The sequence below is a fragment of the Zingiber officinale genome, chromosome 2A (assembly GCF_018446385.1).
Source record: "Zingiber officinale cultivar Zhangliang chromosome 2A, Zo_v1.1, whole genome shotgun sequence".
Taxonomy (NCBI): Eukaryota; Viridiplantae; Streptophyta; class Magnoliopsida; order Zingiberales; family Zingiberaceae; genus Zingiber; species Zingiber officinale.
The window spans coordinates 82,426,443-82,498,531 of record NC_055988.1 but is presented as its reverse complement, the minus strand read 5'-3'; the positions used below and the strand labels follow the sequence as shown (position 1 = coordinate 82,498,531).

At 36.9% G+C, this 72,089-nt stretch overlaps 2 protein-coding genes and 1 non-coding gene across 5 annotated transcripts in view; 2 read left to right on the top strand and 1 right to left on the bottom strand.

Annotated features, from left to right (window-relative positions):
• Positions 1 to 21,743: 21,743 nt before the first annotated feature.
• On the top strand, positions 21,744 to 21,862 carry LOC122044471. The gene has a single exon (XR_006129570.1). It is a non-coding gene; the product is annotated as a 5S ribosomal RNA (ribosomal RNA).
• Positions 21,863 to 41,920: 20,058 nt separating this feature from the next.
• Positions 41,921 to 66,836, top strand: LOC122041358 (protein RST1-like). Of its 3 annotated transcripts, XM_042601004.1 has the most exons (25): positions 41,921 to 42,393; positions 43,505 to 43,780; positions 44,306 to 44,386; positions 45,308 to 45,584; positions 46,040 to 46,284; positions 47,592 to 47,769; positions 47,908 to 48,095; positions 48,794 to 48,894; positions 50,047 to 50,122; positions 52,362 to 52,493; positions 52,573 to 52,654; positions 53,163 to 53,235; positions 56,097 to 56,265; positions 56,373 to 56,503; positions 56,602 to 56,693; positions 58,094 to 58,182; positions 58,262 to 58,474; positions 60,170 to 60,247; positions 60,872 to 61,054; positions 62,387 to 63,256; positions 63,330 to 63,617; positions 64,486 to 65,139; positions 65,761 to 65,905; positions 66,062 to 66,183; positions 66,310 to 66,836. In XM_042601004.1, the coding sequence occupies exons 1-25, from the start codon at positions 41,977 to 41,979 to the stop codon at positions 66,703 to 66,705; spliced, it is 5,556 nt and encodes a 1,851-aa protein (XP_042456938.1). In that variant the 5' UTR covers positions 41,921 to 41,976; the 3' UTR covers positions 66,706 to 66,836. The 3 variants fall into 3 exon arrangements, 1 of the variants encoding a protein (XP_042456938.1); XR_006128966.1 differs by lacking the exons at positions 66,062 to 66,183; positions 66,310 to 66,836 and adding an exon at positions 65,508 to 65,623 and having other exon boundaries at positions 65,761 to 65,884; XR_006128967.1 differs by lacking the exons at positions 66,062 to 66,183; positions 66,310 to 66,836 and adding an exon at positions 65,508 to 65,623 and having other exon boundaries at positions 65,699 to 65,884.
• Positions 66,837 to 69,692: 2,856 nt separating this feature from the next.
• The window catches only part of LOC122041357 (E3 ubiquitin-protein ligase RLIM-like), a 3,683-nt gene continuing 1,286 nt past the window's right edge, over positions 69,693 to 72,089 (bottom strand). Inside the window, exons 2-4 of the mRNA XM_042601003.1 lie at positions 71,501 to 71,970; positions 70,842 to 70,876; positions 69,693 to 70,755 (exon numbers count right to left, since the gene is read on the bottom strand). Of these exons, the coding sequence (XP_042456937.1) occupies positions 69,937 to 70,755; positions 70,842 to 70,876; positions 71,501 to 71,831 (1,185 nt within the window). The 5' untranslated portion in view covers positions 71,832 to 71,970 and the 3' untranslated portion in view covers positions 69,693 to 69,936. The remainder of the gene's footprint in view (positions 70,756 to 70,841; positions 70,877 to 71,500; positions 71,971 to 72,089) is intronic.

Genomic DNA, 72,089 nt, shown 5'->3' with positions numbered 1-72,089 from the left:
AAAAATGTAATTTGGGATTGGTGCGGTAGTTCAATGATAGTTCTCTAGTGGAATGAATTATCATTGATAAAATTAAGTTGTGTGTTCGGGGCGAACACGGGATGCTTAATTTTATCAGGAGACCAAAACCAATTCCTCCTCTCGGTCCCTATCGTATCCTCTTATTTATAGAGTTCTATACTCACCTATACCCACCTTCTATACCCACCCAATAGGGGCCGGCCAAGCTAGCTTGGGAAACAAGCTAGGGCCGGCCTAGGTATAAGATTGGGTGGCCGGCCCTAACTTGAACCCAAGCTAGTGGAGCCGGCCAAAATAAATTAAAAGGAATTTTAATTTTAATTTTTATTATGTGTAAGAAATAATTTATTAAAGAGAATTTAAATTAAAATATCTCTCTTATAAAAGATCTACAAAAGAATAAAGAAAGAAATTAGATCTCTTTCCTTATTTGTAGATTGGTGAGATATTTTATTTTCTCTTTAAAATTATTCACATGTTGATAAAATTAAAATTATAAAAATTTCCTTTTATCAACCATGAAGAGATTTTTGAAGAGAAATTTTATTTTTTAAAATTTCTGGAAACAAATTAGGAAGTTTTAATTGTTAATTGAAACTTGTCCAATTTGTTCTCCAATGATGTGGCCGGCCAATGTAGATTTAATTGGGGAATTTTATTTTATTTTTCTCAATTAAATCATGTCAAGGAAATTGAGGAAATTTTATTATAATTAAATTTCCTAATTTGCCTAGGCCAAGGAATATAAAAGAAGGGGTGAGGGTGCCTTCAAGAGATACAACATCTATTATTTCTCTCCCTCTTTTGTTCCTTGGTGTGGCCGGCCATCCTCTCCCTCTCTTCCTCTTATGGTGGCCGAACCTCTCTCTCTCCCTTGGAGCTCTTGTGGTGGCCGAATACTACTTGGAGAAGAAGAAGAAGGAGAGAAAGCTAGCATCTCTTGGAGCTTGGTTAGTATTTTGGTTTTTCTCCTTGGTGAAGTTTTCCTTTGTGGCCGAACCTTGCTTGGAGGAGAAGAAGGTGGTTGGTGGTTTCTCATCTCGGTAGATCGTTGCCCACACAACGTCCGAGGTTAGAAGAGGAATACGGTAGAAGATCAAGAGGTTTTTCTACAAGGTATAACTAGTAATTTTTATTTCCGCATCATGCTAGTTATTTATGGAAATAATACCAAATACAAGAGGCTTACGTTCTAGAATTTCGAATATGTTTTTTCGATGCTGTGTTCTTTTGTTTTTTTCTTTTCCTTGTGATTTGATTGTTCTCTTTTGTTAACCTAAAGTTATTTTAGGAAATTAAATATTAGCTTTCTATAAAAGGTTTTGTCTAGTCGGTGGTGGTTGCTCCCATATCCAAGAAGGTCATGTGCCTCGCCACGTCAGTACTGGGAACCAATTATGGAAATTAATATTTAATGGAATTAATAACTTAAGTAGACTTGGGTCGAACGTGTAAAGTTCCTCAGGAGATCCAAGTCAAAACCTAAAAGAACAAATAGATTAAGTTTTGGATCAAACGTGTTAAGTTCCACAGGCGATCCAAAATTTAATTTAAAAGAACACATGGTAGTTAGGAAAAGGTTCAGACCTTTGTACAAAATTTTTGTACAGTGGAACCTATAGGTTTTCCGAGTAGCAACCAACAATGAGCTCCTCTTGGGGACATTCTCAACCTAGATCACTAGTGATCCTGTCCGAACGCTGACTCAACGGACGCTGGGCACGTGGTGCTCTCCGATTTGCTGATATAGATCTCTGGCTAGTCGTACGAAGCTCCGGCGAACCTGCACAAAAGTCAGGCCGGGAAGGGGTTCCCGGCGGCGACCCCTCCGACGCTCAAATCAGGCAAGCAAGTAGTGAAAAAAGGTGGCTTCAAAGATGTCTCACGCGTACCTCCGGCGAAGTATGAGGCTCTTTATATAGCATGGTGAAAGAGCTCCTGCACGTCCACCGAGGTGCATACGTGTCCGTAGCCCATACCTCGGTATGTGTCTGTCAGAAAGCTTACCTGATGCCATACTGCTACAGTCCCAGCACGTCGTCGATGGGACAACAGAACACCCCGTTGTCAGACTTGTAGTACGGCCTTGCCATAGGGCTTGACAACTGTCATAAGATGTTCTTATCCCTCTCTACTGATCACAGGCCAGGGCGTCTGGCCAGCCGGCTGGACGGGAAGTCCATCCGGACGGCCCTTATCTTAAGTGCTGGCCGGACGGAGCTCACATCCCGTCCGGCCTGAAGTTGGCATCGATATACTGGGGATATTTTTGGTAGGATGCCATGTGGGGACTGTAGCAGTGTCACCTTCTATTAGGCTTTCCGCTCGGCTCTTTGCTACTGTTTAATTGAGCGTCGGAACCCCTGTTGGTTGCTACTCGGAAAACCTAGAGGTTCCACTGTACAAAAATTTTGTACAAAGGTCTGAACCTTTTCCTAGCTACCATGTGTTCTTTTAAATTAAATTTTGGATCGCCTGCGGAACTTAACACGTTTGATCCAAAACTTAATCTATTTGTTCTTTTAGGTTTTGACTTGGATCTCCTGCGGAACTTAACACGTTCGACCCAAATCACCTTAAGTTATTAATTCCATTAAATATTAATTTCCATAATTGGTTCCCAGTACTGATGTGGCGAGGCACATGACCTTCTTGGATATGGGAGCAACCACCACCGACTAGACAAAACCTTTTATGGAAAGCTAATATTTAATTTCCTAAAATAACTTTAGGTTAACCGAAAAGAACAATCAAATCACAAGGAAAAATAAAACAAAAGAACACATCATCGAAAAACATATTCGAAATACTAGAATCGTAAGCCTCTTGTATTTGGTATTATTTCCATAAATAACTAGCATGATGTGGAAAGGAAAAATTACTAGTTATACCTTCTAGAAAGACCTCTTGATCTTCTACCGTATTCTTCTTCTAACCTCGGACGTTGTGTGGGCAACGTTCTTCCGAGATGAGAAACCACCAATCACCTTCTTCTTCCTTGCAAGTTTCGGCCATCAAAACATCTTCTAGGATGAAGAGGTTCGGCCACCACCACCATGCTCCAAGGGATGCTAGAAACGAGACTTGCTTTCTCTCCTTCTTCTCCTTCCTTGATCCGGCCACTAACAAAAGCTCCACCAAGATATAAGTTTCGGCCAACAAGAGGAGAGGAGAGAAATAGGGCCGACCACACCACCAAGGAAAAGAGGGAGAAAAATAGAATAGAGTCGTTAGTTTTGAAGCCTCCTCTACCCCCTCTTTTATAATCCTTGATCCTGGCATATAAGGAAAATTTAATAAAAATTTCCTTAATTCTTTTTCCATTGAAAAGGAAAAATTATTTAATTAAAATAATTTTCTTTCTCAATTTTATTTGGCCGGCCACATAAAAGCTACAAACAAAAAGAGTTTTAATTAATTAAACTTCCTAATTTGTCTCCAGAAATTTATAAAATTTCTTCAATAATTTAATCCCTTCATGATTGGTTTATAAAAAGAAAATTTAATAAATTAAAATCTTTCTTTTAAACATGTGGATAAAAAGAAAGTTATCTCTAAAAATTAAAATCTCTTTTAATCTACAAATAAGGAAAGATATCAAATCTTTTCTCAATCTTTTGTAGAAACTAATAAAAGAGAATTATTAATTTTTAAACTTTCTTTTAAATCATGAACATGGTTAAAAAGGAAAGTTTTCTTAAAATTTAAAATCCTCCTTTAATCAACAAATAAGGAAAGATTTCAAATTTTAAACTCTCTTTTAAACATGTAGATGATTTACAAATAAGGAAAGTTTTTACCAAAAATTAAAACCATCCTTTTAAACTACAAATAAGGAAGGAGATTAATCTCTTCTCTTAATCTTTTGTAGAAAACTATAAAAGGAAATTTTTAATTTTTAAACTCTCTTTTAAAATCATTATATCCACATAAGAAATAATTTTAACAAAAATCCTTTTTAATATTCTAGTGGCCGGCCACCTAAGCTTGGGACCCAAGCTTTGGTTGGCCACCTACATGGCTCATCCACTTGGTCTTGGTCGGCCCTAGCTTGGGTTCCAAGCTAGCTTGGCCGGCCCGATTGGATGGGTAAGAAGGTGGGTATGCGGTGGGTATAAATCTCTATATACTAGAGGCTACGATAGGGACCGAGAGGAGGAGTTGGTTTTGGTCTCCCGATGAAATTAAGCATCACGTGTTCGCCCCGAACACATAACTTAATTTCATCAATAATAATTCATTCCACTAAAGAACTATTATTGAACTATCGCACCAATCCCAAATTACATTTTGGGCTCCTTTTTATTATGAGTGTGTTAGTCTCCCTGTGTTTAAGATAACAAATGTCCACTAATTAAGTAAGTTACTGACAACTCGCTTAATTAATATCTAGCTTCAAGAGTAGTACCACTCAACTTCATCGTCATGTCGGACTAAGTCCACCTGCAGGGTTTAACATGACAATCCTTATGAGCTCCTCTTGGGGACATTCTCAACATAGATCACTAGGACACAGTTTCCTTCTATAATCAACAACACACACTATAAGTGTATCATTTCCCAACTTATCGGGCTTATTGATTTATCGAACTAAATCTCACCCATTGATAAATTAAAGAAATAAATATCAAATATATGTGCTTGTTATTATATTAGGATTAAGAGCACACACTTCCATAATAACTGAGGTCTTTGTTCCTTAATAAAGTCAGTATAAAAGGAACGACCTCAAATGGTCCTACTCAATACACTCTAAGTGTACTAGTGTAATTATATAGTTAAGATAAACTTAATACCTAATTACACTACGACCTTCCAATGGTTTGTTCCTTTCCATCTTGGTCGTGAGCTACTGTTTATAATTTATAAGGAACCGATAACATGATCTTCTGTATGTGACACCACACACCATGTTATCTACAATATAAATTAATTGAGCAACTACATTTATCATAAATGTCGACATTTGACCAATGTGATTCTTATTTCTAGATAAATGTTTATACCAAAAGCTAGGCTTTTAGTATACACTCTAACAACCCCGACTTCTGTCGGGGCGACTTTTGGCATCGGCTATTCACCGGTCGGTCGGCCCCTCCTTCTCCGATCAGCCACCTGGGCATTTGACTCCCGCGTGGCATTGACCCCTCAGAATGGGGGTCCCCTGTTCTAACCGCCGGATCAACTAGGACACAGTTTCCTTCTATAATCAACAACACACACTATAAGTGATATCATTTCCCAACTTATCGGGCTTATTGATTTATCGAACTAAATCTCACCCATTGATAAATTAAAGAAATAAATATCAAATATATGTGCTTGTTATTATATTAGGATTAAGAGCACACACTTCCATAATAACTGAGGTCTTTCTTCCTTTATAAAGTCAGTATAAAAGAAACAACCTCTAATGGTCCTACTCAATACACTCTAAGTGTACTAGTGTAATTATATAGTTAAGATAAACTACTACCTAATTACACTACGACCTTCCAATGGTTTGTTCCTTTCCATCTTGGTCGTGAGCTACTGTTTATAATTTATAAGGAAACGATAACATGATCTTCTGTGTGTGACACCACACACCATGTTATCTACAATATAAATTAATTGAGCAACTACATTTATCATAAATATAGACATTTGACCAATGTGATTCTTATTTCTAAATAAATGTTTATACCAAAAGCTAGGCTTTTAGTATACATCCTAACAGAAGGTGGGTATAGGTGGGTATAGTACTCTATAACTAAGAGGCTACGATAGGGACCGAGAGGAGGAATTGGTTTTGGTCTCCCGATAAAATTAAGCATCCCGTGTTCGCCCCGAACACACAACTTAATTTTATCAATAATAATTCATTCTACTAGAGAACTATTATTGAACTACCGCACCAATCCCAAATTACATTTTGGGCTCCTTCTTATTATGAGTGTGTTAGTCTCCCTGTGTTTAAGATAATGAATGTCCACTAATTAAATGAGTTACTGACAACTCACTTAATTAATATCTTAGTCCAAGAGTAGTACCACTCAACCTTATCATCATGTCAGACTAAGTCCACCTGCAGGGTTTAACATGACAATCCTTATGAGCTCCTCTTGAGGACATTCTCAACATAGATTACTAGGACACAGTTTCCTTTTATAATCAACAACACACACTATAAGTACTATCATTTCCCAACTTATCGGACATTTTGATTTATCGAACTAAATCTCACCATTTGATAAGTTAAAGAAATAAATATTAAATATATGTGCATGTTATTATATTAGGATTAAGAGTACACACTTCCATAATAACTAAGGTTTAATTCTTTTATTAAGTCAGTACAAAAAGAACTTACCTAAATGGTCCTACTCAGTACACTTAGAGTGTACTAGTATAATTTATTAGTCAAGACAAACTAATACTTAATTACACTACGACTATTCTAATGGTACGTTCCTTTCCATCTTAATCACGAGCAACTGTTTATAATTTATAAAGAACCGACAACATGATCTTCTATGTGTGACACCACACACCATGTTGTCTACTATATAAATTAATTGAACAAATTACATTTAACAAATAAATGTATATATTGACCAATGTGATTCCTTTATTTCAAAAATAAATGTTTACAAAAGCTAGGCTTTTAGTATACACTCTAACACCGGGAATATGGAGCACATCAATGAGAGTTAGCTCCTTCCCAGACGTTATTTGTTCTTTTAGGTTTTGACTTGGATCTCCTGCGGAACTTAACACGTTCAATCCAAATCACCTAAGTTATTAATTCCATTAAATATTAATTTCCATAATTGGTTCCCAGTACTGATGTGGCGAGGCACATGACCTTCTTGGATATGGGAACAACCACCACCGATTAGACATAACCTTTTAAGGAAAGCTAATATTTAATTTCCTAAAATAACTTTAGGTTAACCGAAAAGAACAATCAAATCACAAGGAAAAGAAAAACATAAGAACACTACATCGAAAACAAATTCTAAATACTAGAATCGTAAGCCTCTTGTATTTGGTATTATTTCCAAAAATAACTAGTATGATGCGGAAAGAAAAAATACTAGTTATACATTTTAGAAAGACCTCTTGATCTTCTACCGTATTCCTCTTCTAACCTCGGACGTTGTGTGGGCAACGATCTTCCGAGATAAGAATCCACCAAAGCACCTTCTTCTCCTTTCTTCAAGTTTCGGCCAAGCACAAAGCTTCCAAAAGATGAAGATCTTTTTCCACCAACCAAGCTCCAAGGGATGCAAGAAACAAGACTCCTTTCTCTCCTTTTCTCCAAGCTAGACCCGGCCACTTCTATGCCTCCAAGAGATGATGAAGTCTCGGCCACAAGAAGGAGAAGAGAGAAGGAGAAGGGGAACCTCTAGGGGCCGGCCACACCAAGGAAGAAAAGAGAGGAAGAAAAAGAATAGAGGTTGTTCACATGAAGGCTCCTCTACCTCCTCTTTTATAATCCTTGGTTTTGGCAAATAAGGAAATTTTAATAAAAACTTCCTTAATTCTTTTGCATGAAAAGGAAAATTTTATTTAATTAAAAATAATTTTTCTTCTCCAATTTATTTGGCCGACCACCTCTTTCCCCAAAACAAGGAGAGTTTTAATTAAAACAAAAATTAAAACTTCCTAATTTGTTTCTAGAAATTTATAAAAATTTCTCAAATAATTTTAATCCCTTCATGATTGGTTAATAAAAAGAAATTTTATAAATTAAAATCTTTCTTTTAAACATGTGGATAATTTCCAAAAGGAAAGTTATCTAAAAATTAAAATCTCCTTTTAATCTACAAATAAGGAAAGATATTAAATCTTTTCTTAATCTTTTGTAGAAACTAATAAAAGAGAATTATTAATTTTTAAACTTTCTTTTAAATCATGAACATGGTTAAAAAGAAAAGTTTTTACCAAAATTAAAATCAACCTTTTAATCTACAAATAAGGAAAGAGATTTAGCTCTTCTCTTAATCTTTTGTAGAATCTTATAAAAGGAAAGATTTAAATTTTTAAACTCTCTTTTAAATCATGTTATCCACATAAGAAAATTTTAAAAAATAAAAATCCTTTTATTTTAATTTGGGCCGGCCACACCAAGCTTGAACCCAAGCTAGGGTCGGCCACCTTGAATCACCCATGAACCAAACTTTGGTCGGCCCTAGCTTGGTCTCCAAGCTAGCTTGGTCGGCCCCTATGGGATGGGTAACAAGGTGGGTATAGGTGGGTATAGTACTCTATAATTAAGAGGCTACGATAGGGACCGAGAAGAGGAATTGGTTTTGGTCTCTCGATAAAATTAAGCATCCCGTGTTCGCCCCGAACACACAACTTAATTTTATCAATAATAATTCATTCCACTAGAGAACTATTATTGGACTACCGCACCAATCCCAAATTACATTTTGGGCTCCTTCTTATTATGAGTGTGTTAGTCTCCCTGTGTTTAAGATAACAAATGACCACTAATTAAGTAAGTTACTGACAACTCACTTAATTAATATCTAGCTCCAAGAGTAGTACCACTCAACTTCATCGTCATGTCGGACTAAGTCCACCTGCAGGGTTTAACATGACAATCCTTATGAGCTCCTCTTGGGGACATTCTCAACCTAGATCACTAGGACACAATTTCCTTCTATAATCAACAACACACAGTATAAGTGATATCATTTCCCAACTTATCGGGCTTATTGATTTATCGAACTAAATCTCACCCATTGATAAATTAAAGAAATAAATATCAAATATATGTGCTTGTTATTATATTAGGATTAAGAGCACACACTTCCATAATAACTGAGGTCTTTGTTCCTTCATAAAGTCAGTATAAAAGGAATGACCTCAAATGGTCCTACTCAATACACTCTAAGTGTACTAATGTAATTATATAGTTAAGATAAACTAATACCTAATTACACTACGACCTTCCAATGGTTTGTTCCTTTCCATCTTGGTCGTGAGCTACTGTTTATAATTTATAAGGAACCGATAACATGATCTTCTGTGTGTGACACCACACACCATGTTATCTACAATATAAATTAATTGAGCAACTACATTTATCATAAATGTAGACATTTGACCAATGTGATTCTTATTTCTAGACAAATGTTTATACCAAAATCTAGGCTTTTAGTATACATCCTAACATTTCCCGAGTCCAACAATCGGGGACGTCATGAAATTGCCCATATAGAGCTTTCTTCCACTTATCGGGGTGTACTTGGAGAACATCGCCTTGTCAGAACAGACGTGGCGGGTTATTCCAGTATCGATCTACCACTGCTTCGGGTTGTCCACCATGTTGGCTTCAAACACGACCATAGTGAGATCCGGGGTGCTGAGATCTATGTTAGCAGAAGTTGCAACCTGGTTCACAACATTCTTCTGACTCTTGGTTGTCTTCTTCGGGCATCTGCAGTCCTTGGACGTGTGTCCTAACTTTCCACAATTGTAGCACGTGCCCTTGAACTTCTTGCCTTGAGCCTTCTGTTTCAGTTGTTTCGGCTTCTTGGCTTTTGGTTCCATCAGGTTTGACATCTCGTCGACTGTCCGCTTCGTTCCTCTATAGTCGGATAATTTTTTATTATCCTCCTCTATCCGCAACCGTAGGATAAGGTCTTCAAGTCCCATCTCCTTTTACTTGTGCTTCAGGTAATTTTTGAAATCCTTCCATGACGGAGGGAGTTTCTCGATTACCGCAACAACCTTGAATGACTTATTCAACGACATTCCTTCGGCGTCTAGATCATGCATTATTAGTTGCATGTCTTGGACTTGAGACATGACGCTTTTGTAATCCAGCATTTTGAAATCCAAAAACTAACCGACGATGAATTTCTTCAGTCTGATGTTTTCGATTTTGTATTTCTTCTCTAGCAATTCCCACAGAGATTTGGTCATCTCTATCATGCAATATACGTTATATAGCGCACTGTTCAGCGCGTTAAGAACGTAATTGTGACACAGGAAGTCTCCATGTGACCACACATCGCGAGCAACCTTACTACCGAAATTATCTTTCGTAGCGGTTGGCGGGTCTTCACGCAGAAACCATACAAGGTTCAGCGTGGTTAAGTAAAACAACATCTTCTGCTGCCATCTTTTGAAGTCGGCTCCGTTGAATTTCTTCGGCTTCTTAACATGACGGATGACGGTTGGTACGTCGTTGATCCCGGCCAAATCAGTTTGCCGATATTGTTTTACGATTATGAGGTCCTCGAACCTCTGGATTTGCTTTTCGGTATTTGACATAGTCGATTTTAGTCGACTGTCAGGACTTCCGGGAGATTGCTGTCAGGAGGAAGCAAACTGAGTTGTCATCGAGGCTAGTGTTTGACACTATCTCCGTAAAACGATATTGCTCTGCTACAATGCTCACGGATAGCAACAATTTGTTCCCAAGATACAACGACGATGTCTCGAAATAGTAGCACTTCAAATTTCGAGATCGACGAACCTTCTCGTAGGCTTTTTGGACTCTTCTTATGCAAGAGATGGATGAATGGTTTGAATGCAAATGCTTTTCAAATGAATGATTTCCAAGAAGAAGAGAGATCTATTTATATTGGGTGAAGAGGTAAGTAACTCTTGGTTTGACTGATCTGGATCGTTCATTTTGAAAGGGTATAACCCTTTAAAGGTCTTTTGATCTTAACCATTAGATCTGAAGAGATATAACTCTTCAGATAGCTTTTAATCTCAACCATCAGATCTAAAGAGATATAACTCTTCAGATTCTGATATGATCTCATCCCTTGATATGAAGAGTTATAACTCTTCAGATCTCATCTTGATCTCAGCCGTCAGATTACAACATTTAATCCAACGTTTCAGATCAAACCTTCCTCTTCAACGCCAGATTAGAATCTGACGCTCCAGATCGCATCTACTTGTGATTTGTCCTCATCTTTGATTTGACGGTCACCATCTGTTCGCCCAATCCAGTCATTGCTCTCTACACAATCATGTGCCACATAGGCACTGCCTCGCCACCCGACATGGCACGTCACCGCCACATGGAGCATAAATTAAAGCTCCTCGCGACGTGTAAAGTGCGCCAACAAAGTGCCCATTGCGCGTGTGGTGGGCTCGCAGGTGCGAGCACATGCTCGCCCAAGGGTAGAGAGCACCTATGCTTTTATATTAACAACATTAACACAACAACATATATAAGGAAATATTGGCTCTCGTCAGTTAACGATGTGAGACTAAAACCCCATCTTTTTTCTTAATGTTAATTTGAGCACATCTTTGAATAATTAATTTCTCATTCACCCATAATCGATTTTGAGCAAATTAATAGTCCAGATTTATCTACGTGAAATGTAGATTTCGATTATAAAGTCAAACTTGACTTTCAACGATCGATGACACCAAGATTTTGCTTTGCAAAATCATATCCAACACATAGTACTCCACTTCTGTGTCAAGACTTCCTGTATATAACCGGTTGGCCCAAAGGTTGATCGAACTTATGGGACCCAACTCTCTATTCTTTGAGCGCAAGACTCTCAAAATACGGTCGGTCGATCCCAAATCCGGCTGGATTTAAGAGACATCGCTCCACTTAGTGCTAGGATATATAGATTAAACCTGAATGACCTTAATGTCGGTCAAGCATATGAGATCCAACTCCCCACTGTTATAATACAACTCTTAAGTGTGCGTTTGATTGGGGGTTATCCTTGAACATTCGTTATCCATCCAAGGTTATCAACAAAAACCTTGTTTAGTTTAGGTAATCGCCTGACACGTTAGCAAAATGAGCATGTAACTGTTGGTTGCTACTCGGAAAACCTAATGGTTCCACTGTACAAAAATTTTATACAAAGGTCTGAACCGTTTCCTAGCTACCATGTGTTCTTTTAAATTAAACTTGGATCGCCTGCGAAACTTAACACGTTTGATCCAAAGTTTAATTTATTTGTTCTTTTAGGTTTAGACTTGGATCTCCTGCGGAACTTAACACGTTCTATCCAAATCACCAAGATATTAATTTCATTAAATATTAATTTCCAAAATTGGCTTTCAGGACTGCATGGCGAGGCGCATGGCCTTCTTGGATATGGGAACAACCACCACCACCTAGACAAAGCCTTTTAAGGAAAGTTAATATTTAATTTCCTTAAATAACTTTAGGTCAACCAAAAAGAACAATCAAATCACAAGGAAAAGAAAAACAAAAGAACACAACATCGAAAACTAATTCGAAATACTAGAATCGCATGCCTCTTGTATTTGGTATTTTTACATGAAGATAAAACTAGTATGATGCAGAAATTAAATATTAGTATACCTTTTCTTTTGCAAGCAAAAACCTCTAGGTCTTCTACCGTATTCCTCTTCTAACCTCGGACGTTGTGTGGGCAACGATCTTCCGAGATGAGAAACCACCAAAGCACCTTCTACTCCTCCTTGCAAGGTTCGGCCACAAACAAGAGCACCTCCAAGGATGAAGAGAAAACACCACCAATTAATTTTATCAATAATAATTCATTCCACTAGAGAACTATTATTGAACTACCGCACCAATCCCAAATTATATTTTTGGGCTCCTTCTTATTATGAGTGTGTTAGTCTCCCTGTGTTTAAGATGTCGAATGTCTACTAATTAAGTGAGTTACTGACAACTCATTTAATTAATATCTTAGTCCAAGAGTAGTACCACTCAACCTTATCGTCATATCGGACTAAGTCCACCTACAGGGTTTAACATGACAATCCTTATGAGCTCCTCTTGGGGACATTATCAACCTAGATCACTAGGACACAGTTTCCTTCTATAATCAACAACACACACTCTAAGTAATATCATTTCCCAACTTATCGGGCTTATTGATTTATCAAACTAAATCTCACCCATTGATAGATTAAAGAAATAAATATCAAATATATGTGCTTGTTATTATATTAGGATTAAGAGTACACACTTCCATAATAACTGAGGTCTTTGTTCCTTTATAAAGTCAGTATAAAAGAAACAACCTCTAATGGTCCTACTCAATACACTCTAAGTGTACTAGTGTAATTATATAGTCAAGATAAACTAATACCTAATTACACTACGACCTTCCAATGGTTTATTCCTTTCCATTTTGGTCATGAGCTACTGTTTATAATTTATAAGGTATTGATAACATTATCTTCTGTATGTGACACCACATACTATGTTATCTACAATATAAATTAATTGAACAACTACAAACAAATGTAGATAATTTGACCAAATGTGGTTCGTTATTCAAAATAAGTGTTTACAAAAGCTTAGGCTTTTAGTATACACTCTAACAATCTCCTATTTATACTAATGATTAAGCTGTCATATCTTCTGTCATACATCTAATTCTCATCCCCTCCACTTGCCGATCGAAAGCTTAGCTGGAAGGGTTTTAGTGAAAGGATCTGCCAGGTTATCTGTTGATGTAATTTTGGCGATGACAACTTCTCCTCGCTTCACGATATCTCGTATCAGGTGGTACTTGCGCTCTATATGTTTACTTACCTTATGGACTCGTGGTTCCTTCGAGTTTGCAACTCCACCGCTATTATCACAATAAATTGTGATGATTTTGGGCAAACCAGGAATCACATCTAAGTCCATTAGAAAGTTCCTGAGTCATACTGCTTCTTTAGCTGCCTTAGAGGCTGCTACATACTCAGCTTCCATGGTTGAGTCCGAAACGTATTTCTGCTTAACACTCCTCCATGCAATGGCTCCACCTCCTAAAGAAAACACATAGCCTGATGTAGAATTACTGTTGTCCCTATCCGATTGGAAATCTGAATCTGTGTAACCCACAGAGAGTAAATCGTCTGCTTAGTAAACTAGAATATAATCTCTAGTCCTTCTCAGGTACTTTAATATATGCTTTACCGCAGTCCAATGTCCTTGTCCAGGGTTACTCTGATATCTGCTAACCATGCCCACTGCAAAACAGATATCAGGTCTCGTACATAGCATTGCATACATAAGGCTTCCCACAGCCGAAGCATAAGGAACTGCTTTCATGTCCTCTATCTCCTTTGATGTCTTCGGAGACATCTCTTTAGATAGAGCTACTCCATGCCTAAAAGATAAGAAACCTTTCTTAGAATTATGCATGCTAAAACGAGCAAGGATTATATCTATATATGAAGCTTGGGATAGACACAACATTCTTTTCTTGCGATCCCTTATTACTTTGATCCCAAGAATGTGTGCACAATCTCCTAAGTCCTTCATATCAAATTGTTTAGACAACCATACCCTTATGTCTGATAATACCTTGACATTATTACCAATTAACAAAATATCATCTACGTATAGTACAAGAAATACCACCACGTTTCCGTTACACTTCTTGTATACACAAGACTTATCCGGACACTGAATAAATCCATATGACTGGATTACTTCATTAAACCGGATGTTCCAAAACCTTGAAGCTTGCTTCAGTCCATAAATGGACCGATTGAGCTTCCACACTAGATGCTCTTTGCCTTTTTCAATGAACCCTTCTGGTTGCTTCATATGGATGTTCTCTTCAAGACTTCCATTAAGGAAAGTTGTCTTGACATCCATTTGCCAAATCTTATAATCCATATGAGCAGCAATGGATAAGAGTATCCGGATAGACTTAAGCATGACTACCGGTGAAAAGGTCTCCTCATAATAGATTCCCTCTTTCTGAGTGTACCCTTTCGCAACAAGTCTAGCTTTGAAGGTTTCTACCTTCCTGTCTGTCCCTCTTTTCCTTTTGTAGATCCACTTGCATCCAACTACTTTTACACCATCAGGTGGTTCTACAAGCTCCCAGACCTTATTAGAGTACATAGACTCTATTTCAGAATTCATTGCCTTTTGCCAAGATGCTGCATCTATATCTTGGAGTGCTTCGTCATATGTTCGGGGATCAGGTTCATGTTTACCCGGGATCAAGTCTGAAGATTTTCCCAAAAACATGAATCTCTCAGGTTGTCTTACAACTCTCCCACTACGACGAGGCACCGTCTGTGGTTGTGTATCATGTGTGGCACGTGTTGCAGTCTCTTGTGGTACTTCATCTTGTACTATTGGTACTAAAGTAGATGTGTCCTCTCTAAGTTCTTCTAAAACAATTTTGCTACTGGGCTTGTGATCCATTATATAGTCTTCTTCTAAAAACTGGACATTGGTGCTAACAATGACCTTCTGATCTTTAGGCCTATAAAATAAACCACCTTTCGTTCTTCTGGGATAACCCACAAACACGCGAACTTTTGTACGAGATTCTAAACTTATCAGCATCTGGTTTTCAGCACATGTGCAGGACTACCCCAAATCCGAATATGTCTTAGACTGGGCTTTCGCCCATTTCACAATTCTGTGGGAGTAGAAGATACTGATTTAGAAGGTACTAAGTTCAGAATGTGCGCTGTCGTTTCCAGAGCGTATCCCCAAAATGAATTTGGTAATTCTAAATAACTCATCATCGATCTAACCATTTCCATAAGAGTCTTATTCCTTCGTTCTGGCACACCATTCTGTTAGGGTGTACCAGGTGCGGACAATTGGGATTGAATCCCAACCTCTGATAAGTAATTCCTAAACTCTCCTAAAAGGTATTCACCACCACGATCAGATCGTAGTGTCTTGATACTTTTACCTAGTCGTTTTTCGACATCAGCCTTATACTCTTTGAACTTATCAAAGCACTCGGACTTGCGGCGCATTAGGTAAATGTATTTGTATCTTGAATAATCGTCAATAAAAGAGACAAAATATTCAAAACCACCTCTCGCTTGGATAGACATAGGTCCACACAAATCAGAATGAACCAACTCCATCACTTCTTTGGCTCTATACCCCTTGGCCTTAAAAGGCCTCTTGGTTATTTTACCTTCCAAGTAAGATTCACAAGTTGGAAAATTTTCCAACTCTAATGAACCCAAGAGTCCATCGGCTATAAGCTTTTGAATCATACTTAAGTTAATATGACCAAGCCTTAGATGCCAAAGATATGCATGGTTCATCTCCGAAGGTTGTTTTCTCTTATTAGTATTAGAAGATGTGTTATAAATTTTCATATTTTGCTTTGTGGGAGAAATTGGATTTAAAGTATACAAATTGCCAACTAATGCACCAGAACAGATAATCACTTTATTTCTCTTTATAACTACATTGTTATTAAAGGAAACAGAATATCCATCCAAAAAAAGTTTAGAAACTGAAATTAAATTATTTCTAAAACTGGATACATAAAGACAATTTTTTAAAACCAATTTTCTATTTCTATCAAAAGATAAGTAGACGTCTCCCACTGCAACAGCCGCCACTTTAGTAGCATTGCCCATGTAGACGGTAATCTCTCCTTCAGTTAGTCGTCGGGTTTCCTGGAACCCCTGCAAAGAATTGCAGACATGATCAGTGGCTCTCGTATCTACACACCAGGTGCTGGTAGATAACACCGCTAAACATGTTTAAACAACTAGAGCATGAGATATACCTTTGTTTTGATTCCTATGAGGACAGTCCGCCTTCCAATGCCCTGACTGCTTGCAGATGAAGCACTTGCCCTTCGGCTTCTTCACTCCAGCTTTAGATCCTGTACTCTGAGATTTATTCACCTTCTTTGCTGAGCTAACTTGTTTCTTCTTCTTCTTTCCTTTCGGTTTAAAAGTAGAGCCATTTTCAGCATAGTGAATCTGAGAATTGTGACGAAATAACCCTTCTGCTACTTGAAGTTCTGTCAGTAGTTCCGCTAATGAATATATCCTTTTATTCATATTATAATTCAGGCAGAACTGCTTAAAACTTCTAGGTAGCGTTTGGAGGATCATATCGATCTGAGTTTCCCTATCAATTTCTCCTCCAAGGATCTGTATTTCGTTTAGATAAGTCATCATCTTTAGGATATGATCGCTCACAGGAGTACCCTCTTGCATGGTGGCTGTCATTATCTTTCTCATGGCTTCTTGCCTAAAGGCCCGATCCTGGTGACCAAAGAGTTCCTTGAGATTGTTCATAATATCATAAGTTGTTGGTAAATCTTGATGCTGGTGTTGCAATACATTTGACATTGAAGCCAAAATGTAACACCGTGTCATCTCATCTGTTTTTACCCATTTCCTATGATATTCAATCTCCTCTTGGGTAGATTCACCAGTGGGTGCTTCAGGGAAAGGCTCAGTCAATACAAACTTATAGCTTTCAGCAGTAAGAACAATGTCCAGATTCCTTTTTCAATCTATGTAATTAGGACCAGTAAGTCTATTCTCTTTTAGTATGATGGCCAGAGGGTTGAAAGTCATCCTAAGAATCACAAATAACTTTTGGTCAGAACTCTAAATTTAGAATAATATTGATTCCTCAAACAATACTATTTTAAATTAACCAACACCTCAAAACACTGTGAATTTTGTATGCCACGATAGTGTAGACGTATACAAATTCAACATTTATAAAAGGAGGGTTTAACCCATTAATTTTATTATCTTGTCAACCTAACTTTTTGACAAATAAAATTAATAGTTGGTATCCTTTGGTCACACGAATAATAGCAGTGACTTCGATGGGGAGGATACTATTAGACGTGCCTAAGTGTATACCATTACTTAACACTAAGTCCATTAATAAGATTGTGCCCCTTCCGATGGGGAAGATCACACGCTCTTAATTAACTTCCTATAGTCATCCAAAATGGAAGTTTGTTCTAGTGATCCACAAACAAGCTCATCCGATATGGAGGAAGGCACTCAGAGCCAACGCGCAAGCTTGTTTGCATCACTTACAAACCAGTAATGGAGACCATGGAATTTATTTAAAATCCCTCTCCCACTTAGTTATTTAAAGTAAGGAATTTTGACTATGATAGCCTATTGAATATGTATACTAACATGCACACACAACACAATATAAAAGCAATAAATAGAAAAACTAATTTTCAACTATTATGGCTTTTATCTATTGTTGTCCTCCGGTGTTGTCATCCCTAGCTGCTGCCATTTTTGGCCACCGCCACCGGGTCTAGCTGTCGCATCCATCTTGCTCCTTGTTCCGCCGTGCCTCTAGTCCTCAAAAGGTTCCACGCCTTGCAACATTCGATCCGCGACATAAATAGAATTTTACATTTTTCGATCCTATATTCCTCGAAGGAATGTACATGTATCTAGATCAAAAAACAAAATCCTAATAAAACTAAATACAGCTCCTGCTGTATTTTATAATACAATCATGCACACACAATAAAATGCCCTTGACATGTCTAAGGGTCCAATCACACACATAATAACTATAAGCCATAATAGTTGGATCCTGCATCCACAAAGTTAGCACATCCTACTATTATACTGCCTAAATTATGTATGACATGTGCATAATTAAACTAATACCAAATACGCAGAGGCAAAACCCTAGCTCTGATACGAATTGTTGGTTGCTACTCGAAAAACCTAATGGTTCCACTGTATAAAAATTTTGTACAAAGGTCTGAACCTTTTCCTAGCTACCATGTGTTCTTTTAAATTAAACTTGGATCGCCTGCGAAACTTAGCACGTTTGATCCAAAATTTAATTTATTTGTTCTTTTAGGTTTAGACTTGGATCTTTTGCAGAACTTAACACGTTCGATCCAAATCACCTAGGTTATTAATATCATTAAATATTAATTTCCAAAATTATCTTCCAGGACTGCATGGCGAGGCACATAGCCTTCTTGGATATGGGAACAACCACCACCGCCTAGATAAAGTCTTTTAAGGAAAGCTAATATTTAATTTCCTTAAATAACTTTAGGTCAACCAAAAAGAGCAATCAAATCACAAGGAAAAGAAAAACAAAAGAACACAACATCGAAAACTAATTCGAAATACTAGAATCGCATGCCTCTTGTATTTGGTATTTTTACATGAAGATAAAACTAGTATGATGCGGAAATTAAATACTAGTATACCTTTTCTTTTGCAAGCAAAAACCTCTAGGTCTTCTACCATATTCCTCTTCTAACCTCGGACGTTGTGTGGACAATGATCTTCCGAGATAAGAAACCACCAAAGCACCTTCTACTCCTCCTTGCAAGGTTCGGCCACAAACAAGAGCACCTCGAAGGATGAAGAGAAAACACCACCAATGCTCCAAGGGATGCAAGCTTTCTCTCCTTCTTCTCCAAGCTAGAATCCGACCACCACTTGATCTCCAAGAGAGGATGAGAGGTTCGGCCACAAGGATGGAGAGAAGAGAAAGGGAAGGGCCGGCCACACCAAGGAAGAAAAAGAGGGAGAAAATAATAGAGGTTGTTCACATTGAAGGCTCCCAAAACCCCCTCTTTTATAATCCTTAGCTTTGGCAAATAAGGAAATTTAATTATAATAAAATTTCCTTAACTTTCCTTGACATGAATTAATTAAGAAAAATTAAACAAAATTTCCTAATCCTTTATGTCATGGCCGACCACATCATTCAGAGCAAACAAGGCAATTTCAATCAACAATTAAAATTCCTTATTTGTCTTCGGAATTTTTTTTTTTTAAAAAAAAATTCCCTTTAAAATCTCTTCATGGTTGATAAAAAGAAATTTTTATAATTTTAATTTTTCAACATGTAAAAAATTTATAAAGAAGAAAAATAAAATATCTTTCCAATCTACAAATAAGGAAAGAGATCTAATCTCTTTTCTTAATCTTTTTGTAGAAGAGATATTTTAATTTTAATTCTCTCTAATAAATTATATCTTCCACATAAGAAAATTTTAAAATTAAAATTCTTTTCTAATTTAATGGGGCCGGCCACCTAAGCTTGGGTTCAAGCTAGGGCCGGCCACCCATGAACCAAGGCTTGGCCGGCCCTAGCTTGATCCTCAAGCTAGCTTGGCCGGCCCCTATATCATGGGTATGAAGGTGGGTATAGGTGGGTATAATACTCTATAAATAAGAGGCTACGATAGGGACCGAGAGGAGAAATTGGTTTTGGTCTCCCGATAAAATTAAGCATCCCGTGTTCGCCCCGAACACACAACTTAATTTTATCAATAATAATTCATTCCACTAGAGAACTATTATTGAACTACCGCACCAATCCCAAATTATATTTTTGGGCTCCTTCTTATTATGAGTGTGTTAATCTCCCTGTGTTTAAGATGTCGAATGCCCACTAATTAAGTGAGTTACTGACAACTCATTTAATTAATATCTTAGTCCAAGAGTAGTACCACTCAACTTTATCGTCATATTGGACTAAGTCCACCTGCAGGTTTTAACATGACAATCCTTATGAGCTCCTCTTGGGGATATTATCAACCTAGATCATTAGGACATAGTTTCCTTCTATAATCAACAACACACACTATAAGTAATATCATTTCCCAACTTATCGGGCTTATTGATTTATCAAACTAAATCTCACCTATTGATAGATTAAAGAAATAAATATCAAATATATGTGCTTGTTATTATATTAGGATTAAGAGCATACACTTCCATAATAACTGAGGTCTTTGTTCCTTTATAAAGTTAGTATAAAAGAAACGACCTCTAATGGTCCTACTCAATACACTCTAAGTGTACTAGTGTAATTATATAGTCAAGATAAACTAATACCTAATTACACTACGATCTTCCAATGGTTTGTTCCTTTCCATTTTGGTTATGAGCTACTGTTTATAATTTATAAGGTACTGATAACATTATCTTCTGTATGTGACACCACATACTATGTTATCTACAATATAAATTAATTGAACAACTACAAACAAATATAGATAATTTGACTAAATGTGATTCTTTATTCAAAATAAATGTTTACAAAAGTTTAGACTTTCAGTATACACTAACAGTAACATAGAATCGGAAAACCTAAGAAAAGTGATTTTTTTTTATTCTGGGGTTAACGAAATTTTTTGACCAAAAATATCCTCCGATATTTATACTTTGGGACAAAATTACCCCTAAATTTTTTATAACGGAAATTTTATTTTAAATTATAAAAACTAAATAAAAATAAAAAATGTTATATGTTATTGTAAAAAAAATGTATTTTTGAAAATATTATATATATATATTATTAGTAAAGTAAAAAAATAATAAAAAAATGTAAAGTTTTTTTTAAAAAAAAACGTAATGCGTAAAGAAAAACAAAAAAGGGAAAAAAAAAGTGAAGTCAACAAAAAAAAAAAAAAAAAGGAGAGAAAAAAAACGTAAAGTTAAATAAAAAAAACAACGTATGGTTTAAAAAGAGAAAATGTAAAAAAAAATTATTTAAAAATGTAATGTTAAAAAAAACGTAAAGTAAAAAAATAATGACAATTAAAAATAATGACAATAATAAAAATAATCTCTAATTGAAGAAAAAAAATATCTTCTCTTGAGTCTACTGAAATTTCTTCATCGTCACAAAATCCTTCTTTTTCAATTCCTATGGTTCCTTCTTTCTCCGTTAAATTTGACCATGATAATTATTTACTATGGAAATTATAATTTCTTCCTTTACTTTGTGTTCATGATTTACTTGATCATGTTGATGGTAGTTTATCTTCACCTCAAAAAGATAATTCGTCCTATACTATTTGGTTTAAGAAGAATCAATTAGTCTTGACTTGGTTAATTTCATCAATTACTGAGTCTATACTTCCTATGCTCGTTGGGCTCAACATTTCGCGTCAGGTTTGGGAAGCTCTTGAGCATTCTTTTACATTTCACTCTCAAGCACGAGTTCTCTAACTTCGTCTACAATTACAGTCTGTACAAAGAGGAGATTCGATCATACCAGCACTAATGCACCGAATCCCATCAGAACTCCGAAGTTAAGCGTGCTTGGGCGAGAGTAGTACTAGGATGGGTGACCCCCTGGGAAGTCCTCGTGTTGCACCTATTTTCATCCCCCACAAATTCAAATCATTTTAGTCAAAAACAAAGATATGTTCTGGGGCTTGGTTGCAATGAGCTTTCAGTGAAAATACCTTCCGGTTTGAATTTTCACCTAAGTACACCAATCTTATTCACATAGGTTTGAAGAGAACAGAGTCTTGATCTTAAACCTTTTATATGTGAAGATCAATTGGTAACAACTCATCACTGGCGACGGTTGAATCCTTCTGGGTTGGTGCATTACGGCCATGCTACCGAATCTTGTTTCATAAGTGCTAAGGAGAGTTGCCTAGACCCCCCACACCGCGGCCTCACAGTTACACTTACATAGGTGAGTTCTCCAAGGATGTACTGCAAGCATCCTGTCATGAAGACCTTGAACTCATTAAGAGCTCCTAAGCTCATCCTTACTTGCAGTCAAGCATCTATCCAGGGAAGAAACTATGAGATTACATCTCAATCAATTTGATGCTTACGTTTCACCCTTATAGCTTGTTTGTACCACATTGAACCTACTTTTTGGGATCTCCAATCAGATAGGTTGGGTTGCCGCTATAGATGAAACCAGGACAGGCCTCAGTCCCATTCCCTTACTGGATCTCTTGATTTTCTCAGAATCAAGTCCTTTAGTGAGTGGATCAGCAATATTGTCTTTTGAACTTACAAAGTCCAATGACACCACTCCTAGAGATACTAGCTCACGAATAGATTTCAATCTTATTCGTACATGTCTCTTCTGTTGCTAGTTATACTTGGAGCTTCTAATCTGAGCTATTGTTGTTTGATTATCACAGTGCACTGAAATAGAAGGTATTGGCTTCATCATTAAGGGAATTTCATAAAGAAGACCCTTAAGCCAATCAGCTTCAGTTACTGTGGTATCCAAAGCACACAATTCTGCCTCAAATGTAGAACGGGTTATAATCGTCTATTTAACAGACCTCCAAGCAACTGCATCGCCTCCAAGTGTAAAGACATAACCAGTATCGCCTTTACACTCAGCAGTGTCAGCTATCCAACTGGCATCACTATATCCCTCCAGGACTGCAGGGAATCTCCCATACCACAAGCCCAAGGATATAATGCCTTTCAGATATCTGAGTACTCTATCTAATGCATCCCAATGCGTTCTGTCCGGACAACTGGTAAACCTGCTCAATTTCGATATAGCAAAAGAAATATCAGGTCTAGAACAATTTGCTAAATACATTAGACTACCTATTATTTGTGAGTATCTTAATTGAGACACTGTCACACTACTCTTATTCTTGTGAAGAGTTTTTGAAGGATCATAGGGTGTGACTACATATTTAACTTGGCTATAGTCATATTTCTCTAATACTCTCTCAATATAGAGTGATTGAGAAATTGCTATTCCATCAGTTGAACGAGTCAACTTCAGCCCTAAAATCATATCAGCACAACTCATATCCTTCATATCAAACTTACCACTTAAGAGGGCCTTAGTCTCATTAATAATAGAAATGTTATAACTAAACAGTAGAATATCATCTACATACAAATATAAGATAATACAATTATCACCTTTCATTTTAGCATACACACATTTATCAGAGTCATTCATTTCAAAGCCAAATGATAACATAGTTCTATCAAATTTTTCGTGCCACTGCTTTGGGGCTTGCTTCAAACCATAAAGAGATTTGACTAACCTACAGACTTTGTTCTCATTTCCAGAAACTACATATCCCTCAGGTTGATCCATATATATCTCTTCTTCAAGATCTCCATTAAGGAATGTCGTTTTAACATCCATTTGATGGACCTCAAGATGATATATGGACGCCAATTCTATTAACACTCAGATTGTAGTAATTCTGGTAACAGGAGAATAAGTGTCAAAATAGTCAATCCCTTCTTTCTGTTTGAATCCCTTAGCAACTAGGCGGGCTTTGAATTTATCTACTGACCCATCAGGTTTTAGTTTTCTTTTAAACACCCATTTACATCCTATAGTGGTACACCCAGGAGGTAAATCTACCAACTCCCAAGTGGCATTAGAGATAATAGAGTCCATTTCACTTTTAATAGCCTCTTTCCAGTGTTTAGCTTCAGGAGAAGCCATAGCATCTCTATATGTCACAGGATCACCTTCTATATTATAGGTGATAAAGTCCTGGCCTAAATCCGTAGACACACGTTGCCTCTTGCTCCTTCTTGGTTCTATATACTCACTAGATTCATCTAGTCTAGAGTGACTTGAGGAAGGTGTACCCACTACGAATAGTGGGACCTCTACGGAAGAAGGCTCATTTCTAGTAGGAATACTAGATTGAGGTGTTCTCGTCTTCATAGGGAATATATCCTCAAAAAATGTAACATCGTGAAGTTCTACAATAGTATTTGCATCTATTTCAGGAATTTCTAATTTAATAATCAGGAACCTATATGCAATACTATTTTGAGCATAACCCAAGAAGATACCATCTACGGTCTTTGGACCAAGTTTTTTCCTTCTGTGTTCAGGTACTAGTACCTTTGCCAGGCACCCCCACACTTTAAGGTATTTCAAACTTGTCCTTCGGTCTTTCCAAAGCTCATATGGGGTTTTATCCCTTGACTTCATTGGGACTCTATTTAGCACATGACATGCAGTGTATAGAGCCTCCCCCCACATAAAGTTGGGTAACCCAGAACTGCCTAACATGGAATTAATCATATCTTCAAGGGTTCGATTTTTTCGTTCTACTATACCGTTGGATTGAGGACTATATGGAGCAGTTACCTCATGGATTATACCTGTATCTTGACAAAATTTTTGAAACAGGTTTGAGGTAAATTCTCCACCCCTATCAGACCTTAACCTTTTAATAGTTTTATCGGTTTAATTCTCAGCTTCAGATTTAAAAACCATAAATTTATCTAAAGCTTCATCCTTGGTTTTTAGCAAATAAACATAACAATAACGAGAGTGATCATCAATGAAGGTAATGAAATACCTTTTATGATCTCTCGTTATTACACCGTTAAACTTACAACAGTTAGTATGAATCAATTCTAAAATATCAGAATTTCTATCAACTGATTTGAAGGGTTTACGAGGTTATTTATATTGCACACAAATTTCACATTTTTTCTTATCATTTATAGCATGCTTAGGGATCATGTCAAGATTCATCATCCTTTTTACGGTATTAAAATTGACATATCCTAATCTATCATGCCACAGATCATAAGACTCAATGTTATATGAACAACCAATATCAGAAGATTTATTTAAAGTAGCATTTTCTACATTGAGTTTAAATAAACCTTCATTAAGGTAACCTTTTCCAATAAAGGTTCCTAAATGTAATATTACAACTTTATTACATTTAAAGTTCAACTCATAACCAGCACGAACTAACTTTGATCCGCTAATCAAATTCCGACGGACCGTTGGAACGTGATGCACCTCATGCAGTGACAGGACTTTTCCAGAGGTGAACCTCAGGTCAACTTGTCCTATCCCAAACATCCTGGCTGCAGAATGGTTCCCCATGGTCACGGAAGTGCCTTCAATTACCTGATAAGTAAGGAAGGCTGAGCGATCAGCATAACAGTGTACATTAGCACCTGTATCAACTAACCATTCATTGAAGGTAACAAACCTATCGCTGGTGTCGTCACTAGCAGTCACGACATTTACTTGTGCCTGCTTTGGTTTTTCTCCTTGTCCTTTCGCTTAGGGCAGAATTTGGCATAATGTCCAGCCTGTCCACATGCCCAGCAAGGCTTAGGTTTGGTTCCAGTTTTCTTTTGAACCTTTGGGTTGGGTTTCATCTTATTTTTCATTTTCTATTTTTTGAATTTCTTCTTGTCAGATGAGACTACTACATTCGCTTTTAGAATAAAATCCATAAGCATTCTTGTATCATCATTTTTATGTTGCTTCCGATGTTCTTCTTCGATATTTAAGGCAATCATCAAATCTTCGAGAGAGATTTTATCTCTCCGATGTTTAAGAGTCATGCCAAAATCTTCCCAACTCGGAGGCAATTTTTCGATGATTGACAAGACCTGAAATTTTTCAGGTAATGGCATATCTCTTTCAGCAAGACCATGAATTTGGACTTGGAATTCATGTGTCTGCTCTATCACAGATTTGCCTTCAACCATTTTGAAGTTTAGGAATTTTACCACAGTGTACTTTTCTAAACCAGAATCTTCAGAGTTGTATTTTTTATCCAAAGATTTCCACAGCTCTTTAGCTGAAGCGGTTGAACAGTACACATCAAATAGTGCGTCTGAGAGGGCAGATAGGATTCTCCCATGGCAGAGATAATCCCTTTGTTTAAACCTCTCTAAGGCAGCACTATGGGCAGGTTCCTCTTCATTGGGTGAAGGAGGGTTTGTTTCTATAACGGAGAATAGCCCTAGCGTAGTAAGCTAAAATTTCATTCGTTGTTGCCAACGTCTGAAGTTTTGCCCGAAAAATCTTTCGGGTCGGGTGCTAGCCTCATCAGACCCCATTACCCTATCGTTCATCATGTTTATTGATGCTACAATCAATTCTCTAAAATTGTAATAGAACTAATTACGCTAATACAGTAATCTATAATTGCACCAATAAATGACGAGCATGCAATAAACGTTAATAATAGTAAGGGTTAAGAAATTGTGTATCTCCGGTTGAAGCGTCGGACGTGCCGACTGTCTTTAGAGAATTGATTGCCGCCCACGGTGCAGAGGCTCTCCAGCAAAAATCCTCCCAAGATCCGACAACCGCTCGCGTCGCTCGTAGGTGCACTCCAAAACGAGCGTCGCACTCGGACTCAACCTCAGATCGCAAACCAAGCCTCAGAACTCAGAAAGAAGGGAAGAAGAAGTAGAAAGCAAGGGAGAAGGAATGCTTTGCTTTCTGGAGTGTGTTGAGAAGGAGGTGAGGAAGTGTATTTATACACTTGAAGCAACGCAGAGGAAGGGACGCACACTTTGCTTCTGCTTCCTCTTCTCATACGCGGATGCGCTGGATGCGTTGTTTCACATCCTCACGCGACGCGGACAGAACCGAAGCGCTGCTTCGCTTCCTCACGCGGACCAAAACCGAAGTCAGCGTCCCTTCCTCACACGCGGAACCAAACTCTGGTTTGGTTTTGGTTCAGACCGAACCAGAACCGGAAACCAAACTGGTTTGGTTCAGACTGAACCAAACCAGCAAAAATAGACCGGGCCACCCGTGAGCGCAAGGCCCACGGGCTGGGGATTTGCACCCCCCCTGCGCGCGTTAATCGCGCACGTGACGCCCGGTTTATGGATTTCCGGCTCCCAAATCCACTCCATTTGGGCTTGGCCCGCGCATGCGTGTAGGTCCTCTTATCATTGCTAAGCAAGGATGGAAGGACTTCCTATATAAGCCCTTCCAAGCTTCTCCACTTAGTAATGTGAGACTAAAAACACAAAAAAAAAATGCTTTGAATTTAAAATAAAATTCAACAGATTCCTCCATCAACGACTCTATGCAATCAGTAAAGACCATTGCCAATAACCTAACTACAATTGGGAATCCAGTCTCTGATCCAGAACTATTAATGCATGTTCTTGCAGGTTTAGGTCCTCAATATGATAGCTTTGTTCCCAGTGTGACGACTCGCATGGATCAAGTGTCACTTGAAATGCTTCATGGTATGTTATCATCTCATGAACAACTTCTACAAATACAATATCAAAGAATGTCATATTCTCTATCTTTATCGACACACATTATTAGCAGGGCTCCACAACCTAATCAACATAATCAGCCTCCTTTCCAATATGGTCAACAAAATCAGTTTGGAGGTTTCAGAGGCCGGAGTTGAGGTCGAGGTCAAGGTAGAGGTCGAGGTCGAGGACGCTGTCAGATTTGCTTCAATTATGGTCATTACACTTAAAATTGTTATAAAATATATGATTCAAATTTTCAAGGAGGACTTGTATCAGCAAGTCGACCCCCTCCCTCATCTTGGCAATCTAGTACTCAATAGGCATCTGTCCCTCCTAATGCAACGTCATCAGTTCCTGAAATCCCAGGATGACATCCGTATTCTGGAGTAACTCATCATGTTACACTGGAGTATAATATTCGTACAGAAGCTTCACCTTACCATGGATCCAACATGATACAAATAAGCAATGGCTCAAGTTTGCAAATTGCTCACATTGGAAACACATCCTTTCGTTTATATGGTCATACTTTTTACATGCGCAACACTCTTCATGTTTCTTCTATTACTAAAAACTTGCTTTCCGCCCATCAGTTTGCTCTTGATAATAATGTGTTTTTTGAATTTCATCTTAATCATTGTCTTGTGAAGGATCCCATGACAGGAACTATTATACTCCAGGGGGACACTAAAAATGGTCTGTATCATCTTCAACCCACCTCTCTCAAAACCTTTGTTGGACAATGCACGGATAAATTCTCGTGGCATGCACATCTTGGTCATCCGTCTCTACGTCTTGTTTGGAATATTATTAATCATTTTGGTTTACCAACTTCTTTGGCGTCATCATCTCATTTATGTGAAGCTTGTATGAAAGCGAAATCTCATAAACTACCTTTTGTTTCCTCTACTCGTAACTGTAGTTTTTCTTTAGAAATTATTCACTCTGATGTATGGGGTCTTGCTCTTATTCTTTCTAATCAAGATTTTCTTTACTATGTTATTTTTATTGATAACTTTAGCAAGTTCACTTGGATTTTTCCTATGAAAAGAAAATATGATCTCTTTGATATTTTTTGTTGTTTTCAAAAGCATGTCGAGCGATATTTTGATCATAAAATACTCTCCTTTTATTCTGATTGGGGAGGAGAGTATCAATCACTTCATCGTCATCTTACTTCTTCTGGCATCCTCCATCGAGTCTCTTATCCCCACACTCCTGAACAAAATGGATCTGCTGAAAGAAAACATCATGATGTGGTTGAAACTGCCTTAGCTCTTCTTAATCATGTCTCAGTTCCACTTAAATTTTGGGATGACGCTGTCCAAACCGCAGTCTACCTTATCAATCGTTTACCCACTACACTATTTCAAAACAAGTGTCTCTTGGAAATACTTTATAATCGTTCTCCATATTACTCTTTCTTCCGTATCTTTGGTTGCACATGTTATCCTTGGCTACGACCTTACTCTAAACACAAGTTAAACCCTCGCTCTAAACAATGTGTTTTCCTTGGTTATAGTAATTTGCATCATGGGTATTGTTGCCTCCATATTTTGACCGGACGGATATATATTTCTCGACATGTTACTTTTGATGAATCTCTTTTTCCGTTTGCAGTTGCTACCTCGGATCCTCCTTCAGATAATCGAGACACCTTTTCTAATATCACCGAGTAATATACTAGAATCCCCATAGATTGCTCCATCAGGACATATTGAAAGAACAAGGGGGGATGATATCTTGGGTCCTGCTCCATCTTCATAAATTCCTGTAGATTCAGCAGCTAGTGGTGATCCACTCTCTAGTTCTGATTCTCATCCATCTGACCACTCATCTCCGAGTAGCTCTGATGATGATATTCCTTAGCGGATGCTTCCTCTAAGCGATATTTATGCACGATGTCAGCCAGTTTCCACTCGTTATTCTCTTCTACGTGCTCTTCTTGCTTCTGCAAATTGTGTTGAATCTTCTAGTTTTACACAGGCAGTCAAAGATCCAAATTGGCATGCTGCGATGGCTACAGAATTTGATGCTCTTCTTCGTAATGCAACCTGGAGCTTAGTTCCTCGTACCCCATCTATAAACATTGTGGGCTCTGAATGAGTTTACCAAATTAAGTATCGTGTATATGGTTCTATTGAAAGTTACAAAACTCGCCTTGTTGCTAAAGGCTTTAATCAACAACCAGGTATTGACTTCAATGATACTTTTAGTCTCGTCGTCAAAATTACAACTATCAGATTACTACTATCTATAGCTGTTAGCTCTAATTGGTCAATACGCTAATTGGATGTTTCCAATGCTTTCCTTCATGGACACCTTGAAGAAACTGTTTATATGGAGCAACCTCCTAGATTTATCCACCCGCAACTTCCACAACATGTGTGTCAATTTTAGAAGTCTTTATATGGTATTTGACAAGCATCTCGCGCATGGTTTCATTGTCTATCACCTAGCTTCATACTCAGGGATTTTCAGGCTCAAAAACAGACTCTTCCCTATTCTACAAATGACATGAGGAGTTTTTAATATTTGTTCTGATTTATGTAGACGATATATTAATAACTGGTAGTGATCAAAATGATATTACTATTTTACTACATCTTCTCCATCAAGAGTTTCCTATTCGAGATCTTGGCAATGCTAATTTTTTCCTTGACATAGAGTTTCTCTCACATACTAAAGGTTGTCTTCTCTCTCAGAGCAAATATATTACCGGACTCCTACAACAAGCTAAAATGGATGGTGCACGTCCTATCTCCATATCGATCATTGAGGGTAGTTTCACTGCACCTTCAACCTCCTCTTCAATGTTTGACCCCCAGATCTACCGTAGTATTGTTGGTGCCTATAATATGTCACAATTACACAACCCGATATTGCTTTGCTGTGAATCATGTCTGTCAATTCATGCATGCTCCTACTGAACTGTTAGAGTGTATACTAAAAGCCTAGCTTTTGTAAACATTTATTTGCTAAAATAAAAGAATCATATTGGTCAATATCTGCATTTATTTATTAAATGTAATTGTTCAATTAATTTATATAGTAGACAACATGAAGTGTGGTGTCACACTTAGAAGATCATATTGTCAGTTCTTTATAAATTATAAACAGTTGCTCACGACTAAGATAGAAAGGAACAAACTATCAGTATAGTCGTAGTGTAATTAAGTATTAGTTTATCTTAACTAATAAATTACACTGATACACTTTAAGTGTATTGAATAGGATCATTTAGGTAAGTTCTTTTTGTACTGACTTAGTAAAAGAACTAAACCTTAGTTATTATGGAAGTGTGTGCTCTTAATCCTAATATAATAACAAGCACATATATTTAATATTTATTTCTTTGATTTATCAAAGGGTGAGGTTTAGCTCGATAAATCAATATGCCCGATAAGTTGGGAAATGATATTACTTATAGTGTGTGTTGTTGATTATAGAAGGAATCTGTGTCCTAGTTATCTAGGTTGAGAATATCCCCAAGAGGAGCTCATAAGGATTGTCATGTTAAACCCTGCAGGTGGACTTAGTCCGACATGACAATAAAGTTGAGTGGTACTACTCTTGGAGCTAGATATTAATTAAGTGAGTTGTCAGTAATTTACTTAATTAGTGGACATTCATAATCTTAAACACAGGGAGACTAACACACTCATGATATGAAGGAGCCCATAATGTAATTTGGGATTGGTGCGGTAGTGCGGTAATAACTCTTTAGTGGAATGAGTTGTTATCGATGAACTTGAGTTGTGTGTTCGGGGCGAACACGCGATACTCAAGCTCATCGGAAGGCCAAAACCAATTTCTCCTCTAGATCCCTGTCGTAGCCTCATTATAGTCTTAAGTCCATCCAAATGAAAGGCTCTTCTTGGTGTCCAAGAAGGGAGCTGGACCATTGCTTGGTGACCAAGCAATGGCCGGCCATATCCTCTTGAAGGGGCCGACCTTATAGCTTGGTGACCAAGCTTGTAGGGGCCGGCCACAATAATTCAAAAAGGGAGGGTTGTTTTGAATTTTTTAAATCTTCTCTTTGTAGAAAACTATAAGTTTTAAAAGAGAGATTTTAATTTTTAAAATTTTCCTAATTTGAATTTGGCCACATGTTTTAATAGAGAGTTTTAAAAGTTTTAAAACTTTCCTTTTTAACCATCCTCATGGTTTAAGAAAAAAGGGAGATAAGTTTTAAAATTAAAATTTTCTATCATCATGTTAAAAAAGAAAATTTTATAAGAGAGTTTTTAAATTTTAAAACATGGTTTTAATTTTTAGAAACTTTCCTTTTTTACTTCTACTTAAGGAAAGAGAGCTTGTAAAATTTTATAAGAGTTTAGCTTGTAAAATTTTATATTAAAAAAAAATTTCTTTTCCTTTTAATGTGGCCGGCCACCTTGCTTGGTGCCCAAGCAAGGGCCGGCCAATAGGATTAAATCAATCCCAATCCTAAACCAAATAGGATTGATCTCAACCATTGATTGATGATTAATTCAATCAATAGGAAGGAAAAGGAAAATAAAAAGGGAAAAGGAAAATTATTAAAATCTTTCCTTATTTGCCTTAGGCAAGTAATATAAAAGAAAGGGTAAGGGGGCTTCATGAGACACAACTCTTATTCTTTTGCTTGGGTGATCTTTTGGTGGTCGGCCCTCTCCCTTCTCTTCTCCCTTTGTTGCTCTCTTTTCTATTAGAGGTGGTGGTGGCCGAATATTGCAAGGAGGAGAAGGACTCTCTAGGGTGGTGTTCATCTTGGAAGATCGTCGCCCACACGACGTCCAAGGCGAGGCGAGGAATACGGCAGAAGATCTTGAGGTCATTAGCATACAAAAAGAAGGTATAATTAGTAATTGTTTTCCGCATCATGCTAGTTTTTCTTTTTGTAAGAATTCTAAATACAAGAGGCAATTAGATCTAGTTTTTCGAAATAGTTTTTCGAATTTGTGTTTTCTTCTTTTTCGAACTTGTGTTTCGATTGTTCCTTTTGGTTGACCTAGAGTTATTTAAGGAAATAAATATTAGCTTTCCTTAAAAGCTAGGGTTGCTCCCATATCCAAGAAGGACATGTGCCTCGTCATGCAGTCCTGGAAGCCAATTTTGGAAATTAATATTTATGGAATTAATAATCTAGGTAGGTTTGAATCAATAGTGTTAAGTTCTGCTTGCGATTCAAATCTAAACCATTAAGAACAGATAAGTTAAATTTGGAATCAATGATGTTAAGTTCCGTCTGCAATTCCTAATTTAACTTCTAAAGAACACAATAGGTTATTTAAGGAAAGGTTCGACACTTGTACAAAAATTTTGTACAGTGGAACCGGTACATTTTCCTAGGATTAACCAACAATTGGTATCAAAGCTAGGGTTTGCCTCTGTGTATTTTTAGAATTCAAATAGGTTATGCACATGTCATGCATAATTTAGGCAGGAAAATAGTAGGATGTGCTAACTCTTTGGTTGCAGGCTCCAACTATTATGGTTTATTGTTATTATGTGAGATTGGACCCTTGGACATGTCAAGGGCATTATTTGTGTGCATGATTGTATGTATAAAATACAGCAGGAGCTGTATTATATTTTAGAATTTTATTTTTCGATCTAGATTACATGTACATTCCCTCGAGGAATATAGGATCGATATATGTAAAATTCTTTTCTTGTCGCGAATCGGATTCTTGCGAGGCGTGGTACATTTGGAGCACCAGAGGCGCAGCGGAATAAGAAGCAAGATGGATGACTCGACCCGATGGCGGTGGCTAAAGATGACAGCAGCTAGGGTTGGAGCATACCGAAGATAGTGAAGGAAAAAGCTATAATAGTTGGAAAATTAATTTCCAAATTTATTGCTTTTATTTACTGTGATATTAATATGCATGTGATGTATGCTAGCATAGGTTAAAATCCTCAATTTTAAATAACTAAGTGGGAGAGGGATTTTAATAAATCCCATGGTCTCCATTACTGGTTTGTAAGTGATGCAACAAGCTTGCGTGTTGGCTCTGAGTGCCTCCCTCCACAACGGATGGGTTTGTTGCGGATCACTAGATCAAACTTCCTTTTATGGATGGTTATAGGAAATTATTTAGGAGCGTATGATCTTCTCCAACTGAAGGGGCACAATCCTATTTAATGGATTTAGTATCAAGTAATGGTATACACTTAGACACATTCAATAGTATCCTCCCCAACAGAGTCACTGCTATTGTATTGTATGACCAAAGTAAAACCAACTATTAATTTTATTTGTCATAAAGTTAGGATGACAAGATAATAAAATTAATGGGCCACACCCTCCTCTTACAAATGTTGAATTTGTATACGTCCACACTAACGTGGCATGCAATATTCACGGTAATTTGAGGTGTTGGTTAATTTAAAATAGTATTGTTTGAGGAATCAATATTATTCTAAATTTAGAGTCTTGACCAAAGTTTTTTTATGATTCTTAGGATGACTTTCAACCCACTAGCCATTATACTGAAAGAGAACAAACTTACTAGTCCCAATTATATTGATTGGAAAAGAAACCTGGACATTGTTCTTACTGCTGAAAGCTATAAGTTTGTACTGACTGAGGCATGCCCTGAAGCACCTGACGGTGACTCTACCCCAGAGGAGATTGAGTATCATAAGAAATGGGTAAAAACTGATGAGATGGCGCGGTGTTACATTTTGGCATCTATGTCAAATGTATTGCAACATCAGCATCAAGATTTACCAACAACTTATGATATAATGAACAATCTCAAAGAACTCTTTGGGCACCAGAGTCAGACTGCTAGGCAAGAGGCAATGAGGAAGCTAATGACAGCCACCATGTCTGAGGGGACACCCGTAAGGGAACATATCCTCAAAAAGATAGCTTATCTGAACGAAATACAAGTCCTTGGAGGAGAAATCGATGGGGAAACCCAGGACGATATAATTCTCCAAATGCTACCCAGAAGTTTTGAGCAGTTCCGCCTGAATTATAACATGAACAAAAGAGAGTATACGTTGGTGGAACTTCTGACATAACTACAGGCTGCAGAAGGAATATTTCGTCACAGTTCTCAGATTCACTATGCTGAAAATGGTTCTACTTCTAAGTCGAAAGGCAAGAAGAAGAAGAAACAGGTCTTTTCAGCAAAGAAGGTGAATAAACTTAAGAGTACAGGACAAAAAGCTGGAATGAAGAAGCCGAAGGGCAAGTGCTTCATCTGCAAGCAGTCTGGACATTGGAAAGAGGACTGTCCTCATAGGAACCAGAATAATAAAGGTATATCTCATACTCTAGTAGTTGAAACATGTTTAGCGGTGTTATCTACCAGCACCTGGTGTGTAGATACGGGAGCCACTGATCATGTCTGCAATTCTTTGCAGGGGTTTCAGGAAACCCGACAACTATTTGAAGGAGAGATAACTGTCTACATGGGCAATGCTACTAAGGTGGCGGCTGTTGCAGTGGGAGATGTCTACTTATTTTTTGATAGGAATAGAAATTTGATTTTAAGAAATTGTCTTTATGTACCCAGTTTTAGAAAGAATTTAATTTCAGTTTCTAAACTGTATTTAGATGGATATTCAGTCTCTTTTAGTAACAATGTCATTATAAAGAGAAATAAGGTGATTATCTGTTCTGGTGCATTGGTTGGCAATTTATACACTTTAAATCCAATTTCTCCCACAAAGCAAAATATGGAAATTAATAACACATCTTCTAACTCTAATAAGAGGAAAGAACCTTCGGAAATGAACCAAACATATCTTTGGCATCTAAGGCTTGGACATATTAACTTAAGTAGGATTCAAAGGCTTGTAGCCGATGGACTCTTGGGTTCATTAGAGTTGGAAAACTTTCCAACATGCGAATCCTGCTTAGAAGGTAAAATGACCAAGAGACCTTTTAAGGCCAAGGGGTATAGAGCCAAAGATGCGTTAGAACTGGTTCATTCTGATTTATGTGGTCCTATGTCTATTCAAGCAAGAGGTGGTTATGAATACTTCGTCTCCTTTATAGACGATTATTCAAGATACAGATACATTTACCTGATGCGCCGCAAGTCTGAATGCTTTGACAAGTTCAAAGAATATAGGGCTGATGTGGAGAAACGTCTTGGTAAAAGTATCAAGACACTACGGTCTGACCGTGGTGGCGAATACCTCTTTGGAGAGTTTAGGAATTACTTATCAGAAGTCGGGATTCAATCCCAATTGACTGCACCTGGTACACCCCAACAGAATGGTGTGACAGAACGAAGGAATAGGACTCTTATGGAAATGGTTAGATCGATGATGAGTTATTCAGAATTACCAAATTCGTTTTGGGGATATACTTTAGAAATAGCTGTGTACATTCTGAATATGGTACCTTCAAAAACAGTTCCTTCTACACCCGTGGAATTATGGAATGGGCGTAAGCCTAGTCTGAATCATATCCCGATATGGGGTAGTCCAGCACATGTGCTGAAAGGAGATACTGACAAGTTGGAATCATGTACAGAAGTTTGTCTGTTTGTGGGATATCCAAAGGGAACGAAAGGTGGTTTGTTTTATAATCCTAAAAATCAGAAGATCATTGTTAGCACCAATGCTCGATTTTTAGAAGAAGATTATGTAATGAACCATAAGCCCATGAGTGAAATAGTTAGAGAAGGCACGTCAACTTCAGTACCAACAGTTCAAGATGAAGTACCACAAGAGACTGCAACACGTGTCACACATGATACACAACCACAGACGGTGCCTCGTCGTAGTGGGAGGGTTGTGAGGCAACCTGAGAGATTCATGTTTTTGGGTGAGTCTTCAGACTTCATCCCAGGTAAACATGAACCTGATCCCCGGACATATGATGAAGCACTCCAAGATATAGATGCAGTATCTTGGCAAAAGGCAATGAATTCCGAAATAGAATCTATGTATTCTAATAAGGTCTGGGAGCTAGTAGAACCATCTGATGGTGTAAAAGCCGTTGGATGCAAGTGGATCTACAAAAGGAAAAGAGGGACAGATGGGAAGGTAGAAACCTTCAAAGCAAGACTTGTTGCGAAAGGGTATACTCAGAAAGAGGGAATCGACTATGAGGAGACTTTTTCGCCGGTAGCCATGCTTAAGTCTATCCGGATACTCTTATCCATTGCTGCTCATATGGATTATGAGATTTGGCAAATGGATGTCAAGACTGCTTTCCTTAACGGAAGTCTTGAAGAAAACATCCATATGAAGCAACCAGAAGGGTTCATTGAAAAAGGCAAAGAGCATCTAGTATGCAAGCTTAATCGGTCCATTTACGGATTGAAGCAAGCTTCAAGATCTTGGAACATCCGGTTTAATGAAGTAATCCAGTCATATGGATTTATACAGTGTCCGGATGAGTCTTGTGTAACGGAAACGTAGTGGTATTTCTTGTACTATACGTAGATGATATTTTGTTAATTGGCAACAATGTCAAGGTATTATCAGACGTAAGGGTATGGTTGTCCAAACAATTTGATATGAAGGACTTAGGAGAATGTGCACACATTCTTGGGATTAAAGTAATAAGGGATCGCAAGAAAAGAATGTTGTGTCTATCCCAAGCTTCATATATAGATACGATCCTTGCTCGTTTTAGCATGCAGAACTCCAAGAAAGGTTTCTTACCTTTCAGGCATGGAGTAGCCTTATCTAAAGAGATGTCTCCAAAGACGTCAAAGGAGATTGAGGACATGAAGGCAGTTCCATATGCATCGGCCGTAGGAAGCCTTATGTATGCAATGCTGTGTACGAGACCTGATATCTGTTTTGCCGTGGGCATGGTTAGCAGATATCAGAGTAACCCTGGACAAGGACATTGGACTGCTGTAAAGCATATATTAAAGTACCTGAGAAAGACTAGAGATTATATGCTAGTTTACCAAGCAGACGATTTGCTCCCTGTGGGTTACACGGATTTGGATTTCCAATCAGATAGGGATAATAGTAAGTCTACGTCAGGCTATGTGTTTACTCTAGGAGGTGGAGCCATTGCATGGAGGAGTGTTAAGCAGAAATGTGTCTCGGACTCGACCATGGAAGCTGAGTATGTGGCAGCCTCTGAGGCAGCCAAAGAAGCTGTATGGCTCAGGAACTTTCTAATGGATTTAGATGTGATTCCTGGTCTGCCCAAGATCATCACAATTTATTGTGATAATAGTGGTGCAGTTGCAAACTCGAAGGAACCACGAGCTCATAAGGCAAGTAAACACATAGAGCGCAAGTACCACCTGATACAAGACATCGTCAAGCGAGGAGAAGTTGTCGTCACCAAGATTGCATCAGAAGATAACCTAGCAGATCCTTTCACAAAGGCCCTTCCGGCAAAAGCTTTTGATCGGCATGTGGAGGGGATGGGAATCAGATGTAAGGCAACAGATATGACAGCTTAGTCTTTTAGTATAAGTGGGAGATTGTTAGAGTGTATACTAAAAGCCTAGCTTTTGTAAACATTTATTTGCTAAAATAAAAGAATCATATTGGTCAATATCTGCATTTATTTATTAAATGTAATTGTTCAATTAATTTATATAGTAGACAACATGGAGTGTGGTGTCACACTCAGAAGATCATGTTGTCGGTTCTCTATAAATTATAAACAGTTGCTCGCGACTAAGATAGAAAGGAACAAACTATCAGTATAGTCGTAGTGTAATTAAGTATTAGTTTATCTTAACTAATAAATTACACTAATACACTTTAAGTGTATTGAGTAGGATCATTTAGGTATGTTCTTTTGTACTGACTTAGTAAAAGAACTAAACCTTAGTTATTATGGAAGTGTGTGCTCTTAATCCTAATATAATAACAAGCACATATATTTAATATTTATTTCTTTGATTTATCAAAGGGTGAGGTTTAGCTCGATAAATCAATATGCCCGATAAGTTGGGAAATGATATTACTTATAGTGTGTGTTGTTGATTATAGAAGGAATCTGTGTCCTAGTTATCTAGGTTGAGAATGTCCCCAAGAAGAGCTCATAAGGATTGTCATGTTAAACCCTGCAGGTGGACTTAGTCCGACATGACAATAAAGTTGAGTGGTACTACTCTTGGAGCTAGATATTAATTAAGTGAGTTGTCAGTAATTTACTTAATTAGTGGACATTCATAATCTTAAACACAGGGAGACTAACACACTCATGATATGAAGGAGCCCATAATGTAATTTGGGATTGGTGTGGTAGTGCGGTAATAACTCTTTAGTGGAATGAGTTGTTATCGATGAACTTGAGTTGTGTGTTCGGGGCGAACACGGGATACTCAAGCTCATCGGAAGGACAAAACCAATTTCTCCTCTAGATCCCTGTCGTAGCCTCATTATAGCCTCAAGTCCATCCAAATGAAATGCTCTTCTTGGTGTCCAAGAAGGGAGCCGGACCATTGCTTGGTGACCAAGCAATGGCCGGCCATATCCACTTGAAGGGGTCGGCCCTATAGCTTGGTGACCAAGCTTGTAGGGGCCGGCCACAATAATTCAAAAAGGGAGGGTTGTTTTAAATTTTTAAAATCTTCTCTTTGTAGAAAACTATAAGTTTTAAAAGAGAGATTTTAATTTTTAAAATTTTCCTAATTTGAATTTGGCCACATGTTTTAATAGAGAGTTTTAAAAGTTTTAAAACTTTCCTTTTTAACCATCCTCATGGTTTAAGAAAAAAGGAAGATAAGTTTTAAAATTAAAATTTTCTATCATCATGTTAAAAAAGGAAATTTTATAAGAGAGTTTTTAAATTTTAAAACATGGTCTTAATTTTTAGAAACTTTCCTTTTTTAACTCCTACTTAAGGAAAGAGAGCTTGTAAAATTTTATAAGAGTTTATCTTGTAAAATTTTATATTAAAAAAAAATTTTCTTTTCCTTTTAATGTGGCCAGCCACCTTGCTTGGTTCCCAAGCAAGGGCCGACCAATAGGATTAAATCAATCCCAATCCTAAACCAAATAGGATTGATCTCAACCATTGATTGATGATTAATTCAATCAATAGGAAGGAAAAGGAAAATTATTAAAATCTTTCCTTATTTGCCTTAGGCAAGTAATATAAAAGAAGGGGTAAGGGGGCTTCATGAGACACAACTCTTATTCTTTTGCTTGGGTGATCTTTTGGTGGCCGGCCCTCTCCCTTCTCTTCTCCCTTTGCTCTCTTTTCTATTAGAGGTGGTGGTGGCCGAATATTGCAAGGAGGAGAAGGACTCTCTAGGGTGGTGTTCATCTTGGAAGATCGTCGCCCACACGACGTCCAAGGCGAGGCGAGGAATACGACAGAAGATCTTGAGGTCATTAGCATACAAAAAGAAGGTATAATTAGCAATTGTTTTCCGCATCATGCTAGTTTTTCTTTTTGTAAGAATTCTAAATACAAGAGGCAATTAGATCTAGTTTTTCAAATTTGTGTTTTCTTCTTTTTCGAACTTGTGTTTCGATTGTTCCTTTTGGTTGACCTAGAGTTATTTAAGGAAATAAATATTAGCTTTCCTTAAAAGCTAGGGTTGCTCCCATATCCAAGAAGGGCATGTGCCTCGTCATGCAGTCCTGGAAGCCAATTTTGGAAATTAATATTTATGGAATTAATAATCTAGGTAGGTTTGAATCAATAGTGTTAAGTTCCGCTTGCGATTCAAATCTAAACCATTAAGAACAGATAAGTTAAATTTGGAATCAATGATGTTAAGTTCCGTCTGCAATTCCTAATTTAACTTCTAAAGAACACAATAGGTTATTTAAGGAAAGGTTCGACACTTGTACAAAAATTTTGTACAGTGGAACCGGTACGTTTTCCTAGGATTAACCAACATGAACATCATTGGGAAGGTGTTAAGAGAATTCTTCGATATCTTAAAGGCATTATTCTATATGGTCTTTTTTTATATCACCAGTCTTCTCGAGAATTGATTGCCTACAGTGATGTAGATTGAGCTGGATCTCTCGAAGATAGACATTCTATTAGTGGATATGCTATATTTCTTGGGCGAAATCTTGTTTCCTGGCTTTCAAAGAAGCAACCTATAGTCTTTCGCTCAAGTAATGAAGCTGAATATAAAGTTATCGCTAACGCAACGTCAGAAATTATTTGGCTACAATCTTTTCTTTCAGAATTACATTTTTTCCCAACTGCTATGCCTAAAATATGGTGTGATAATATTGGAGCGACTTATCTTATGACAAATCTTATTTTTCATGCTCATACCAAGCATGTAGAGATTGATTTTCATTTTGTCTGCGAGCGTGTGACGACTCGACAACTTTTGGTTTCTTACATCTCTACGGAAGATCAAATTGCTGATATATTTACCGAGCCATTATCTAGACAACGTTTCACCAAGTTAGCGCTCAAACTCAATGTTCAGGCACTCCCGTTGAGTTTATCGGGGGTAATGCCAATAATGAAAATAATCTCTAATTGATTTCAATCAATTGAAATTTATTATATTTAGCATCGCAACATGAATCAATTAGGAAAAATAATATTTCCAAGTTTATTATATTTCTATAATTACAATTGTATGTCTTATTTAATTTTTCCATTATTATTTTAAATAACTTGTATAAATAAGCCTATTGGCTTTAGTAATAACATCATAAAAAAAAAACATTATATTATTTCTCTCCTCTACCTATTAATTTCTATAAAAAAAATCTGTAAGGTTCAAAAAGAGAAAAAAATGTAAAATAAAAACTTTAAAAAAAAAATAATAATATTTGATTTTGCGATAAAAGATAATACAATAAAATATTAAATTAGGTTATACATTAAAATCTTCAAACAAACAAGTTTTTATTACATTACCTAAGTTGAATCAAATAACATAATATGTTTTATTTCCCGTAACCTTGGTTATGTGATTACCAGATAATTACATAACTAAGGTTATATACGATGACTTAATTACCAGGATATTTTGTCTTCGGAGTAATGGTGCAATCGTTAGACCATTGTTTGTCCTTTCGGGGCGGTATGATGATTAAAACATGTAGTATTATAATATGAGGTATTGAGATCGAAACTCGGCATATCTGAGCATGCCTCCCCCATGCCTTACCACCTGCACTAATGATTAGTAGCCACCCGTGATTTACCTCCTCTGTGGCATGGGGAAGACATGCTCGGACAAAATATGCTACTAGCCAATAATGGTCTAACTATTGTGGCAAAAGGCAATTCACTCTAATAGTTAATCGTCATTTGTGATTTATCTTTAATCTAAAGACGAATTGTTGGAGGTGCGGAGTGAACGAATCATTTTTTACCACAGACAGAAGGTTCTGGATATTGGGATTAAAAAAATAGATAAAAATGTTTTATAAATAATTATTTTGATAGTGAGTTTATTTATTTATTTATTTTTTTAAAATACTTTTTCATGATTTAATAATTTAGGATGCCCTTTCATTTTTGCTTTTTTCTTTTTATAGATACGAAATAAATTGGATCTGGGCGGCCACTGAGAACCGCCGCGTTCTCTACTACTCGACTGGGTGGAAATGGAATCGTCCGCGGTGGGGGCTTCCTACGGCCAGCTCCTCGAGAAGACGCGCCTCCCGGCGCCCTCCTTCCAGCGCCTCGCCGTCACCACCCTCTTCCGTAAGCTCCGATCCCCGTCTCCTCCTCTCGGCCTCGACTCCGCCCCCGCTGCCCGCGATGCCCTCGCCACCTGCCTCGCCTCCCCTGCCGCCCCCGTCGCAGACCAGGCTGTCCGAGAGCTCTGCCTCCTCGTCAAGGACGGACTCCTCACGGCATCCCAAGGCCTCATTGAGCTCCACGCCGCGCTCGAAGGCTGCCCTCCTGTCTTCGTCCCGCTCTTCGTCAAGGGAATCGGCTTCCTGGTCCGTTTCGCCTCCTCTTCCGATCTCTCTTGGGGCCGCAGATTTGACCCCGTTGAGCTGCACCCTTTCGTCAAGGCAAGTGAAGCTTTCTTAACTTATACTTCTGTGGTCCGTCTTTGAGTTAGCATTTACCTGATTACCAACACAAGCATGACCGAATGACTCTCCTGTCCCCAAGGAATGGCTTGTGCAATCTTTGGGATAACAGGATTTCACATATCCACCACTTGATTAAGCCTGAGTCACTAAGCAGTATGGATGAGCTACCTGATTTCACGGGATGACAGGACTGTGGGATCACTAATGGAGAATTAACTGTTCTGTGAGACTGTGACTGACAAGAAGTAATGCTTCAGTTTGAGAGGAGAGACACCACGGTGTGGCTGACTATGTGAAGGCACTCTTGGATGTTGAAAGGTGGTAACAGATAGGACATTAGAGTACAACAAGAGGGCAGCAATAACTGGACCAAGAAGAAAAGATGATCTGATGGTTCCAACCAGAATAGATCACCTTGCCTTCGGCTTCCACCTTCTCTTTATTCATAGAATTAGAAGTTATTCAAGAGTCCAAGTGCGGATCCAGGCCATATATGAATCCCAAGTGGTGGTCCAGATCATATTAGAAGGGAGGGGCGCTAATGTTCAAGAAAATGAGATTTAATAATAATTCTTGGAGGAAGAGAGTATCATTTAGTGTCATGACCTCTTTAAAGGAGAGTATCTTCTAGTATCATGACCTCTCTCTTTCCAACACCAGTGTAAAATTAGGCCTGTAAGTAATTATATAATAATTTGTTTGTTTTTAACCAAAGTTGAATTTCATTATTGTTATAGAGGGCATTGATGTATATATTTCACAAACTTGTAAGACTAAGCTTATGGATATATGCTTATATTAGTTTCTATTATTTGGTTTTACACCAAATTAAACTGAAAAATTAAAAGTTGAAAACTTCTATTTGTCCATGAAAATATACTTGAAACCAAGCCTTATGGAAAAACTTTGTTATTTTACTCATTAACAGGAGAGTCACTCCTAGTTCCCTGTTGATTTATTCTTGGTAATATTTTATTTGAACTTTCTTAGTGATGTTTGATTGCTTATTGGTTGCTTCATTGCTTGAAATCGTCAGACATGTTTCTAGCTGCTTTCCCTTTTTTAATAATCTCTTTTTTGGTGGCAGGTGCTCTTATGTCGCGTAGAAGTGCACCAGGAACTCATTAACCAAGTTTTGCTATATATAGTGCAAAGCAAATCACTTGGAATGGCGACTGTTGTAGTGTTCTTGCGGCCGTTTCTCCTGTTCTCGATTCTTCATACTTCCTCTACCGCATCATCTTTTACACGTGATTTGATATCTTCAATAGTATCGATCTTGTGTTCATTTCCATCAGAATCTATTGCCATATTGAAACTTCTTGTAGGGTGCCTAAAGTACTTCCCCCACACCAATGATGAGGTAAGATTGTTCAATTTTTTTTTTTTTGATGCTTTAGCATTTCTTTTACCTATTGGATGTGCTTATAGCTTTTTTTTTATGGGTAAATGAGTATGTATACTAATCAAAAGTGACGTACATCCTTGATTGGGCATACCCAATGCATGTCCAAGCTATGAACATGTAGTCAGTTCTGATCAGGAGTTAAAAATGAATGAATGTGCAAGGTTCTATGAAATTTGAACAAAAATAATCCCTCTCAAGAAGACATCTGTTCCTAGCAGCCCATACTTTTCAATATAATTCCAGTGCTACAATCCTTGTGGGTAAATCATTTCTAAAATTAGCAATCTATTTGGTCTTTTATAATGAATTATTTTCAGGCTAGTGGTTTACTGTTTTTTTTTGTTCCAGTGCTCATTCTTAATTGCCGTAGTTGTGACAAGAGAATAATATAATCTTGTTATTTTTAGTTTTCATTGTTTTGTTTTACGCTTGCTTCTCAATTTTTGTTGCTTACAATCATAAACTATCTTCTTCTACCAGGAATCCAAGTGCTTGTTGGTTTCTGCTGAATATTTGGTCGATGCACTTGTTGTGATTATGAGGCAAATGAGTTGTTCAATGGTACTCCTTCCATCCGATCTTTAACATTCTAGGAACTTTTAAGCCATTTATCATAGTATCATAAATTTAATTCAGTCAGGTTTGCCATAATCTCCACCAGTTGTTTTCCCCTGACTGTAGTCATTTGAGAAAATGCTTTCCATGTAGTTCCTCATCGATCGTTGTCGGCAAGGTGAGTGTATAAAAATCAGGATGTAGTGTTGTGTGATTCTAGGGTAATCACTTATTAGGATTCTTGCTTTTCACTGGAAGAAAGTGAAATAAACCCATTGCATTATGTTCTTGGTGGTATATAAGTGTGTTACAAATTAGAAGTACCATAAAATTCATCTAGTAACTAAACTAAATGGAGCCTTCCTGCTTGAGGATCATCCAAAGAGAAATACAATTAGGGTTCATTTAATCATGATCTGGCCCAATACTGGACTGGTTTTAGTAATAGCCACGTTCTTGTTGCCCATCTATCATCATAATCCCCTTCCACCTCAGCGGGACTGATCAAGGAGCTATACCTTTTTTTTTGAATTTTTGTTATTGTAAACTATTGAAATCCAATTTTAAGGATGTGAAAAAGGACAATTTTAGTCTTTATGTAGTTGCCATATGGAACTGCTGGATTTTTTAAAGTACCGTAACAAATCACAGTATAATTTGAATTTGGAATAGTGTAAGTATGCTTTATTTCCGAAATCTTAGACAAGTTTGTTTGCTTCACAGGGATTATATAGTAGGTTTAGTCACATCTACCGGGAGCTTCATGTGCTTACAGCTTACCTAAACACAATAATTGATTCCATGAAATCACCTAAATGTATGTCTATTGTTAGATCTGAGCATCTGGATGCTGATTTCTTCTTTCTGAAGTTAGTACCTTTTTAGTCTGGAAACATATCATGCTAATTGACCATAACATCTTTGCAGATAAACTCTGATGCCACTATTTGTTGTAATAATCTGCTAGAGAATCTTCTGTCTTTGTGTATTCTCCCTGGTAAGCCTTGGGGTGGAACTGAAACTATTCTTGAACTGTCAAAGCGACTTTTGGCAGCACAAAGAGAGCTTGGTTTACCATTTCTGTCTGAGCATGCTATGGTTACTGTTTTTGTTTCCATCGTACTTTCCAAGGTGGAATTTGAACATGAGCACCTCTCTGCTTTGAAGCTTTTAACTTATCTATACAATTGGAAGAATGAAAGCGGTGCGCATCTATATCTTTTTTTCATCACTGAGATTCTCCTATAGATGATAGTCCCATTGATCAGTTCTATCTGGAAGTTTCATTTTGTCTTTTTGTTTTTTGACTACTTTAAAAGATCATGCGATCAATGTAATCGACTTCCCTAGTTCACCATATATAGAAATGTACGATAAACAAACTGTGATTGAGTTTTTTCTGACATTATGTTTTTAGCAACTTGAAATATTTTTGTGAAATCAAGCTTGGAGGTTGAATAAATGACGGTTAGGCGAGTAAACAAATTGAACATTTTAATATCTCTTTTTTAAGTGATAGCATGCTGTAAGTCGTATTGTTGATTTATTTCCCACAATAGGTAAGGCTTTCCTCTTTTGACTTTTTGATCCATGGTGTTTGCCTGAGTTATTGTTGAATTGCCTGATAACAACTGTTAATAAGATTCATTATGTATGCAGAAAATAACAACAAAAGAACCTTTTGCTACTATGGTGAAGAGCTTCTATACATTTTCCCTCTTATCAATCTTTTGTCTTCTCCTTCTCGATCTGTTAAAACTTTAGCATCTCAGTTACTTTCAAGAGCTACCAGAATAGTTTTGGACTTGGCTGTTGATCTGGGAAGTGTTCAGATTCCTCCTGCTCAAACCTCCATGGGACTGGGATCTGTTCTTCTAAGGCTTTGGCATCATCTTTGGTTCCAGGTTAGATGGTTTTCCTTGCCGTAATAACTCTAATTATCTGTTATATCAAATTTAGTTTAATCCTTATTCCTTAGAACTACTGAGAGGAACTTAAAGCTATCAGTTCCCATTCAACGAAAGACCAATATATTTCAGTTTCTCTTCCAAGTTATTATTTTGTTTATTTTTTATTTGTTCATCAGTTCTGGTTTTTATTGCTTGCTGTGCCTGCTTTTTGAAGCATGGTTAAATGTAATAATTTGACAAAGGATATGTTTTTCTTCAACTTTCAGACTGAGACCATATGATATATACAAAACGTCAAAATCAGTAGTTTGTTATGTCACCATATATTGCTAAATGGTCTTAGCAAGGGAATTTTTTTGACCTAGCTAAGTTAATTCCATGCTTATGAATTTGATGTTAGTTGAATATGATTTGATGTTGACATACCCTTTATGTAGTTATGTATACTGTTTATTGAATTTATTATCTAGAATAGTGCAACATAATCTCAGATTCAAGTATGAGTACCTATTACCAATATGACACTTTGTTTAGTTACAGTTTTTGCTTGCGGTTAAGTACTGCCGTACTGGTTTTTGGCTTGTGTTGCATTTCCAATGTTGCGTTAACGGGTGTGAGGGAGGGGTTAGTCAAAGCGTGTGAGAATGAGAATCCTAAGAACTGGTAAAATTAACAGAATTTGTACGTGCACACTGGCGCCAGCTAATCCTAACTTATTTTTGCATTCTGGATCTTTCATATGTGCAACTCAGTTAATGCTCATCTAGCTAGTGTAGGTTATAAGCCACACTTGACATAGCTTGAGTATGTGGTGCACACTTGATCATACAATACCCAACAAGTGTGGCATGCAATGGCAGAGGACAATGCCAATGAAGTGTCAGTCATCACTCTTCCAGGCCCCAACTTTTAAAACACCAATCTGATGCCAATCTCAATAATTCGTTGAACCAGTAAATATCATATTGTTTTTCCTGTACAGAACGAGTAAGAACTTAAAAGTTTTTATTTCTGTAGTAGATGCATAGTGCCATTCTGTCCATTAGACACCAGCTACTTCAATGAATATCTACCAATAGATTAATTGATGGAATTGTTGCAAGCATGTTCAACACTGGGAAAAATAGTCTAGATCCTTGATTTTCACCACCTAGACACCTAAGTGAGGTGCTTGAGGTATGAGCTATGATTGACAGCTTAGTTTGGCCTTCAGTTGGTACTCTTAAATGGACTACGTTGTGCATTTATTCAATTTTTTTGCTAACTCTCTCAGCAAGTATTATGTTTGTTTCTATTTTCAGGAGCAATTTTGTTCTCCGTGTTCATTTCTCATTGGAGATGGTGGCAATTTCCATTCTGGGCATAAACTGAATTGCAGGGAAAAAATGTATTGGACTTTCCAACTAAAAGAGTATCTCTCAACTGTTGCAAATCAGAATTTTGGCTCAATCCCTCAATTGCCAGAAAGTTTCTTCAGAGGTTATTATGCCACTTTAGTTACTTCAGCATGCTTTTGAGTTTAGTTACCTTCTTGTTCTTCTCAAATCTGATTATTTGGAAAGTGTAGCACATTGATTTTTGTAACATAACATCAGTTTCTCCTTTTCTTTTTTGTAGGATCTACTTCATTACTGAGCTCTATGGCTTCCATTTTGCTCTTTCATCCTAGATTTAGAGTGTCTGCTGTTGACTCTTTGGCAGCGATAAGTTCATTAGACCATAAACTGGGTATTCCTTTTCTGTTAACGGTTCTCTTCCACAGTAATATGATATGCAGAAATGATTGTAACTCTCCTGAGTTATTTGTAAGTCAGCACTTAGTTTCATGCAATTTTTTATCAGCAGAAAATTGCAGTTGTAAAGAAACACTGTGATGGAACTACTAAACTATAATTTGGCTCTTTAAACTAGAGATTTAAAATTGCATGAGATAATCAGAAGCTGAGATTGGTGCACTTTCTTTTCCACTTTTGCTGCTAATCTATTCTTGTAGTTGTTGCCACTAGTATTGTCTTCGATTCTTCCAAATATACCTGTCTCACTATTTATGCTTATCATCATTATTTTCTTATGAACTATCACTAATATTTCTGCTGCTGCATACTTTGTCATATTGACATTTGTGTTTGACGTAGCTATATAAGGTCTTCCTATTGTGGTTTGCTAAGAGATATGGCTGACAGTTACTTTTTGCATTATGTTGTCAGTAGACTCAGTACATCAGTATTGTCTGGTGGTGGAAACCCACCAGCTATTTTTGTTGGTTCTGTCATCTTTTTCTTTTAACAGGACCAATTATGATCATTTTTAGTTATATGCTTCTACCTCATCAAATACAATTATCTTCTTCATTATTTGGATTATATCATACACAATGTGCTTCCATGATTGAAGATGATGTAAAATTGTTTATTTATTTCCTTGAATTATTTCCTCCACAATGCTCTTCCAAGCCGAATCATTTCTTCAATTTAGTTAAAGGTTATCTCTTTTTCTTTTGCAGATCAGACTTTTGGAAATGCTTCCATCACTTGCCACGCATTCTACTATGGTTCCACTTATTTTACAAACCTTGTTGCCAATGCTTCATGCACATTCAAAGCCGTACGTTACCATAGCTTGTTTTTATGTTCCAATATCATATAAAGACAATTTCATAATTCAGGCATGCTTTCTCCACATCTATTATAAATGGAATAATGGCAAAATAATGGCGAAGTTGAATTATATTATATTACATGATAGTAAAGAAGTCAGATCAAGTGACTTTGGAAAGAAAGCTGGAAAATAGGAAGAAAAGGAAGAGAAACAAAGGTGATAGGTGACTTTAGCAATTCGGTTAATCTAATATTTTTTTCATAAACAAGTTCCTTTCCCTTCTTATATTAGATTAGAACTCTAGTGCTAACTTTAGTGCTTCCCTGTTAGGATTCTACAGAATTGACTCTATAATTAAGCTCCTGTCTACAAATTATTTCAAAGCCCTAACTCTTTACGACTCTAAATGTGAGGGGAAACTATCCACTCCCACATTTAGGAGACATGTGATTCAGATGCAAGGTCTTTTGTTGAAATACTGCTGACGTAGCAAAAGATAAGTATCTTAAATGATAGAAGAGTCAAATAAAACCATTTATTACTATTATTATTATCTTTATCTTTAAATCTATGATATGAAAGGTTTTTGACCTGGATTACTTATGTTAAGAATGTTATTAGTAAATATCAAAGGCTTCTTGAATGGTTAACAAAGCCAAGGTGTGTTGCAACTGCAGGATATATGAATGTCCTAGGACACTTTAGCTTATGAGTTCTTTCTTTAATCCTTTTGAAAATCTGTCATGTTCATTCTTCACTCTAGTTGCTGTCAAGAATGGCAAAGTTGCAATTTGATCTAATTTGCCATCTTTGGTGTGGTCAAATTGGGAAATCTTGAATGTTGCCAAGATCTGTTTGTTTCTTGAATTTCATACATATTTATTAGCCTGAAGTATTTCAATTTGGCATCAGATATGACTGCTGTCCAAATCTTATTTCTTTGTATTCAATTCAAGTAATTCCCAACTTGCTCTCTCTTGTGAAACTTTATATGCCTAGGACTTCAGGATTTATTTTTAACTTCTAGTAAATCCTGACAGCTTGTTGATATTTTCTTGCCTTTTCACTCTCATTTTTCTCATCAGATCAATAATCTATTCTGCAGTCTTGTTAGTATGTAACCATTTTCATTACTTTTATGTACTTGTTCTTTTGTAGAGTATTATATGGAACAGGTGTTCGCCTTCTTTGTAAAATGTGGGTTGTCAACGATTTGGCCTTTGGAACTATGCAGGTAAGTTGGCTTACTTGTGTCAGTATTCTGATATCTGTTTTTATCATTTTTGTTATCTGAAGTCATCTTTGTACTCCGTTTCTGCCAGCATATATGCCTTTTTTGCTTATGAAACCACAAGAAAACATCCAAATTTGCAGGACACCAAAGCCACTAAGAGGAGCCATCCTCTTTGAAGAACTAACCACTCAGGTAGAAAAATTATGCAACTCATATAGCAATGGTTTTTGGGGACAACTGAACTTGCAAAAGGTTACATGAGAATCATAGTTGTGTTGAAGCAATGTTTCAAAATGGTTTGACTTAGATTGATGACCAAGTTTGGTTCTTCTAATTCAGCTTAAGTTCATTATGTAGGATGAGCTACACCAAAGTTCGAAATTTTGAACCGTGTGGGAGTTTCTGTCTTTGATTGGAATAATACCATTGTTGTATAACCATTCTGGAGTGCCTATGCATGGCGCCAGTGGTGAATTGGAGATATAGTGAGAAAGCAAATTAAGAAGAAGAAAAAAAGAACAGAAGACAACTTGATAAGTCCCTAAGAACAGCTTAACTTGCTGAAAGAGAAAAATATTACAACCCTACAGTGGTTTCTTTGTACAAATATGACTTTGTAACCCAAAACTAACAATTTCTCAAGTAAATTTAAAATAATAAACTTAAACCTTAATTATGTCACAGCTATATATCTAAGAATATTAAAATATCATTCTAGGTCAGAGTTTCTAGCAAGGCTTGAATAATATAGTTTTCATAATGTGTTAAACCAACACAAGCTTCAAAAAGTTAACAAATATTAGTTGATTCATTTTGAGACATGTCGTAGCATGCTAATGAGTCCTGAGTTTTGGCATGTGTGATTTTTATTAGCATGATCAACACAGATGACATAGGGATTACCTATGTCAATCAAAATGATTCATTTCAACTATTAACTATATTGCTTAACATGCTACGAGATTTCAAACCATGAGCTACACTGCAATATTACATTGCCAACAATTATACTTGTGCCAAAAGGTAGTGCATTTCTGGTGTTTATATCATTACTCATTTACTTAATAGATACTCATTTACTTAATAGAACTTCCTACTCTAGGAAGTGGTCACCAATAGCCACTAGAGATGAAAATAATCTTGGACAATACTTTGCAAGTATGTCTATAGACTTGAGTAAGAAGCATGATTTCATTTGTCTCTCTGTAATCATGAAAGTTTATCAAGAAGTTTGTTGTTTAGATTTAGGAGGAACATATCAATTGCCTGTTAATGGTGAATGGCTTTGTTGTATAAATATGTTGTCCTAGCAACTCTTCAGTTTGATCTACAAAATTTTGTAACTTCATCTGGAAGCATTTGTTTAGGTTATAAGGGGCATATTATTGCTTGTTAATTGTGAAGGCCTTTCTTTTTTGCATGTGAATGTGGTTCATATAACTGCACTAGTTCATCATCATCTGTTATCTTCTTACGCCCATGACTGACAATTTTTATTATCTATGGTATTGATTATTGATCTCTTCACTTAGGACATTTCAATGTGTTGATGTCATTGACTTGTTCGCCTTCTATGCATTCTTGTGGTTAGGGATGTAAACGAGCCGAACCGAGCCGAACAGTATTAGGCTCGAGCTCAGCTCGTTTAAGTTATATTCGGGCTCGAGCTCGGCTCGAGCTCGAATCGAGCTTTTATCACAAGGCTCGAGCTCGGCTGGTTTTAGAATTATCAAGCTCGCGAACAGTTCGAGCTCGGCTCGTTATTAGTTCGATTATCAAAGTTAACGAGCCTAACTCATTAAGCGAGCTCGGGCTCGTTTAGAGCTCGTTTTTGACTCGTTTTAGAGCTTATTTTTTGGCTCATTTTAAATCTCATTTTAAGGCTCGTTTTAGAGCTCATTTTTTTTTGGCTCGTTTTAGAGCTCGTTTTTTGGCTTGTTTTAAGGCTCATTTTTTTGGCTCGCGAGCCTATAAACGAACATGTTCGCGAGCTCACGAGCCGAATATCCTTAAGCTTGAGCTCGGCTCGATAAAACTGTCGAGCTCGAGCTCGGCTCGATAAGATAAACGAACGAACTCAAACGAGCTTTTTACCGAATCGAGCTCCGAATAGCTCGCGAATTGTTTGGTTCATTTACATCCCTATTTGTGGTCATATACATCTTGAATTTCAATTGATATCTATTAATTGTTCAATTAATTTGCTGTTGATTCTAATAGTCACTTTTATTTGATTTAGGGTCTTCTGGAACCCAAAGCATTTTCTCACTTCACTTCTCAGAGAGAAATTTGTATTAGTCTTGCTGCTTCAGTGCGTGATGTTTGTAGTCATAATCCTGACAGGGGCGTTGACTTGATCCTGTCCATCTCGGTAAACTTAAAAGAGATGTTTCTGATTTTATCAGCTTACTAGTATTAACAGTAAGAGTACTCTTTTTTTTTGTTGACAGTCATTAATTGAGAACCCAGATTCTGTTGTGCATGCTCTTGGGTTGGAAAGCCTCGCTTATCTTTGTGATGCAGATGTAATTGGTAGTAGTCTGGAATTCTCAAGCAATTTTACTTAATGATTTTTTTTTACTGAAAGGCCATGCCATCCTATGATGGTTTTGTTGTGATTATGTGTCATTTCCATAAGTTGAAGGACCATACTAGTTTTTTTGTATGGAAATGAATGAGTTTGATCACTTTCTCCTTCCAATTGATGGTTGCTCATAGCCAACTGAGCAGTTAAATGCTCTCTTAATTATGAAACTAGTAAGATTTTGATGTTTATACACAAAACATTATGTGAAATTAAGGTTCTCAAAGTTTCTAGATGATCTTGGATTTCATCCCAGTTACATTAGTTGATTGTATATCATGTTCAACATATATTTTTTGCTATTAATGTTATGTTTGATATATTTTACCCATTGCAGAAATTTGTTTAGCTGAACTCTTGTTGCTACTAAGCATTATTTTTTTTCTCTCTTTTATTGGTGGTATTGTTCTGCCAGCTGTTTATTAAATCACGTTTACAGAATTTTCTCCTTTCCAGATTTTTACACAGCTTGGGATGTTGTTTCAGACCAATTGCTTGACTATTCCAGGTCCCCTATTGTTGCTCATAGGTAAGAATAGCAAGATTTGTTAAAGTATATCTTTTATGTTAAACATAACATTCCTCTAACACTCTTAACAGGTAATCATAAAGTAACCAGGATCTTCTAGTGTAGTTAACTTGGCATCCGCTCTTGAAAGTAATGTCAAGAAGAAAATTAAAGCACAAGACAGAATAGGAATGCATCAAAGGATCCTATCTTAAAATATTGACTTATTAGTCGACATATTCTTGCTTTATTATACATTGTTGGTCACAGAGATAATTTTTTGCACAAATAACAATTAGTCATTAAGTGTGAACTTAAACACAATTAACTCAGGGGGCGTTTGGTTTAGGGGAATAAGAGTGGGGAATGGGAATGAGAATCATTGATTGTCATTGTTAATGTTTGGATTATAGGAATAAGAATAAAAATAAGGGAATGAATCCTTGAAATTGGGTAATAACTCATTCCCATGTACCTCCCCTTCAATGAGCCATTACCCTATTTTCATCAATCAAAATATTCTCTTATTCCAAAAATACCCTTGACCTAAAACTAAAATTTTCTCCCTTAATATCAAATATCAAAAATTTATTTATTTATTTATTTTTTCTTCATATCACTTCTCTCTCCTTGTTCTCTCTCATCATATTTTCTCTCTCATCATTTTATCATACACTTTCTCTCTCCTATCACACTCTCTTTCCTCTTTTTTCTCATTACACTTTCTCTCTCATCATACTTTCTCTCTCCTCAATCTCTTCTATCACACTCTCTTCTTTCTTTTTTTCATCATACTTTCTCTCTAGGGCTGTAAATGAACCAAACGTTCGTTCAATATACATAGGATTAATTAAACAAACAAGCTTGAACACATATGTGTTCAGCTCGTTAACGTTCGTGAACAACGTTCGTGAACAATGTTCGTGAACAATGTTCACGAACCATATTTATTAATAAAACTCTTTTCAATATCCTAAATAAATAATTAAATAAAATAAAATAAATAAATAAATTTAAATTATTAATTTTAATAACCAATCAAACAATTAAAAGTTTCAAACAATCAAACAAGCTTGAGTTGAGAGCTTGATAACATCTAAACGAACCAAGCTCAAGCCAAGCTCGAACCAAGCTCAAGCCAAGCTTGAATTGAGAGCTTGATAACATCTAAACGAACCAAGCTCAAGTCAAGCTTCAAACAAGCTCAAGCTCATAAAAAATAAACCAAGCCAAGCTTGAACACTCATTTCAAAAGCTTGGTTCATTTTAAGCTCGGCTCGGCTCGGCTCGGTTATCTTATCAAACAAACTTGAACACCCCAAAGCTCGGCTCGGCTCGGCTCGTTTACAGCCCTATTTCTCTCTCATCATACTTTCTCTCTTCTCAATCTCTCCCATCACACTTTCTTTTCTCTTTTTTTTTCTCATCACACTTTCTTTTCTCTTTTTTTTTCTCATCACACTTTCGTTCTCATCACACTTTCTCTGTCCTCAATCTCTCTTGTCGCACTCTCTCCTTTTTTTTCCTCAACACACTTTCTCTCTCATCATCTCTCCCATCACACTCACTGTTCTCTTTTTTTCTCATCACACTTTCTCTTTCATCATACTTTCTCTCTCCTCAATCTTTCTCGTCACACACTCTCTCTCCCCTCATTTTTTTCTCATTACATTTTCTATCTCTTCATCCTCTTCCATTATAATTTCTCTCACATCATATTTTATCTCTCATCATGCTCTCTTCTATCACACTCTCTTTTCTCATTTTCTCACATCACACTTTCTCTCTCTTCATTCTTTCTCATCACATTTTCTCTCTCATCATACTTTCTCTCTCATCATTCTCTTTCATCATATTTTTCTCTCACATTCATCTTTCTCTCACATCTAATTTTTTTCTCTTATTTTACTTTAAGGGTAAAAAAGGAAATATTAATTTATTCCGATAGAAAGTATGCAACTAACCAAACATTGCTTTTAAGAGTGATATTCATGCTCATACCCATTCCCATTCTACAATACAATGATTCCTATTCCGATTCCCATTTTCATGCTCATACCAAACGCCCCCTCAGATTAATGATACTGCCAGGCTGCCAGCATCTTTGCATTGCCACTTTTGCCCCACATGAAATTGGATCATTGTGATCTAGCCACTTTGATATGCTGCAGTTGGAGAGTTGCAACTTCAGTAAAGAGGAGGAAACTGGGTTGATTACTACAGGAGGTGAGGAGAAAGCATGTGCGAGGAAGCAAAGATAACATCTACTACAGATGGAATAGGAAGAATGAATGTGGGGGAGCAATAAAGGTTGTTGGTGCTAGTAGAAGAGGAGACGCACAGTAGTAGTAATTACAGCTGGTGTCAATCAAAGCTTAGGAGGGATGCGGAGGAAGGGTTGCGGGAGCAAATGACTCTAATGAGTGGGAAAGAGGGGAAAAGATGACACCTTAAGATGCCTCATTCCATTAGATCAGCCACTTAACCATGTTTGTTTCACTGAAGCTTGGTTCAGCCATAGCTTAACCAATTCAATCCTGAATGATCCCAACTGGAATCTAACACAATCCTAACCCACTCAACCTAACCTAACAAATTACCAAATCGAACTCATTCATCCCCTAAGTCAACTCAATTATGCTAAACATCTGCCCTAACTGCACCTCAGTTTGGGCCAAATAAACAAATAAACACGAGTGAAATAAAAAAGTAAAGTTATAAGATATATATTTTTCAATTTTTATGCATAATGCATTCATTCTCTCATATCTAATTGCCATTAATAGAAAAATTATCATTCAGATCTCTTCTTTTCAAGATGCTACTACTGTAGCTTATTGGCTTATAGTGTGCTTCTGTTTTCTAATCTGTTTTTTTTTTAGCTTATGCATCTTGTTAAGGTGGGGAGCAATGGATGCTGAAGTTTATTCTAAAGCTTCAAAAAGTATTATCAATATCTTGTGGGAAATTGGAACATCTAGGAGAGAGAACTATGAATCTCCATGGGTTAAAGCACAGGAAGCTGCATTTGAGTCATTGTCTCATTATGAGGTGAAGTATTCACTATTATGTCATCATATTGCTAACATTTTTGTTAGCTTTATTGTTGCTTGGGCCTCATACTTTTTCTCTTTTCTTTGAATACAATAATTTTCTAGGTTAGAAATGTTCAGGAAGCTATTCCAGAATTCAAGAGGAAAAATTTAGAGCTACTTGTTTCTGAAAATAATGTGAAATTACTCAATGCCATGGAGAAGCTTGAAGTCAAGATTTTAGAATTTGAACACATGTTAGCAATCAAATCATATGTTCATGTCATTTCTCAATTATGTTATTTTCTTCTCTTGCTTGGCAAATTATGGATGTGTACTTTGCTTATTGAATCAGAAACCGGCGTAGAGCACTTAAACAAAAAAGAGTTGCAGTGCATAAAGTTGAAAAATTACTAGATGTTTTTCCTCAAGCAATTTTTTTACAAGGTACAATTTTTTTTAAGTAGCAGTCTCATGAAAGCTACTACTTATGCATTATGAGTTTGCTTAAACAACTCATTTACTTGTTAAATCATAAAATCTTCATATTATTATTCAAGCTTAGTTTTATCTTCTTTTAGATGCTTTTTCTTTGAATTGACGATAGTTATCTGGATTGAACATATGTATAAGAAGAATACTAAGGGGGCGTTTGGTTTGTGTTTTCCACGCTGTTTTCGGTTTTCATTTTCTGAGAAAATGGAAAACGCGTTTGGTTTGCATTTTCCACGTTCATTTTTAAAAAAATGAGAGAGCGTTTTCTAAGAAAACGAAAAACACGGAAAAGTCATTTTCTAAAAAATGAAAAACGCGCGTTTTTCAGAAAATGAAAATGAAAATGGGGCAAACCAAACGCACCCTAATATATGAGTGAAAAATAAACTTCGTATAATTGCTTAACTAGAACAATACACAGATATTTAAGTCGGCTTAAAGTTCCATTTGATTGCTATTAATCTTCATATCTATTGTTTGAACTTAGTTTTATGTTCTTTTAGTTGCTTTTCCTTTGATGTAATTATAATCATCTGGATTGAGTATATATAGGAACAATACCAATATGCGAAGTGAAAAATAAAGTGCAGCTAATTGCTTGATGAGAATAGTATACAGATAGTTAAGTATTGCCTGAAAGCACCATTTGATTTCTATTTGTACTTCTTTCCTAATTTGGTTAGGTAGCTTTGCTATTTTCTGGTCATCTGACGTGAAATTTAGGTTATTTTGAACTCTATATAATGGTTCCTCTGATGTAGTTGTCCCCAGTCAACCTGATTAGGTGCATGTCTATTGTTCATTGTTTAATGATTTGACCTGGTCCAGAATATGCTTATCTTCTTTGTTATGTATGATTTTAGTAGTGGAGTTGAATGTATCTAAATCTTTAAATCCCTTGTTTCTAAAGCTAAACATTTTTTGTTGGGGAAACCACTTTATCACTATTCGTTCAGGCATCATGTGTAATTGATTAAAGTGGTTTAATTTATATTTTAATCTATTTATCTATATATCATTTTAATTGAATCACCATCTGATCAGTTGGTCCATTGGTCTGATTGTTTAGGGTTTAGGGTTCACAGGTCTGAAATCCTATTTCTGTCTCAAACAACTGGGTTTCCTTAAATCCATATTATGCTCTGTCTTCATCTGCAAAGTAAACAGACATAGTTTGTTGGGAATCATTCTCTGATAGTGATTGTGGGAACATTGATTTTGCCTTTAGAAAAAGCTTAAATAGTTCAGCATCAAGGATTTATGAACCTTGTGAATGCTTGTCTATGTATTGAAGTTTGGATGAATCCTTGTAAATCCTTTATGTCCATGGTTAACCTTTTATTTTATTCCAGGAAAGCTGGAAGCTGCTGAATTACCTGGCGCAGCTCTATCAACCCTTGTTTTTACTCCCAAGGAATTGAATTCCCAAGCAACAACTAAGGCAAGATATTATCACTTCAGCTTAGTCCTTATGCTTTTGTTCCACTCCTGTCAATTCCATTGGTGTGCTACGACTATAGGATTTGCGGAAAGTACATGTTGCATATGAGAGAGCACTGGTGGAAATTGCTGAGTCTCTTCATGTATCAAGAAACATTTTCATCGCACTTCTTGCTCTTCAATCATGGAAGCCTTTCATGCATAACTGGCTGGAAGCAATGGTTACTCTTCATGATGCTAAATCATCTTCTCCATTCTACAATAGTTCAAAAATTGCCAATGATATCTTGAAGGTTTGTCTAGTAAATGCTTTTGTTAAACTAGTGTTTATTTGTTTTATTTCATTATCTGTATTTAGTTGGTATTCCTCTCTGCAATATATATCTGCTGCATATAGATATTCTTGTTAAGACATTTATTTTTTCTGATGGATCTTAGCTCTCTACTTTATTCATATTAGAAACCAGAAATTAGATTCAAGTCACTAAGCTTGCATCAAAGAACCAGAGGATTCTGCACTCGAAACTAATGCAAAATCTAGAAAAGATCAAAATCCACTAGAATCTCTATCTTCAATTGTGTACCTAATAGTTAATTAATGTTATATTTGAGAAGACTGGAGGCATGTACCTTCTTGTTTAGCTTATCTGTTGGGCTTGTATTGCTTAAATGTTTAGTCTTCTGGAGTTAAATGTATATTTTTATTGCCCAAGAATCTAAGTTATAACTTTAGCATTCATAAGCTTCGTGGTAAAGTTAAGTTGGATGCACAAATTTTTTTGAAGGTTTTGGAAATATTGGATCCTATTATTCAACAAAAAAGTGTATAGAGATGTTTATTCATAGAATAGAAATTTTGTAATTAAAAATGAAGAGGATTTTCTGGAACCTTATGCCATTGATGTCTATCTGTTAATCTGGAAGGGGAATTTTTAAGGTTAGAGTATGCAAAACTATGTTTCATGGGTTAATGTTCGATAGTAAAGAAATTTATACATGCAAAAGGTTAATGCAGTAGAAACTACAAAAGGTCAATGCAGTAGAAACTAGAACGTGAGATGGATATGCAGACTCTCCAGGAGCGATAACATATTACTTTTTAGCAATCAGGCATAGCTCCAATAGTTGCTAAAAAGGTGAAAATATGTTAAATTGTAAAAGAAGTATTCGAAGACAATTGATATTCTTAGACAAGCTGATTTAATTAGAAGTTTGAAGGTTTGGGGAGCAAATAAAAACCAAAGAAATTTCTAATTAACATAATCAAAAGAGATCTATAAATCATTTGGGAACAGCTATTACACGGCTTTATATAATACACAATGGTATGATAGATCCATGTAGCCAACCCAAATTGGTGCATCTCATGGTTTGTTTTTATTGTCCTGTATTTTCATTGCTGACATGGTGATCAGATTGAGCCTCAGTTTTAAAGTTTCGACTGTCAAATGATAGCTACTTAAATCTTTTCTTTTAGCCCTATTGAGAGTATTGTCACTAGTCAAATCATAGGAACTCTTGCCTTGGAGGTTCTCTTTGAAGATCAAGGAGAAACTTATATGTTGAATTAGAGTTTAGGAAATGTAGGCGAGACAAATTAAGATTTCAAGGTCCATACAAAAAGATAAAAGAGCAACAAAGGAGCACTGCCCTCTAGGTCTGAAGCGATGAGAGAGAAAAGAAGCAAGGAAGAGCCTCTCACATTTGTCTATTAGTTTTTCTCCTCTTTCCTTTTCTGACACCCTCTTGTTTATTTCTTCCTCCCCGCTCTATCTCAATCATTTCCCCTTTCTGTTTGTTTATTTATGGAAGTATCAGTCCATTTACTATGCTTTCTTGCTCATTAGATGTAAATAGATAGATTGAGATGTTAGATTCACCTCACATCAAAATGCTTGGCTTGGTTCTGCTTCCTGTTGTCTTTTGGTTCAAGTTCATACTATTATGTGTTTATTTTACTGATGTCATATTTTATTCCTTCAATATAGACATTGTGCAAAGTTGGGGCAGAGGGTATTCCTCGGATTTCTTCAAACATTGCCTTTGCTATTGCTGCCCTATGCATGGTAAGAAAATGTAACTTGCTTTGTGATCAACTATTATAAAATGTTGCTTCTCTATGCATGTAAGAAAATGTTACTTGCTTTGTGATCAACTATTAAAAAATGTTGACTTTCTATGCATGGTAAGAAAATGAAACTTGCTTTGTGATCAATTGCTGAAAAATGTCGCTTCTTTATGTATCTGAAAAAATGGAAACTTTTTTTTATCGTCAACTATTTAAAAATGAACTCTTCCTTCTGATCAACAAGTTTTTTTTCGTTCTTTTTTTGAGTACAAAATACAAGTTGCTGTAACATTTCCACTTTTTGTTTCCATTAGTTACAAGAAGCATTTCTGATAATATCTTTAGTTAAATATTTAAACTAATAGTAGAGGTTTTCAAGCTTTGTGCATCTGGTAACTTTTGTTCCATTGATTTTGAGGGAAGTTGACTGTAGAAGGACCATTCCTTCTTTCTGTAACCTCTCACTGATGTGAGTTTTGGATGTTATTTGAACAAAATAATATTCCTTGTCATTTGTAGCACACTAAGCTACTGGGTGTCATAAATTGAACTTTTATGTAAGGCTAACTTGTAGTTGCTCCTCTTGTTACTATCTAGTTATTAAGTTATATTTTTGAATCAGGTCTTACATTCATCAGCTCATATGGTGGTGTCTTCTGCATCAGAATTTCTTTTGAGGTGGCTGTTTGAATATGAGCATGAACAACGACAGTGGTCTGCTGCAATTTCTCTGGGTCTGATATTTACTCGCTTTGATGCAACTGATAGGAAACAAAGGTTTGAAGTGGCAAATGGACTTCTCAAGGTAGAAAACTTTTCCAATGCTAGTTGTCAATGTAATGTGTTAATGGCAGTGGGAACCTAACCTTAGGAGAAATTCAACATTAGAATCACAGTGCTGTTTTTGTCTCGGAAATGGGTTTGGAATGGATGAGTTCAGTCATAATCAACTGAAATTTATTAAAATTTGGCCCATTATCATAGAAATGATCAAGCGTTGACCTACTGTTCTGTTCGGTCGACAGGGGTTTGCACAGTGGCCAAATCTGAACCTGTCTGCACAGGAGATAGTTGTAGTGGTACCTGCTGTTCCAAGGGTCAAGTCAGAGAGCTTGGTTAGTCGTATCAGAGCAGTCAGTCACTGGAAAGAGTCACTAAGGAGTCTGAGATGAACCTTGGTTAGGCTACCACAGGAGTTATTTTGAGGAGAGCAGTGGTGGAAGCTGTTGGAGGCAGAGTTGAGCAGAGTCCTCTTAGCTATCTCCTTTGGAAGCAGACGCTGTCAGCGTTCGACATTGGAAGTTGATATGTCTAAGGTTGGGAGGCAGAGATGCTGTCATAATTGCCTACTTGGAGAGAAGACACAAATGACACGTGAGGGAGGAGTGAGAAGAAAAGGGGATGTGCTAGGGTTGGGGTTGGCATTGGGTTTAATGATAAACTTTATTTATATATAATTTATAACTGAAGAGATATTGATTATTAATATATAACTATTAAGTAATACTGGGTATACATTTATTAGGTTTCTACAATATTAATTTTAAGTAGTAATTATTAAGTTATATGGTATATTAATCTAGTTAATATTTGATAATGGATATATTAATAACAATGATAACAACATCTTAACCATAACTTCTTAAAACTAATTATGAATATAGTATATGCTAGCACAGGTTAGACCATGCCGAACTGTTAACAGTGCTGTGTGTTGAGACAGAACAATACTCAACTGTTTCATTTTGGCAAGCACTAAAACATTGCATGAACTGTTACTTGAAACCTTGGAAATGATAACAACAGTAGTAATTTAGTAACAAAAAGAGTAATTATCATCATAAATGATCAGTATAGAAAAATGTTAGCAGAAGTAGCTGATAGGAAGAAATAGAGGAAAGAAATATAGTTTCCCTTGTTGCATATATCTTGTTACTATAACATGTGTTAGCCATGCAGTAATGGAATGAATTTTCCATTTTAAAAAAAATCATTGTTCATAGCTCTAGTTGCTTTTTGCAATACTTTAAGCAAATGATTTTAATGTTTTACTTATCTGCATACATATTTAAGTTTTCTACTTATTTTGTAAGTGCTCATGAATCAATTGTTTCATACTCCTTATTCATGTTAATAGGTTCTTTGTAACAGCAAAAGCTATCTTGTTAAAGGAGCCTGTGGATTGGGACTGGGTTTTGCTTGTCAAAATCTTTTGAATAGGAACACAATTGAGGACAATGCTGATTTGAACAGTGAAACACAACCTTCTGGATATACCGAAGCCTCTTTAGCTCAGAGTGTCTTTAGTACCTTATCTCTGAGAATAAGTGAGTTATGTCCTTCTGCAATGGATTCTTTGAAGAATCTTAATGGTAACTTACATCATTTAATGAGTTCAAATTCACTTCCTGGCGCTTACTGTAACATCGAAGAGGATGCTTGGAGCATTGTAGGGCTAGTTCTTGGCTTGGGATATTCTGTTGTTGCACTCTATCACTTCGGTCTCTGTGATGCTGTGCTTAACATTAAGGATTTACTGTTTTCATGGATTTCATATGATTTCTCTGGACATAGTTTATCAGTTTCCGATGAGTCAGATATACCCCTATGTATGGGATCATGTATTGCCCTTCCATTTGTTGCAGCTTTTTGCCAAAGACATGAATTAGCAAAGATTGACTTTGATCTTCTATATGGCCGTTATTGTTTGTTGATTTCTCAACTTTTGAATCTTAAAAAATCTGGAGCTGTTTATCAAAATTTTCTGATGGCATCTTGTATTGGTGCTGGTTCATTTCTTTCCTGCATACTGGACATAGGGGTACACACAGTGAAAATTGATGATGTAAAGCATCTAATGGAAATTCTAAGAAGCACCTATAATCTTTCATATCCTCCTGCCTGCTTTGGCGGGATGCTTGGAGTTGTCAATGCACTTGGTGCAGGTGCTGGTGATGTTCTTCACATGTATCCTCTGGCAACCATATCACAGCTGAATTATGATCAGGTTGTTTAATTTTTCTAGCTCATTTGTTCTAAGAGAATTTCATATATCTTAGTTGATCATATCCTTCTCTCAGGAATCAATGTTTGTCAGTGGTCCTGTTCTTTCAAGTCCTGCTTGTGAAATACTGGCAACATCAATGGTGCAAGAAATTTTTCTGATTGCCAAGGACTCACGTGATTTGCAAATTAAAAAATATGCTGCTTGGGCACTTTCGCTTCTTAGATGCAGGTTGCGGTCAAGTGAGCTTCCTAATCTCAGTTGTTCACAAAATATTTCTACAAGTTCAAACTCACAAACTTTCGAGGAGGAAAGTTTAGTTTGGAGACTCTGTATGTGGCTAAGGGATATCAACAAAATTAAGGTTATGCCATTAATTCTATTTATTTTCTGTTTTCAGTCTCTGTAGTAAATCCTTTGGTGGAGACACTGAGCTTTTTGATAGTCCACATGCAAATTTTTTCTATTACATGGTCATGTTGGTTATAATAGTTTCTACTTCTCCATATTGTTGGGATTTGTATCTTTTGGTTCGATAGTCCACATATACAATTTTTTTCTATTACATGGACTTTGTTGATTACCATAGTTGTTCGTACTTTTCGATATTGTTGGGTTTGTACCTTTTGGTTGTGACACTAAGTTTTTTGATAGTAGTTCACATATACAATTTTTTCTATTACACAGACATGCCGATTACCATAGTTGTTTGTATTTAATATTGTTAGGTTTTATTGGTTATACAGTAAAATGATCATGTATACCTATGAAATAGTTGTTTGAAGTTAAGCTCTGGCATCTCTATCCAACTGTGAATGAGAATACGCCTCAAACTCCCCACTCTGTGTATGCCATAAAATACTCTTTAGGGTTCCTGGTATGCCGATGACAAGAAAGATAGGTACACACCTGCCTAGGAGGACTTGGGAGGTACAAAAAGAAATCCAATCCACCGCTCATATATATTAGGAGCATAGCCTAATTCACTTAACCTAATTCCATTCCCTCAGACAGATTTTCAACATCTCTTCCATTTCCTTCATGCTATAGTAGCTGTCTGGGGTCAATTAGAAGAACAGGTTTTGTGGATGAATTTTTTATTTTTCCAATTATTTTTATGATATCTTAAGATGGGTTGATAAGATCCACTGTACTTCATGTGTAAATATTTATTTTTCTAAACTTTTTTGCTCATATAAGCAATCTGAAATCTGATTCTTTTATATCTTCAGGAAGAAGGTGAAGTTGTTGATGCAAATACAATTGCAAGTGTTTTAAGATGTCTTTGCAAAGCTCCTAGATTGCCTGCTTTGGATTGGGGAGTTTTCATTAGACGATGCATGCAGTATGATTTGAACATGACTTCAGAAATGCAAATGCCACATGCTATTCAATGTCTTCGGATAGAATGCTTAAATCTATCCTTAGCTCACGCAAGCCATGTTAGCCCTTTCCTGCATCTTGTGGACGAGCTCTCTGACTCTTCTAGATTCGGGAGACTTGAACTAAATTTGCAAACTTTTCTATTAGAACATGTCTCAAATATATGTAAAATATTCTCAAGTCAGAGGCTTGAGAAACTGTTCAGTGATTTGGCCGAGTATTTTAGTTCATCTTCTTCATCATACTTGACTTGCAAACCAGAAGAGAAAAAATTATTAAGAGTTTCGTTTTGGAAGGGTCTGCATCAATGTCTTGTTGAGGCCCCTAAAGAATTCATAATCCAAGCAAATGCTGAAAAGTGCATGGTCTGTTTGTTTCACTTGTTGCCTACATTGATCTATGATGGCCTTTCGAAAGAATATACCGAGTCCAAAGAGGAATGGTCAGTTGCTACAAGTTGCTTTTCTGAAGCTCCTAAAGAGTGGCTTGTGGATATGCTACAGGTATTGGTGCTATTCTCAATGTTCTCAATTATGTCGTTTTGTAGGTGTTTACTGAACATAATTTGTTAGATCCTTCCAGCCCAATTCAAGATTATTATTGGGTTCATACAAGGAGCTTGATTTCTTTATTGTTTGACATATATCAGGCTGGGTAAAATCAAGCGTAGACTAGAACAAGTGCATTCATACTAGTCCCCTTCATAAGAACCAATTCTCTTACATATTTACTGACAACGGACACTGAAATACTTGAACCATTCAAAACGTGTTATTCCTTTAATCCATCAGTGACATTTCAAGTATTGATATGGTTCATGTGTGTTAGAAAATTTCTAACCTTAAATTCAATGGTGTATCCTCCTAGTCAGGTTGTTATACTCTTGGCAGCTGTTGCATGAGGTCTTGGGATTAATCCATTCCTATCTCCTAAAATGATACGTCTGGTCCTTAATGACCTATACAAATTGGATTAACCAAAAGTAGGGTATGTCTGCAAGCATTAAATTCATGTTTTCCGTGCATTACAAGATCATGTGGGCTGAAACTGCTCTTATTTTAGATTTGCCTCCTGTCACTTCATTGTCCTGAACGGATCCTGTTGGTTGATGGCCTATATTTCAGGTTCCAGTTCTTCATCAGTTGCATGGTGAACACAACTCATTTATTGCAAAGATAATCTCCACAAAAGCTAAGCTTATTGGAAGATGTTTTCCTGTTTCCGAACTGTCTGAGTTAAAATTTCAGATTTTGAATGGAAAAACTGAAGGTGAGTTTTGACTAATTCCATGCTATTGTATAGTTCTGAATGTGGATTAACATCATCATCACATTAGTATTTGCCTTAAGTATTGAAGTGCTATACAATAATACTTTGATGTCAGTTTGACTTGAACACCTGACATTGAAATAGTTCAACATTCAGGTGCATGGTGGAACATGCTTGTGGAAGTTGCTAAAGCTCTATCAGTCGCAGAGGGTAGGGTCAAAAGACAGTGGCTTCTTGATGCTTTCGAGATTTGCTGTGTGTCCGAATATCCCTCAACGGTGAGTGTTTATTAAATGAGTTTTCCAATGAAATACAGGTACTGCGTTTTGTGGGTCTGATATCGAGCATTTGCTTAGGCATATATCCTAATAAACTGATAAAAGATTCACTTTTCCTCCCTACAGGCACTGCGTTTTGTGGGTCTGATATCGAGCATTTGCTGCACGTATATGCCTCTTCTGATAATTGATCCAACAGCCGTCCTAAGTGACTTGCCTGTCACTTTGCCTTCTCTCCTCTCCGACAGCTCCTGGAGCTCCATCACAGCTCCAGTCGCCGATAAGCTCTGGATTTCTACTGAGCGCATCTGCGTCTGGGCAGAACACATAGGTGATTCCGGTGGTGTGCTGGCCCAGAAGAACCACATTGATGCTAGCGAAATCAATTCATCAGTCTTACTTTCACGCATTATGTTCGAAACCTGCCTTGCACTAAAGGAGTTCTTACCCTTCGAAAAGCAATTGAAGCTTGTGAACCTCGAGGTGGTCGAACTCCAAGATGGGGATCATCAATGCAAGTGAATTTTGTTTGCTAGTCTTATCATCTTAAAGTTCTTACCCTCGGAAAAGTGAAACTTGCTAACCTTGAGCTCGATTGATTCTGAGACGGTAACATTCTTCTTAAGTTACACTTGATAGTTCATTGCTTTTTAGTATTAGTGTTTTGTTCCAGTTATACCTTTTCTATTGTATATTTTATTTCAATCACAGATATTCACCCAATTGTAAATCCAAAAGACACTTAAACACACGATTCCAACAAGTTAATTTGTCATAGAAAATAATAGAAATGAGCTCACAAAATCACTGGATACATAGGGGGAACTTTGAGCAGTAATCTGCAGATCTGATGGTGATCATGGGAGCAGGAAATCGCAGTGCTGCTGGGAGTGAGGTTGTCGCTCTCGAATGACCATCTCTCCTCATTCCAAGAGGCTGCAAGCTCAAAGAATGTTCGCGTGAACCACCCGTTAGAAGACCCACTATGAGGACCAATCTTGGAGAGAACAAATGACTCTCTCCTCTCTCCTCTCCCCTCTCGGGAGAGCTGTCTGTATTCGTTAAGAGACTGAACAGAAGGCATTCTGTTGTCGGAGATCTGTTGAGATGGTTGATAGCCTGGTGACCGGCAAACCGCCTTCTTTGAAGTTGGGTCGGACGGAAGCCGACAATTCCTGGAAGATCGTTAACGTTATGTTGGAAGGACTCGGAACCAACTCAGTCAACTTCCTTTTAAGCTTCAACGAGTTGGTGAGTCGTAGCTTGGTGCAACCGTCCATGACATGATGCTTGATGTCATCAGGAGGAAGGAGAGCTTTGTGGTGCTACTGAATGAGATCCGATGATTCCGCTTATTGTGCAATGAACATTTCAGTGTTAGGCACTAGTCCACTGCTTCCTCCATGGCATAAGCATCTTATCTTCTAATGTCGCGGGGAGATCATCATCGGTGTGGGATGTTCATTCAGTAGCACCGCGAAGTTCTCCTTACGCGGGAAGGCCGCGCCAAGTTATGACTCACCAACTTGTTGAAGCAGTGCTCGGCAACTTTCCCAGCAGGCCAGCAGGGAAGCCACCTACGCCACTCACAGCAGTGGTGGCGTCATCAACGGCGGAGGCGTGTGATGACGGGGACGGTGGCCGGCGTGACTAATTGCACTTTTGTAAAAAAAGATCCAATAAATTTGGTAATTTACAATTACCCTGTTTGAAATTATAGATACCTGTTTACTCATGAAACAGGGAGGAACAGGAATTTATGATTCGAAAAAACTCTTTGAAAAAAGGTTAAGAAAAGGATAAGGAAAGGACGGATTAGCCCATCGTCGTTGCCCACGGTCACGTGCATGAACGTCGCTCATGAGGTGACCTCAAGCACGGAGTCATTGCCTACAGCCATGCGAGGTCCATTGCTGAAATTGAATATGCGAGAACTATTGTTAAATTCGTCTGCTATATATATATATATATATATATATATACACACGATGGTGCACGATTATACGCGTTGCCAGAGATCAAATTAATAGTTTTGTTTTTTTTTAAAATTTTTTAATATTTTAAATTAAAAAAAAATAATTTAAAAATTAACGTTTTCTTATATAAATTTTTAATACATTAATATATCCCCTCAATATATTACAATACTCAATAAATATTTAAATTTATTTTATTTTATTTTATTTTTAAAACAAAACACTATAATCTAACTGGGAAACCTGAACCCTAAAGGTAAAATCTAAAAAAAAAAATTTTGATACTATAACTCAAAACCTGAACTTTAGAAGTAAAATCTAAAAAAAAATAATTTTGATATTATAATCTAAACCCTGAATCCTAGAGGTAAAATCTAAGAAAAATAGCTTTGATACTATAACCCAAAGCCTAAATCGTAGAGGTAAAATTTAAAAAAAATAGTTTTGATATTATAACCCAAAACCTGAATCCTATAAATAATTTTTTAAAAAAATATTTTAATTATTTTTTAATTCAAAAAATAAAAAAAAATAAAAAAATTAAAATCAGTGATATCCTGCATGCGCACAGTCATATACTGTACATGCATGCAGGAAATCAAAACACTATATATATATATATATATATAAAATTCATTTTTTTACAAAATAAATAAGAAAATTTTCCATGATAAAAATCTAGTTTTTATTTCCGTAACAGAGGCTAAATAGTACGTATTTATCTATAGTAATTAATTACTGTTATGTATAATCAACCATGATGACGACGACCAGGGAGCTTCTCCTTGATCTTCTCCATCGAGCATCATCCCCTTCCTTTTCATGATCATGCTGTGCAGCCACATAATACTCATATAATTCTCTCATGTTCTCCGCGGTTCATGAGGGATAGGTGAATTGCATCATTGTCCAAAATTCATGGAGAAGTTGCACCTACGGATGTAAACGAGCCGAACCGAGCCGAACAATATTAGGCTCGAGCTCGACTCATTTAAGTTATATTCAAACTCGAGCTCGACTCGAATCAAGCTTTTATCACAAGGTTCGAGCTCGGCTCATTTTAGAATTATTAAGTTCGCGAACAGTTCGAACTCGGCTCGTTATTAGTTCGATTATCAAAATTAACGAGCCTAACTCGTTAAGCGAGCTCGGACTCGTTTAGAACTCGTTTTTGACTCGTTTTAGAGCTTATTTTTTGACTCATTTTAAAACTCATTTTAATGCTCATTTTAAGACTCGTTTTAGAGCTCATTTTTTAACTCGTTTTAGAATTCGTTTTTTGACTCGATTTAAGGCTCGTTTTTAAGGCTCACGAACCTATAAACGAACATGTTCACGAGCTCACGAGCCGAATATCCTTAAGCTCGAGCTCGACTCGATAAAACTGTCGAGCTCGAAATCGAGCTCGGCTCGATAAGATAAACGAACGAACTCAAACGAGCTTTTTATCGAATCAAATTCCGAATAGCTCGCGAACCGTTTGGTTCATTTACATCCCTAGTTGCACCACCTGGAAAACTATTTTCAATGGTATGACCAAAGATATAGACCCTTATCGTATCGATGCTAACATGATTTTACACCGGTTATTATGCAAACGACAGAGATGAATTCACAGAAATTACTTCCATACATCTAGGAAAATTGCAAGAGATGGCAAAAGCATCAAACAGGTCAATCCAGGAATGCCTTCTGCATCTAAACTGTAAGCTTGCACTTGGTCTGCCTTTCCCAAGCCAGGAACTTCATACGATATATGAACTCAGGACGAACACCATCATGAACGAGAGCTTCTTCTCCAGAAGCCTTTCATTCTCTTAGATTCATTTTCAGATTTCGACCTTGATGGTCTGCTAAAGGAGAAATATCGCTTCAAGTTGAAGGGGAACTTTGTGCTGGAACTAGCTCCATTCCTTAGTCCTACCCCAGCTGCCTTTTGGCCATCGTACAGTAGTGTTTTTCCATCATCAGCTGCTCCAACCCTTGACGATCTGTTCTTAGCCTTGGCTTCAGATTTCTTGAACAGTTTCACTGCTGACTTTTGTCCGTGCGTACAGAGAGGGCATGGTGGGTCATATTGGTCAATTTCACTGGTCATCTTCTCCAAACACCCAGCGTGGTAAAGGTGCCCGCAAACCAAAACAGCAACAATGCAGTAATCTGTCAATGGAGTCGAGCATATTCTGCAGGTCTGCTGGTGATCATTCGAGCTGGAAATCGTAGTGCTGCTGGGAGTGAGGTTGTCATTCTCGAATGACCATCTCTCCCTGTTCGAACAGGCCACAAGCTCGGAGAACGTTTGCATGGACCACCCATTCGAAGATCCACCATGAGAACCTCCGACGGAGAGAGCAAATGACTGTCTTCCCTCGGGGGAGTTGTCTTCCTTAAGAGACTGAACAGAAGGGATTCTGCTGTCTGGCGACCGGCAAGCTGCCTTCTTTGAAGAAGTTGGGCCGGACGGAACCTGACGACTCCTTGAAGATGATGAACCTGCTTTGTGCGAAGGGGAAGGAGTTGAAGGCACTGAGAATGTGATAATCGTATCAGAAGCACTTGGAGCCAAGAATGAAGGCTTAGGAGAGCTGTTCTTTCTCTGGAAATTGAACAAAGCAGTTACAGCATATTCAAACTGTGATTGGGATAAAGGGGGAAAAACAGTTCGAGCATATTCAATCTCACCTTGGGAGATGAAGTGCTTCCATTGGCTTGATCAACTGTTTAACGAAAAAGAAAAATGTTAGTCAGATCATCATCCAGAAACTCAACTAAATCCAAATAGCAGAATATTCATAATATTTAGTTAACCAAAAAAATATAAATTTATAGCTAGCAGCAAGCATATGTAGTAGAGTTGACCACTAAATATTCTGATCACTAAGATTACATCAAGTACGACAATGGTTGCTTATCACAATTTAGAGTAAAAGAACAATTTAAATTTTGAATAATCAATACGTGTGTTATACATTGGAACTACTCAGCAAGTGATGATTTACGAGTTAGAGCAATCACTTGAATCCAAACATAGACCATAACAGACAGATTAGTAAAAACTACAAACTCTCAACTTCACAAAAAATTTTTAATGACTATTGTGCTTCAATTGTGCTATCTATTCTGCCTAATAAGGGCAGCTCCATGTAGGGTCCCGAGGAAGGATCACGCAGCCTTACTTTACTTTTTGCAAAAGGCTGTTTCCAGGATTCAAATATGTGACCTTTAGGTTACAAAGCAACAACTTTACCATTGTGTTAAGGCTCCCCTTCATCTAATCTGCCTAATCATCATCCAAAATATATAATTATATTTTGCAAAGTAAAACACATAAGCAATCATACCTGCACTATCATGTGTTGCCATCCTAGAACTTCCATTTTTAATTGGTGTTTCACCTTTTTGTAATTGGAAAGCAGTTGACGGACCAGCGGTCTCAGATAATCTTTCAGCTTCAGTGAGGAGGAACTCACTCTTAACTTCATTTCCAGAATTCGGATGATGAGAGATTTGAGGAGAGCTATCCATAACAACCTCTATGTGTGTTCTGTTGTCACACCGAAAGCTCCAACTGGGAGAATACCTTGCGTTTCGACATGTTGAAAGTGGAACATCAAGCTGAGCTGGGTTTGGCAAATGTTTATCTTTCACAGCCACAGAGCAATTGCCCCCCATTTTACTTTTTGATAGTATTACTTAATAGAAAGTTGATAAGGAAATACAAATAATGATATTCATAAAAGAACAAAAATAAGTTCCTTTTCCATGATCAGGAACCTGGAAAAGAATGCCAACCATGAATCCTCAGCTTCACCTATCACAAGCAAATGAAGTTTATAGAAAACACATATCAAACCACAAACATAAGTAGATCTTCCACATTATCAAGCCATGACAAACAGAAACAGAGAAAAAAAATTATTTAAAATTTCA

Excerpts from the sequence above, each read along its gene's own strand:
- LOC122041358 (XM_042601004.1), top strand. The coding sequence starts at position 41,977 with ATGGAATCGTCCGCGGTGGGGGCTTCCTACGGCCAGCTCCTCGAGAAG. Across the intron at positions 63,257-63,329 it reads CACAGCTGAATTATGATCAG|GAATCAATGTTTGTCAGTGG; the intron begins GTTGTTTAATTT and ends TCCTTCTCTCAG. Across the intron at positions 66,184-66,309 it reads TGTCCGAATATCCCTCAACG|GCACTGCGTTTTGTGGGTCT; the intron begins GTGAGTGTTTAT and ends TCCTCCCTACAG.